Source organism: Mustelus asterias, chromosome 7 (genome assembly GCF_964213995.1).
Source record: "Mustelus asterias chromosome 7, sMusAst1.hap1.1, whole genome shotgun sequence".
Classification (NCBI taxonomy): Eukaryota; Metazoa; Chordata; class Chondrichthyes; order Carcharhiniformes; family Triakidae; genus Mustelus; species Mustelus asterias.
In genome coordinates, this window is record NC_135807.1 from 33,030,840 (window position 1) to 33,102,928 (window position 72,089).

The 72,089-nt window shown below is 45.2% G+C and overlaps 1 protein-coding gene across 1 annotated transcript; it reads right to left on the minus strand.

The window, feature by feature from the left end:
- Positions 1–29,917: 29,917 nt before the first annotated feature.
- Positions 29,918–33,752, minus strand: LOC144495616 (transcription factor MafA-like). The gene has a single exon (XM_078215839.1). The coding sequence runs from the start codon at positions 33,038–33,040 to the stop codon at positions 32,195–32,197; it is 846 nt and encodes a 281-aa protein (XP_078071965.1). The 5' UTR covers positions 33,041–33,752; the 3' UTR covers positions 29,918–32,194.
- Positions 33,753–72,089: the final 38,337 nt, after the last annotated feature.

Below are 72,089 nucleotides of genomic sequence, written 5' to 3' on the forward strand. Positions count from 1 at the left end.
CTCGATGTGGCGTTGTACCAAAAGGAGCACAGAGACATAGGGCGGAATTCTTCAGCTGGTCTAAAAGCGGAAATTCCCACCCGACTGTCAATGGGGTTTCACATTGTCCGCAACTCACCCACTAAAATTCCGGTGGTGGGCGGGATGGGAGAATTCTGGCCATTAGACCTCGAAGCGGGGGTAGGCTATTCGGCCCTTCGAGCCTGCTCCACCATTCATTTTGATCATGGATGATCATCAAATTCAATACCCGCCTTTCACCCATATCCCTTGATCCCTTTAGCCCCAAGAGTTATATCTAATTTGTATTGGCTCCAGTTCTACTTCATAGAACTCTAACAATGTTATCAAGCTGGACAGACCCTCTCACAGCAACTTAGCATTTAGACAGTTACATGGGTAAGATGGGTTTAGAGGGATATGGGCCAAATGCAGGTCATTGGGACTAGCTTCGGGGTTTAAAAAAAAGGGTAGCATGGACAAGTTGGGCTGAAGGGCCTGTTTCCATGCTGTAAACCTCTATGACTCTAACTCTGACTTGCCATGTTGACTTCACACTACTTTAAATGTTTCAAATCCTTCTTTAGGATATTCTCCAACATCTTACTCATTACAGCTAGTGGATTGGCTAATCTATAAAGTGGAACTTTCCATTGCTCACTCAAAGTGTGGAGACCAGGCTGGAAGTTAGCATTTAACCTTGGTAGGTGGGATGAGCATCTGTCATAATGCACCTCTCAGCTATATACTTCTTCATACATCTGCACCGCGGCGAAAATTGAAGTGGGATGCACAGCAAGTTGACGCCGCCCCTGCTACCTCGAAGATTCAAAGGTCTGGGCACCATATCTGAAGGACACCAGGAGAGGTATTCATTGCCTGCGACCCAAGAAGGGTTCTCTTCATCACTGAGCACTGTCTGTGGAGGCTGACCCCTCCCCCCCACCCCCTGCCACCCCCCTGAACACGCACCCCGTGTGGACAGATATCTGACACCAGACAACGCGTGGCCCCACATTCTAGCGACACCTCACTGCATGTTCTCCTCCAGGTCCTCTGGGAAAAGAGGAATGCCTTCTTTCCCACAGATGACAGCTGGGGGCCATCCCCCAGACCAAGGCAGCCTGGACAGAGGTATCAACACAGGTCAGGGGTCATGGGGCCCACAGGAGAACTTGGCATCAGTGCCACAAGGGGATAAATGACCTGCTATGCACCACCAGTGTGCGTGCCATTTGTCTACTCAATGGAAAGTCACACTCATATGAAGCATTGTAAGTGTGCTACTGCAGAGGGTTGTTACACAGGAGGTTGGGTGGCAGACATCTCCAACGAGATGCATCATGTGGGCTGATTCTGTGTACATTAATTAATGCTGCAAAAGTTGCACGACGTTGTTAATGGGTCTCACATTTGTGCTGAGGTTCAAAATGAAGGTAAATGCAGGGAAAAGACTCAACAGGTTGGGCAATATCTGCAGAATGAAACAGAGTCAACGTTTCAGGTCTATAATCTTTCATCAGAACTAGGCAAAGTTTGAGATGTAATAGATTTTGTGCAAAGGGTTCATGGGACAAGGACTAAGGCAAAAGAAGTGGCTTATTTTTGAACAGGACAGGGAAATCCCAATTACATAGATGATATTATTTTTTCGATTCATTTAATTTTTTGTCAAAACAAGAACAGCAGGTATTCAATAGCTTTACCTGTTCAAATGTCCCAGAGCAGATTCTTCTCAACAGTAAGGCTGACACAGAATTGGCAGCTGTGAGGACCTCAGGAGAATTATATAGTCTGAAAGCTTTGAAACTGTTCATGCACCCGTTCCCATCCATGTCTCTCAATGCTCCTCTCTATCTGCAGACGAATGCACACAATTAGGTGCACAGACATGGGGGGAGCACGTCAAGGTCCTAACTCTGTTTGGAGAAGAAGCCACAGAGCTAGTAGGAGAAGAAGGTGACCAGGCCCATGCCAAAAGGAAATTGGACTTGTCCAACCACCCAGTGAGAATGCCTTTTGTCTGCGCCCTTCACCTGGACATGAAGCAGCAACACTTTATACATGTCTTTTGTAAGCTTCACGGTTTGTTTCACTTTATGTACTTCAGTGCAGCCAATGGACCCCATTCCCACTCCAGCTTAAGAGGAGAGGACCTCCTACCCTCCAACTCCACCTTTGAGAAGGAAGAGCTGGGATCTCAGATGACACAGCATCAAGGCACTCCTCCGCACTCTCCACCAGTGATCTATCTCACTCAGGGTCACAATCTGGTGATCGCATCACTGACATAGGTCCGCAGCTGGTGGAGAAAGTAACAGCCAAAGTCTCTGACACTCAGAGGACTGCACACTCCTGCTGAGCTCCATGCAGATGTCGAGCCTCTGGAATTGGAATGGAGATGTAGAGACAGGCAGGGGTATCAGAGACTAACTGCAGGCTGGATTGAAGGCTGTAGGAGTCTGTCTACGCTCTATCTGATGTTGTGACTCTAGTCTGCTGACTGCCCTGCCCTGTTGACTGTGATGAGTTTGGTGGGCGTCCTCTAGTGGCCTGAGGCTTGGCTGCCCCCATAGAAAGAGCCAGTTCCAGCATAACACACAGTAGCTGCCAGATGTGCGCTCAAATCTGCACCCCGTCGCCCGAGCCTTGGGTGCAGTGCATCAATGCCAAAGCGAGAGGGAGATTTGTTTTTTATTCATTTATGGGACGTGAGGGTCACTGGCTGGGCCAGCATTTATTGCCCAACCCTAACTGCCCTCCATTTCAAAGGACATTTGAGAGTCGACCACACTTTTGTGGATCTTGAGTCACATGTAGGTCAGATCAGGTAAGGATGGAAGATTTCCTTCCCTAAAGGATATTAGTGAACCAGATGGGTCTTTATGACAATTGACAATGGGTTTCATGCTTATATTTAGGCACCTTTTCCTTCGTCCAAGTGACCTTTCTCCTCAAGGAGTCAGGGAGATGCTATTGGGCAGCCACAGGGAGGAGGAACGCCAGCTAGGCACCCTGAGGGCTTCATCCCAGGACACTCCACCTCACCTTTACCAATAACTCCCTTTCTTCTGTCAGGTCAGGCCAAGCAGGGAGCACGCAGCTGTGCAGGACGCCCTTGGCAGGCTGGGGCCCTCTAAGCCTCAGGCCACTAGAGGACGCCCACCAAACCCATCACAGTCAACAGGGCAGGGCAGTCAGCAGACTGCCTCCACCATGGGCTATGGATGTTGGGACTGCATCTAGACATAGCAATAGAAAAAGAAAGATAAAGAAATTATGAAGGCACATAGGTGGCTGGGTGTCCAATCAGTGTATATGTGATTCTCACTTCAATTATATCTGTTTAATTGCACTGTGTTCAGGCTTGCTGTATTTGCATTTTGATGCTGGCTGCTGCAATGGTCTGAGTGAACTTAGGCCCTTGCACTTTGTTCCCAATCTGATTCTGTTAATGTGGTTCTACTAATACAGGCTAATTGAATGGCCAGGAACAAGGCAGATCGAGTATGAGGGCCAAAAGTGTGAGGCTCACCTTTATGGTCTGAGGAATAGCAAATAAGAATCTTTCCTAAATGACGATATAATGAGAAGTGTGGACGGCCAAATGGACCTGGCTGTCCTTGTTCAAAAGTAACTATGAGCTAACATATAGATGCAGCCGGCAAGTAAGGAGGTAACTGGAAAGTTGCACTTGACAGCAAGAGAGAGATGGAGTATGGGATTAAAGAGGTCTGGCAGCAGTTGACTGCAGCGTTGGTGTGACCTCACCAAGAATATTGTCTGTTCGCGTCATTTCCATTTCTAGGAAAGGACTGACCTTGCATAAAGGGATTGCAATCAAGGCTCATTGGACTTATTCCAGGGATTGGAGATTATCCCATGTGGTGAGATTATTGCAACGGGGCAGCACGGTGGCACAGTGGTTAGTGCTGCTGCCTCACAGCGTCAGGGACTGGGGTTCAATTCCCAGCTTGAGTCACTGTCTGTGTGGAGTTTGCACGTTCTCCCTGTGTCTGCGTGGGTTTCCCCGACTGCTCCGGTTCCCTCCCACAGTCCAAAGATGTGCGGGTTAGGTGGATTGTCTATGCTAAATTGCCCATTAGTGTCAGGGGGACTAGCTAGGGTAAATGCCTGGGGTTATGGGGATAGGGCCTGGGTGGGATTGTGGTCGGTGCAGACTCCATGGGTCAAATGGCCTCCTTCTGCTCTGTAGGATTGTATGATTCTAACTCCCAACCTCACCGGGATCTCAATGCTATAAGACCCATGAGTCAGGAGTAAATCTGCTGCCATGTGAGCAGCACTATATAGAGAACACATGATTCTCATGCAGTTGATTAATGATTATTAGGGTGTCCCTATGGTTGGGCAGTAATGCTCACCGTTAAATCCATCACCCGATAAGATCCTCCTCACCCTCCAGAAATTGCACTTTTGGAACTGCAGCCTTTTCAGTACTAGTTGCAATAAATTATTTTAGGGCTTTGCTCGGACGAGATCGTAAAACCCCGCCCAAGACCAACAGGGATTTCTGTTCCTGGAATTTTGGTCAGGGAAAATGTTACAGCTCTACTCAGGCAGGATAGATTAGGGAGCTTGTCTACAGAGGCCCTATGGGTGGAGCTGAGAAACAGGAAAGGTATGACCACATTAATGGCTTGTATTATAGACCACCCAATAGTCAGCGAGAATTGGAGGAGCAAATCAGCGGAGAGATAGCTGACAACTGCAAGAAACACAAAGTTGTGATAGTAGGGGATTTTAATTTTCCACATATAGATTGGGACTCGCATACTGTTAAAGGTTTAGACGGGGTAGAGTTTGTAAAATGTGTTCAGGAGAATTTTCTACATCAGTATATAGAGGTGCCAACTAGAGAGGATGCGATATTGGATCTCCTATTGGGAAATGAGTTAGGGCAGGTGATGGATGTGAGTGTGAGGGAACACTTTGGATCCAGTGATCATAATGCCATTAGTTTCAACCTGATCGGGGATAAGGATAGATCTGGTCCTCGGGTTGAAGTTCTGAACTGGAAAAAGGCCAAATTTGATGAAATGAGAAGGGATCTGGGAAGTGTGGATTGGCACAGGCTGTTCTCTGGTAAGGATGTAAATGGAAAGTGGGAGGCCTTCAAAGGAGAAATTTTGAGAGTGCAGAGTTTGTATGTTCCTGTCAGGATTAAAGGCAAAGTAAATAGGAATAAGGAACCTAGGTTCTCGAGGGAGATTGTAACACTGATTAAGAGGAAGAGAGAGTTGTATGAAATGTACAGGCAGCAAGGAACACATCAGATGCTCGAGGAGTATAAAAAGTGCAAGAAGCTACTTAAGAGGGAAATCAGGAGGGCTAAAAGAAGACATGAGGTTGCTTTGGCAGACAGAGTGAAGGAAAATCCAAAGAGCTTCTATAGGTATGTTAGGAGCAAAAGGATAGTGAGGGATAAAATTGGTCCTCTTGAAGACCAGAGTGGTAGACTGTGTATGGAACCAAAAGAGATGGGGGAGATACTACATGGTTTTTTTGCATCCGTATTTACTGAGGAAACGGGCATGGAGTCTACGGAAATAGGGCAAACTGGTAGGGAGGCCATGGAACCTTTACAGATTAAAGGGGAGGAGGTGCTCGCTGTCTTGAGGCAAATCAGAGTGGATAAATCCCCAGGACCGGACAGGGTATTCCCACGGACCTTGAGGGAAGCTAGTGTTGAACTTGCAGGGGCCCTGGCAGACATATTTAAAATGTCAGTATTCACGGGGGAGGTGCCGGATGAATGGAGGGTGGCTCATGTTGTTCCGTTGTTTAAAAAAGGTTCCAAAAGAAATCCGGCAAATTATCGGCCAGTAAGTTTGACGTCGGTGGTGGGCAAGTTATTGGAAGGTGTGATACGGGATAGGATCTACAAATATTTGGATAGACAGGGACTTATTAGGGAGAGTCAACATGGCTTTGTGCGTGGTAGGTCATGTTTGACCAATCTATTAGAGTTTTTCGAGGAGGTTACCAGGAAAGTGGATGAAGGGAAGGCGGTGGATGTTGTCTACCTGGATTTCAGCAAGGCCTTTGACAAGGTCCCTCATGGGAGGTTAGTTAGGAAGGTTCAGTCGCTAGGTATACATGGGGAGGTAGTAAATTGGATAAGACACTGGCTCAATGGAAGAAGCCAGAGAGTGGTTGTGGAGGATTGCTTCTCTGAGTGGAGGCCTGTGACTAGTGGTGTGCCGCAGGGATTGGTGTTGGGTCCATTGTTGTTTGTCATCTATATCAATGATCTGGATGATAATGTGGTCAATTGGATCAGCAAGTTTGCTGATGATACAAAGATTGGAGGTGTAGTGGACAGTGAGGAAGGTTTTCAAAGCTTGCAGAGGGATTTGGACCAACTAGAAAAATGGGCTGAAAAATGGCAAATGGAATTTAACGCAGACAAGTGTGAGATATTGCACTTTGGAAGGACAAACCAAAGTAGAACGTACAGGGTAAATGGTAGGACTCTGAAGAGTGCAGTTGAACAGAGGGATCTGGGAATACAGGTACAGAATTCCCTAAAAGTGACGTCACAGGTGGATAGGGTCGTCAAGAGTGCCTTTGGTACATTGGCCTTTATAAATCGGAGTATCGAGTATAAAAGTTGGAGTGTTATGGTAAGGTTATATAAGGCATTGGTGAGGCCGAATTTGGAGTATTGTGTACAGTTTTGGTCACCTAGTTACAGGAAGGATGTAAATAAGATTGAAAGAGTGCAGAGAAGGTTCACAAGGATGTTGCCGGGACTTGAGAAGCTGAGTTACAGAGAGAGATTGAATAGGTTGGGACTTTATTCCCTGGAGCGTAGAAGATTGAGGGGAGATTTGATAGAGGTGTATAAGATTTTGATGGGTATAGATAGAGTGAATGCAAGCAGGCTTTTTCCGCTGAGGCTAGAGGAGAAAAAAACCAGAGGGCATGGGTTAAGGGTGAAAGGAGAAAAGTTTAAAGGGAATATTAGGGGGGGCTTCTTCATGCAGAGAGTGGTGGGAGTGTGGAATGAGCTGCCGGATAAAGTGGTAAATGCGGGGTCACTTTTAACATTTAAGAAAAACTTGGACGGGTTCATGGATGAGAGGGGTGTGGAGGGACATGGTCCAAGTGCAGGTCAGTGGGACTAGGCATAAAATGGTTCGGCACAGACAAGAAGGGCCAAAAGGCCTATTTCTGAGCTGTAATTTTCTATGGTTCTATGGTTCTATGGAACCTCGCCCGCCCCAGAATCAGGGCGGACGAGGTGATAGGTTTTCGGAGTCGGTTCGAGTCACCTTTGAAACTGGATCCAGCATCTTCATCCTCCCTCTGTAACCTAGCAACTTTCTCCCATTGCCCTTAACCCACCTAACATAACCACTCCTCTTCCCTCAGTCACTCTTCAACCTCCCCCATCACTCTTGAACCCGTAACTATCGCCCTCCACATCCTTCTCTCCCCTCTACACCTACACCTATTATGGTCTGCATGCACACCCTGTATCCCACAGTAGACAGCACCAACCTTACCATTTAGGACCATCTCTCTACCACCACCCCCACCCAAAAGCCACCTCCACAACTCAACCACAGGAACCCTACGCTCAACTAGCAAGGCCCTTCCCTTTATCCTGCAAACTTCCCTGCACGCTGGCGTTCTCTCACTGCCTCCTTCCCTGATCCAGACAGTCTAGCTTCTTTCCGCGACACCCTCCCACCCTGCCCCGCTGAACCGTGCACTTTTGCTTGGGGATCAGTTCCACTCTTCTCCATTTACCCTGCCTCCCTTATCCAGCTTCCTTGACCATTTCCCAGATGACTCCATCCTCACTCGGTCACCCTCTGTGCACTTTGGACAGCCAGCACCAGAACAAGTCATCGCCTGCAATGGAATTATACTCCTGAGAGAGGGCAAGATAGCAGCTGCTCACTGCAAGATCCAGAAAGAATTCTACATCGACTGGTGAACACCTCTTCCATAAAGTTCAGCTTCTGAAGCCACGTTTTTCACGTTCATTATGAACAGGATTGTGACCGTGTACGTAATACTGGCAGGCTGGGTTTTTAATTCCTTCCCATGATATGCAAAAGAGGTTCCTGACGAACAGCATCGGGAAGGTCGACCCACCCGAAATGTTCTTCTACCTTCCTACCAAAAGTTTAATCTGCTGTTGGGTATTTGAATTTTGGCCTCCTGTGCCATTAAGGTCCCACTTCCATCTTTTATCCTGCTCCAAACAGGCTCAGAATATCCAGCCCATAACGTTTTAAAGATATGTACATCTATAGAAACATAGAAACCAGAAGCAGGAGTAGGCCATTTGGCCCTTCAAGCCTGCTCTGCCATTCATTTTGATCATGGCTGATCATTGAATTCAATATCCTGATCCCTCCTCTTTCCCCCATATCCTTTGATCCCTTTAGCCCCAAGAACTATATCAAATTTCTTCTTGAAATCACACAATGTTTTGGTCTCAACTATTTTCTGTGGTAGTGAATTCCACACATTCAGCACCCTCTGGGTGACGAAATTTCTCCTCATATAAGATATGTTACCATTGCACAAAGGCCACCATTAATCTGGATGCCATCTCTACCCTTTAACAAGACGACACCAAAGATTTCTTCCTCTCTACATGTATCAATTATATCGAAGGCTGTAGTTTAATACAGCCTTAATGTAGCTGTGATTTTAATATGTTCTTCCTATCACGGAACCATGTCTTCATCCTGTTCCAGTTTTTGCCTTCGGGAATCAATTAAAAACAATCTAGTTATAGATACGAGTGTCATCTTGGTTTGGTGCCAAGATCAAGTTGGAGTCTCAGTTAGGCCAATAATTTTTCTTCCTGCCCCTTGGATAGGAAGTGGGAAATGATCCAAAGTTCCAACATTTCATTGCTTGCTAAGTGTGAGTTCATGGGCATTGAGTGAGGACGGTAATGGGCATTGAGTGGGGACAGGGTCATGGACATTGAGTGGAGACAGGGTCATGGACATTGAATGGAGACAAGGTAATGGGCATTGAGTGAGGACAGGATAATGGGCATTGAGTGAGGACAGGATAATGGGCATTGAGTGAGGACAGGATAATGGGCATTGAGTGAGGACAGGATAATGGGCATTGAGTGAGGACAGGATAATGGGCATTGAGTGAGGACAAGGTCATGGGCATTGAGTGAGGACAAGGTCATGGGCATTGAGTGTGGGCAGGGTCATGAGTATTGAGGGAGGACATATAGAGTCATAGAGGTTTACAGCATGGAAACAGGCCCTTCAGCCTAACTTGTCCATGCCACCCTTTTTTTTTAAAACCCCTAAACTAATCCCAATTGCCCACATTTGGCCCATATCCCTCTATACCCATCGTACCCATGTAACTATCTAAATGCTTTTTAAAAAATAAAATTGTACCCGCCTCTATTACTACCTCTGGCAGCTTGTTCCAGACACTCACCACCCTCTGTGTGAAAAAATTGTCCCTCTGGACACTTTTGTATCTCTCCCCTCTCACCTTAAACCTATGCCCTCTAGTTTTAGACTTCCCTACCTTTGGGAAAAGATGTTAACTATCTACCTTGTCTATGCCCCTCATTATTTTATTGACCTCTATAAGGTCACCCCTCAGCCTCCTATGCTCCAGAGAAAAAAGTCCCAGTCTATTCAGCCTCTCCTTATAACTCAATCCATCAAGTCCCGGTGGCATCCTAGTAAATCTTTTCTGCACTCTTTCTAGTTTAATAATATCCTTTCTATAATAGGGTGACCAGAATTGCACACAGTATTCCAAGTGTGGCCTTACCAATGTCTTGTACAACTTTAACAAGACGTCCCAACTCCTGTATTCAACGTTCTGACCGATGAAACCAAGCATGCCGAATGCCTTCTTCACCACTCTGCCCACCTGTGACTCCACTTTCAAGGAGCTATGAGCATGTACCCCTAGATCTCTCCCCAATGCCCTACCATTAACTGAGTAAGTCCTGCCCTGGTTCAATCTACCAAAATGCATTACCTTACATTTGTCTAAATTAAACTCCATCTGCCATTCGTCAGCCCACTGCCCAATTGATCAAGATCCCGCTGCAATTGGAGATAACCTTCTTCACTGTCCGCCATGCCACCAATCTTGGTGTCATCTGCAAACTCACTAACCATGCCCCCTATATTCTCATCCAAATCATTAATATAAATGACAAATAACAGTGGGCCCAGCACTGATCCCTGAGGCACACAGCTGGTCACAGGCCTCCAGTTTGAAAAACAACTCTCTACAACCACCCTCTGGCTTCTGTCAAGAAGCTAATTTTGCATCCATTTAGATACCTCACCCTGGATCACGTGAGATTTAACTTTATGCAACAACTTACCATGCGGTACCTTGTCAAAGGCCTTGCTAAAGTCCATGTAGATAACATCAACTGCACTGCCCTCATCTACCTTCTTGGTTACCCCTTCAAAAAACTCAATTAAATTTGTGAGACATGATTTTCCACTCACAAAGCCATGCTGACTGTCCCTAATCAGTCCTTGCATCTCTAAATGCCTGCAGATCCTGTATCTCAAAATACCTTCCAACAATTTACCCACCACAGATGTGAGGCTCACTGGACTGTAGTTCCCAGGCTTTTCCCTGCAGCCCTTTTTAAACAAAGGCACAACATTTGCCACAACATTTGGGTAATGGACATTGAGTATGGACAGGGTCATGGGTATTGAGTGAGGACAGGGTAATGGACATTGAGTGAGGACAGGTAAGTGGCATTGAGTGAGGGTAGGATAATGGGCATTGAGTGTGTCGAGATTCATGGGCATTGAGTGAGAACAGGCTGAGGGTCAGCTGTGATGATCCCAGTGGGAAAATTGTCTGCTGACACGTCAAAGCTCACACATAAGATCGGAGAATTTAGAGAAACCTGTTCCAATCTCTCTTTGTGCAGCTTGATGTCAAATTTTGTCTATTAATCTGCTTGTGAAGCACTTTGCGTTGATTCACTAAAAACACTATATCTAAGGCAGTACTGCGGAGTTTGGATCTGATCTGTATGTTGAAGGATCCCTTGGCTCTGGCCATAACTTGGCTGCTTTCGCTGTTTGGCACACAGGTAAGTTTTAGGGGCGTACCTTGGCATTTGTGATCTTGATGGGTGGGTGGGGGTAATGAGGTGGCATGGGTAGGGCTAGGAGGTGTGTGGGAGTGAGGACCAGAGGGATGTTTTATCATTATGTTTTGAATTTTTGGACACAGTGCTGGAGCCCTGAGGCAAGCCATCCTCCCAGCCTGTCTTCACATCCAGGAGCCTCTTCGCTTTTCCCAGGGTCTTCCGGCCTGATGTGCAGGCTGCCATTTGCAAAGGTTGGGATTGTGGAACCAAGAATTCTCCTGGCACTGTGCACCCAATCTGGAAGTGAAATTTTGGGCCTTTATAACGCGACAGTTTATTTCTCCAGTCTAGTGAAAAGATCATGAATTCTTTCAAAAATCAGCTAAATTAAATTTTAAAACATTCCAAACTAATATAGCTTTAATTTACTTAGTTATTTAATGAAAAACAAAGCCCAAAATGAAAATGAGTCAGAAATATAAATAGTCCCAACCACAGATTTCCCTTAACCTTAGACTTATGTTTGACGGGGTTACGATTTGATTTGATTTTGTGTGTATAGCTGTTTTTGTATATAGCTTATTGAAATATAGGTTAGTGCTAAACTGAATACAATGTACAGACGTCAACTAATTACTGGATCTGCTTTGTGAAAGCAAATCCCTTCCCCTCCCACAAAGTCACTAAGTCCTTGCAAGGAAGCAGTTTCACAGGAACTAGTTTCTCCCCTGGAGTGGTGAATGTCAGGAGGGTATTTGACCCTTGAGGAGGTATAAGACCGTAAGATATCGGAGCAGAATTGGGCCATTCAGCCCATTGAGTCTGCTCTGCTGCTAATCATGGCTGATAAGTTTTTCAACCCCATTCTCCCGTTTTTTTCCCCCTTAATCCTTGATCCCTTTACCAATCAAGAACCTATCTATCTCTGTCTTACACGCATTGGACAATTATAAATCAAGTCTTTGAGGGGGTTTTCTGTTCCTTGCGGGACAGTATAATTCTGTAGTCTGAGATGCTTCTGCAGGATCGACATTAACAGGAAGTGCACTAACAGATACCTATTCTGGCACAGACGATTCATCACCATTTGCTTCCATGGAGATGTCAGTTATGTTGATGACAGGTCGATTAGCTACTTCAGTAATTACGGGTTTGAAAACATTCCTTGATGGCAACACTGACTGCTGGAGTGCCTCTCTACTCCTCAACTTTTCTACATGTTTATGAATGATCCACCTTCCTATACTTGAAAAATCTTGGCCCAATTCAACTTGATTTCTTTAAGCCAATCGTAGCTGAGAAGGCTTGATCCTTCACCCATCATTATTATCACGAGGTAGCCTGTTGTCCATAGCTTACGGGTACCATTGTGCTGCCTTTTATTTCTATTGCTTCTCTATATAAGTTTTCAACTTGGCAGAAATGCACTTCAAACTTCAATCTCTTATGTATATTTGCTCACCCATCACAGTGGCTGATGCCCTTGTATCCATTTCCATCTTAAAAGGCTTCCCATTTATGCAGAGCATTACAGTAATAGAGTCTAGAATCATACAAACCCTATAGTGCAGAAAGAGGCCATCTGGCCCATCGAGTCTGCACCGACCACAATCCCACCCAGGCCCTACCCCCATATCCCTACACATTTACCCGCTAATCCCTCTAACCTACACATCTCAGGACACTAAGGGGCAATTTTCTAAGGGGCGGCACGGTAACACAGGGGCGGCAAGGTAGCACAGTGGTTAGCACTGCTGCTTCACAGCTCCAGGGACCTGGGTTCGATTCCCGGCTTGGGTCACTGTGTGGAGTTTGCATATTCTCCTTGTGTCTGCGTGGGTTTCTCCGGGTGCTCCAGTTTCCTCCCACAGTCCAAAGATGTGCGGGTTAGGTTGATTGGCCATGCTAAAAAGAAAATTGCCCTTAGTGTCCTGAGATGCGTAAGTTAGAGGGATTAGTGGGTAAACATATAGGGATATGGGTGGGATTGTGGTCGGTGCAGACCCGATGGGCCGAATGGCCTCTTTCTGTACTGTAGGGTTTCTATGATTCTATGAATTTTAGCATGGCCAATCAACCTAGTCCGCACATCTTTGGACAGTGGGAGGAAACCGGAGCACCCGGAGCAAACTCACACAGACACAAGGAGAATGTGCAAACTCCACACAGACAGTGACCCAAGCCAGGAATCGAACCCGGGTCCCTGGAGCTGTGAAGCAGCAGTGCTAACCACTGTGCTACCGTGCCGCCCTTGCCTGTGTTAAGATTAAACAGAGAGTGAACACCAGAATCACAGGTGCTAATCTCTTCCACATTGTATACTTGTAAGATCTTAGTTGATCGATTACTCAGCGATTTTGACTTAGCTCTGCATTGCTTTATCAAATGCCCTCTTTTGTAATAAAAACACTCAGCCTCCTTAAACCAACATGGTTCAAGAGTGTGGCCACCTCTACATAAGTAACATTCCCCTTTAAGCATTATTGACTGACTGCCTATTCTGTACCTTTTTGGTTTGTTGGTGGCTGAAATTGTTTCCCACTTTGCAGCTGTTTTGGTGGTTTTTGTGCCACAGCTGGTTCTAGGGTTCCTGCCCTAACTGGTCAACAGAATTATTTTGTGTATTCTACAGCACTAGCGTACCTTTTTTAGCACTTTCCATTGCCAGTGCTATCTCCATTGCCAGTGCTATCTCCATTGCCTGTTCAAAATTTATGTTGACCTTGGAAAGCAGTCTGTACTGAATAGCATCACTGTTTACACCACAGACTAACCTATCCCTTAACATGTCATTTAGGATGGCTCCAAAATCACAATACTCCAATAATTGCTTCAGTTTAGCAATGCAAGTCACAATTGATTCACCTGGGGCTCTCAGCCTTGAATTAAATTTGGAGTATGGCTGATGGTTGAGGTTGCAATTGAGCCTTCACTAAATCCACAAGCTCTCTAAATGATTTGGACTCAGGCGTGCTTAGGGCTGTAAGACTGAAAATAAGATTATAGGTCTGATTTCCACAAACACTTAAGAGAATTGCTTTGCATTTCACCCCCTACCCTATTTTGGTTGCTTGGAAATAATACCCAAGGTGCTCGGCGTATTGTGTCCACTACTCCGTGGAGAAGTCAAATGGGTCTATTTGCCCAAAGAAGCATTCTGGTGAGTACTGTTGTTTAGACCAATTAAAGCAGGATAGTCATAGGTGCCGGGCCAGAGGCAGTGTTAGGGTAATTTATCCTCATCACCAGATGTAAAGATGCACTTTCACAGACTTCATTAGTAAACACAAAATGTATTAATAAGAATTGTACAGCAGCCTCATGGCTGTCGCTAGCTCCCAACAATGTCTCTGCCTTGGAGCCTCTCTCACCATGGGGTGATTCCACACTCGAGTCCTCATTTGTCACCCAGGCCATGTGACCCTTACTCGGCTGTGTTGCCGTTAAAGGGATAATCGCCACAACAGGTTTCTATTTGCCTAATTGTACATTGGTAGCTATTGTGAGATGACACTCAGAGAGTACATGAGTGGACCAGTCCTACACGCTTCACATTTTTGAGACTCATTTCAGTTCAACATAACGAGTTCCTTTACAATACAAACATACAACACCGGAAACGAGACAGTTTTCTTCTGAGCTTTAAACAAACACAAACAATTAAAAACACAACTTTGCCCAGCTTAAAGGTGGCGTGGAGTAGTGGGTAATGTTTTATTGATAGCTATAAAGAATATACGACTGACAGCTAGGGCTCATAGCCCAGGTCTATTCTGGTGCAGGGTCCCACCCAAAATGTTAATCTGTCCTTTACCTTCAGATGGTGATTGACACACACTTCATTCATTTAGCTTTTCTTTTTATTAAATACTGTTCCACTGACCACAAACAGCAAGATTAGCAACTGAGCAAAAATGCAGAACAGGACGGATATAACTGCTGATCTCAAATACTTTGCTTCCCCAGTCTTCATGTGTTATATACATCATCTACATGCTGATTGCAGCATTTTAATTCCCACTGAGAAGTTTCTGCAGTGAATCTGGCTGTGCTATTGTCTCATTGTTTATCTGAGCTACTGATCGCGATGTCAGGTTACAACAAGAACTTGCATTTATATAGCATGTTTTATGTAGGAAAGTGTCCCAAGTGCTTCACAAAAGCATCATCAGAAAATAAACTGGCATAGAGCCAAAGACGGCTGGACGGCCCTGTGGTACTGTGGTTAATACTGCTGCCTCACAACGCCAGGGACCCGGGTTCGATTTCCAGCCTGGGTCACTGTCGTGCGGAATCTGCACGTTCCCCCCATGTCTGTGTGGCTTTCCTCCAGGTGCTCCGGTTTCCTCCCACAGTCCAAAGAGGTACTGGTTAGGTGCATTGGCTATGCTAACTTCTCCCTCAATAAACCCGAACAGGCGCCGGCGTGTGGTGACTAGGGGATTTTCACAGTAACTTCATTGCAGTGTTAATGTAAGCCTACTTGTGACACTAATAAATAAAAAATAGAAGGAAACTTTCGAATGTGACTCGGAGCATTGTCAAGAAGGTGCCTTTTAAGTAGCGTCATAAGACAGAGGAGAGTTGGGAAAACAGAGAGATTTACAGTGGGTAATTCCAGAACTTCAGATCTAGATAACTGAAGGCACGGCCTCTAAAGATGGGGGTGATGTATGTGGGGAGGTACACCAGGCAACAGTAAGAGTCGTGCACAGATCTTGGAGGAGGGTAAAGAGAGAGGTCATTTTATGGAGGGATGTGAACACAAGGAAGAGAATTTTAAAATTAAGGCATTGGTGGATTTGAAGCTACAACTCAGAGTCATTGAGCTGGAGGCTGAGCTACAGACGCTGTGGTATATCAGGGAGGGAGAAAGATACCAGGAAACAGCCACACTCTTATGCAAGGGTTTTCTGATCTGGTCAGTGATCAAGGACAGGGAAGTGTGACTGCGAATGAGGCAGGTAAGGGGCTCGAGAAGGCAAGAGTGCAGGAGCCACAGCCTTTGCAATGGCCCCGCGGGTTTGAGGTTCTCTCAGCTTGCTTGGATTAGAGTTGGAGCTGCAAGGTGGATAAGCTAACTGACCAGGGCACCATGGTACAGGGAGTAAATAGGACTGATGTGATAGGAGGGGATTGTATAGTCAGGGGGATGGATACAGTTCTCTGCAGCCGAGAGCAAGACTTTCTGTTTCCTACCTGGTGCCAAAAACTGCAAAAATGGCAAAAAGACAGAGTTTAAGACTCTGCATCCAATTGCACACAACAAGAGTGATTTTTCCAAAATAAATCTAAGTGCCCAATGCGCGGGAAAGCGGAAGATTTTCCTGCCCATTTTTTGGACGAGCTTAGTGAAATTAATTGATGTCACTCTGCAATACAGAGGCTGTCAGGAGAATGACGCCAGTAAAGGGAGGCGGGGGCTAATCCCACTAGAGAGGCTGGCAGCAGAGTGCTCAGGGGACCATCAGGCATGGGCCGATCGATTGGTTGACATGCCCCCTGGATCGCCGATCTCCCGGTCACTTGCCCCAAACCCATACCCCACCCCTGGACATCGCTGGCCTCAAACCCCTAGAGATCAGTAGCCCTGACCCTCCCCCCAATTGCAGGCCCCGATCACCATGATCGTCAACCTCCCGATGGCCAGCCCCAACCTCCAATCGCCAGCCCAGATCCATGATCACCAGCCCCACACTGGCCCCCATTCCCCGATGCAGAGTTCCAAGGGGCACTGCCCCCCTGCCCCTGACCTCCCAGAGGGCCCCGGTGGCTTCCGGTCCCACCAACAAGGCCACCACGCCAGGTCCCCACTGTTGAAGACCATCAATGATCCCCGCTGGTGTGGACTTCCACCGGCAAGCTCGGAAACCTTTAAAGGTCAACAGAAAGCCACAAAAAAAACTATAAAGAAAAATAAGTTGGATTATGAGAGTTAACCAACTCAGATAAAAAACAGATAGCAAAAGTTTCTACAAATATATAAAATGAAAAAGAGCGGCAAAAGTAAACATTGGTCCTTTACAGGATGAGAAGGGGGATGTAATAACTGAAAATGAGAAAATGGCTGAGGCATTGAACAGGTATTTTGTGTCGGTCTTCACAGTGGAAGACACAAATAACATGCCAAAAATTGATGACAGGAAGGCTATGGCAGGTGAGAACCTAGAAACTGTCATTATCACGAAAGAGGTAGTGTTGGGCAAGTTAATGGGGCTAAAGGTAGACAAGTCTCCTGGTCCTGATGGAATGCATCCCAGGGTAAAAGAGATGGCGGGAGAAATAGCAAATGCACTAGTGGTAATTTACCAAAATTCACTGGACTCTGGGGTGGTTCCCGCAGATTGGAAAGCAGCAAATGTGACGCCACTATTTAAAAAAGGAGGTAGATAAAAGGCAGGTAACTATAAGCTGGTTAGCTTAACTTCTGTAGTAGGGAAAATGCTTGAATCTATCGTCAAGGAAGAAATAGCAATACATCTGGATATAAATTGTCCCATTGGTAAGACGCAGCATGGGTTCACGAAGGGAAGGTCATGTTTGACTAATTTGGTGGAACTCTTTGAGAACATTACATGCGCAGTGGACAATGGGGAATTTGTGGATGTGGTGTATCTGGATTTCCAGAAGGCATTTGGCAAGGTGCCGCACCAAAAACTGCTACATAAGATAAAGGTGCACAGTGTTACGGTAATGTATTAGCACGGATAGATTGGTTAACTAACAGAAAGCAAAGAGTGGGGGTAAATGGGTGTTTCTCTGGTTGGCGATCAGTGACTAGTGGTGTGCCTCAGAGATCAATGTTGGGACCGCAATTGTTTACGATTTACATAGATGATTTGGAGTTGGGGATCAAGTGTAGTGTGTCAAAATTCGCAGATAACACTAAGTTGAGTAGCAGAGCAAAGTGTGCAGAGGACGTTGAAAGTCTGCAAAGGGATATAGATAGTCTGAGCGAGTGGGTGAGGGTTTGGCAGATGGAGTACAATGTTGGTAAATGTGAGGTCATCCATTTTACTAGGACTAACAGCAAAATGGGCTATTATTTAAATAGTAAAAAATTGCAGCATGCTGCTGTGCAGAGGGACCTGGGTGTCCTTGTGCAAGAATCACAAGGAGTTGGTTTGCAGGTGCAGCAGGTAATTAAGAAGGCCAATGGAATTTTGTCTTTCATTGCTAGAGGGATGGAGTTTAAAAACAGCGAGGTTATGTTGCAGCTGTATAAGGTGCTGGTGAGGCCACACCTGGAGTACTGTGTACAGTTTTGGTCTCCTAACTAGAGAAAGGATATACTAGCACTGGAGGGGGTGCAGAGGAGATTCACTAGGTTGATTCCGGAGTTGAGAGGGTTGGCTTATGAGGAGAGACTGAGTAGATTGGGGCTATACTCATTGGAATTGAGAAGAATGAGGGGAAATCTTATAGAAACATATATGATTATGAAGGGAATAGATAAGATAGAAGCAGGGAAGTTGTTTCCATTGGCAGGTGAAACTAGAACTAGGGGGCATGGCCTCAAAATAAGGGGGAGTAGATTTAGGACTGAGTTGAGGAGGAACTTCTTCACACAAAGGGTTGTGAATCTGTGGAATTCCCTGCCCAGTGAAGCAGTTGAGGTTACCTCATCGAATGTTTTTAAGGCAAGGATAGATACATTTTTGAACAGTAAAGGAATTAAAGGTTATGGTGAGCAGGCGGGTAAGTGGAGCTGAGTCCACAAAAAGATCAGCCATGATCTTATTGAATGGCGGAGCAGGCTCATTGGACCAGATGGCCTACTCCTGCTCCTGGTTCTTATGTTCTTATAAACCTAAGTGATCCTGGATGATCGTGTCCCAGGTTCGCTAAAGAAATTCCGATAGGATTATGAATATTAAAATCAGTCTCGCGCTATTCCTTGGCATGAGGCTGACCACATCGTAAAAAATGGCCTGGGAAGATCCAATCACGTTTCCTATTATTGGCCTCCCACTAACATTTTCCACCTGCTCTGCTATTCGACCAGCGTAGCAGGACGGGAAAATCATGCCCATCATTTCTAACAAAAAAAGAATGAATTGTTAGCACAGATGGTGATAAATATATATGAACTGATAGACATGGTTGAAAAGTAACTAGGATTGGAACCGAAATGTTGAAGGGTTTTTGACATATTGAAGTGGCAGGAAGCTGGGAAAAGGTGGTGAGGTAGCTCTGTTAATTAAGAATGTTATTGGTTTTTACTGAGAGAAGATTTTCTATCTAAACATAGTTGTGTTTTGTGCCAGACATTTGCAAACTGCTTGAGCAGCTGGACTTTTAAAGACATCTCAAATTGAGTAGCCCAGTCATGGGTTGGAAAATGACAGACATGAATGGATCTCAGCCCAGCTTTCCCCACCCATAGGTTTTGAGTCTGTCCAAATTGGAGCATAGCCTGTTATAAATCTGTGTAGCTTTTCTTCTCTTGAAGTGAGGGAATGTAATGCTGAAGAATCAAAGTACTTCTTTCTTCACATATCAAGCACTCTTAGGTCAAGTTCAGCACAGTGGAGTAAAGCTCCCTCCGCTCTGCAGTAGTTACGTCCCTCATCTCCACCCTCAGAAGAGCCTCCTACAGCATAGGTTTGATGTGCTCCAGTTCCCACCCAATGGTTTTCTGAATGAAACTGCTAATTTAATGACAATTTAGTATTACACTTGTGCAATGGGCAACACAGTTAATTCACATAGACTCTGCACAGCCAGCAGCAAGAAGCTACTTTCACCCAGTTGGTTTGAGCTATCCTGGCAGGAGAATACATGGTGCTGATCCCACAACACGGTTCAGAATGCACCATCAATTGTGATGTTAATGTACCTTTAAGAAAGGTCTTTTTTTTAAAAATGATTGCTGCAGTTCTCACAGCTTCAGTGATGTCATTGTTGCCGGCTTGACTGGAAATGCCTTTTTATTGCTACTTAAGTGGTTTAAATGTTTGTGTTTACTGTGGGATCAGTATTTTGACCTTGCATTGTGAGGAGGACGGCCATGTATTTTTGGACAGTTTTTTTTTCATTTTCAATTTGGAGCTGCAGGTTTGAGTTTCAGCTTTAGAAGGGACAGCAAGCTAAAAATAAGTGTTTTCCCTCTCTCCCTGTTGTTTTGAAAATTCTGTTGGTTAGCTGAAAACAAGATCTTGCTTTTCTGAAGGGTGAAAATCTGCTGTTGTTGGGAGCTAGACCAGAGTCTCTCTTGTGATTTCAGAAGCTGTCTTGCCTTCAGATTGTTCGAAGTGAATCCAGAAAACTGCAAACTTCAACCAAAGAACTCAGTTTCCATTATCACGTGAACAGTAGGCTTTGCTGTATTGAACCTGTTTAAAGGGTTTTGTCTATGGCAAGGGTTTTGGTTTGATTGGATCACATTAGGTATCTTCGTCAAGGGTTATACATTATAGTGGTTGTTTTGCTTCTTATTTGTAATTGATGAAAGTTCTTGCTAATTTTTTTCCTATACATGTTGACTATATTCTTAAATAAACTTTGTTTGAGATAAGTTCCCTAGTGGGTCATTTGAATCATATCTGAAGGGAAGCCCATCATGCTTATCCTAGCCAAGTTCAAGATGCAAAACTTATGATCCAAGCGGGCTCCATAAAACACTTTGGAGTTTCTAACCTGAACCATAACACAATAATCATTGCTTGGTCCTGCAGCACAAGTTCTGTTTTAGAACACAAGAACATAAGAACGAGGAGCAGGAATAGGCCATCTGGCCCCTCGAGCCTGCTCCGCCATTCAAAAAAATCATGGCTGATCTTTTCGTGGACTCGGTTCCACTTTTCTTTCAAACATTCTGTTCTTTCAGGTTTAGATGCTTCCACAGACAATGACAAATTAGAGATTCACAGGAACAGATTCGCTTTTTCAGCTAACCAACTCTGATACTCCCCCCCTAAAACTTAAGATGCTCTTTAAAGGTGACCTTTCCAACCAAGATTTCGGTCACATGCCCGGATTCCTCAAAAATAAAAGCGGCTGCTGGCGATCTGAAATAGAAACAGAAAATGCTGGAAAAGTTCAGCAGCTCTGGCAGCATCTGTGAGGAGAGAAGCAGAGTTGATGTTTTGAGTCCATATTGGACTTCATAGAATCATAGAAATCCTACAGTGCAGGAGGCCATTCAGCCCATCGAATCCACACCTACCACAAACCCACCCAACCCCTATCCCCACTTATTCACCCTGCTAGTCACCCTGACACTAAGGGTCAATTTAGCATGGCCAATCAATCTAACCCGCACATCTTTGGACTGTGGGAGGAAACCGGAGCACCCGGAGGAAACCCACGCAGACACGAGGAGAACGTGTAAACTCCACACAGACAGTGACCCAAGCCAAGAATCGAACCCGGGTCCCTGGCGCTATGAGGCAGCAGTGCTAACCATTGTGTCACCGTGCCACCTGACTTGAAGTGCTAATTCCGGTTTTTCTTCCCACAGATGCTGCCAGACCTGCTGAGCTTTTCCAGCACTTTTTGCTTTTATTTTTGAATTTCTCGACGTGGCTCAGTATTGGTTTTATAAAACACTGCATAATTGGAGGTTGCTGTTTTTGATTTTTGTGCCAACCTTTGCCGTATCATTAAACTTGCCTGATTCAGTGTGGCTAATTTGAACAGATTGCCAACAATCTATGTCTCAATGTTCCAGGCCTGCTAAGTAGCTGTAAATTGTCAGTGATGCTTAAAGCTGCTGTTACCCGAGTACCAGTCCTGCTGACTTCAGAGTCTCCCACAGCTCAGTACAACCCAGCATTAAACTCAATACCAGGCAAAATCCCTTTATTTTCTTAAGGCCAGGGGTGGCAGTGGTTGCTGAGCCAAAAACATACCCCAGGTCAGCTCAACTACAGCGTCAAGCACTCCCAATTCAGGTAAATAAAGAGTTAAAGGCAAACTAAAGTTCAGCCTTCCCTGAACTAAACTCACCCTGACCTTCTGCTCCAGCCATCCTGTGGGCCTTCTGACAGAGATTGACAATAGACTGCCACTTAGCACGGGAACTCATGCCAATTGGCAACATTTTGAGCCCTCAAATTCATCCCTCCAGTTCAGAGAAGAAATCTTTTATTATCCTGGGCTAGATTTCAACTTAGATCGCAGAGTTGAATAGTCTATGTCTCACCAGATACATCGACCTCTTCTCCATGATCTCAGCTGCTTCAGGCTCTTTTTTACTAATTCGTGGGACATGGGCATCGCTGGCTGGCCAGCATTTACTGCCCTTGTTCAGCAGGAAGTTGAGGGTGAACCACTTTGTTGTGGCTCTGGAGTCACATGTAGGCCAGACCAGGTAAGGACGGCAGATTTCCTTCCCTAAAGGACATTAGTGAACCAGATGGGTTTCTCCGACAATCAACAATGGTTTTATGGTCATCAGTAGACTCTTAATTCCAGATTTTTTTTATTGAATTCAAATTCCACCACCTGCTGTGGCGAGATTCGAACCTGGGTCCCCAGAACATTAGCTGAGTTTCTGGATTAAGAGTCAAGCGATAATACCACTTGGCCATCGCCTCCCCATATGTTAGGCTACAAGTGACCTCAGGTTTAGGGAGGAGACAATCCGCCAGCCACCCTCAAACTGATGAGGACAGGATCAAACCTGATCAGTCTTCTTCACCAACAAGAAGTTTACCTGCACTCGGTACCCATGGTAACCTGCGAAAGAATGCCCACGTGGAGGAAGCAGCAAATGGCAGCCATAAAACTGAAATTGAGTCAGGAGGGAAACAAACGGTAGAAGTTGCCCGAGAAATGCTGAAAACTCCACTTCCATTTGCAGCAACCTCATTTTACAATCTTCTCCCTTCCTCACCCAAGAGCTCTGACTTTCTAGGAACATAGAACAGAGGTGGCGGGAAATCAGCTTCTCAAACCTGTCCCGGCTATTCAGTCTCAATTAATTCCAACTTTAACTCTATATCCTTTAATACCTTTTCCTAAAATCCATCAATCTCAGTTTTGAATTTTACAATTGAGCTTCCACAGCTTTTTGTGTGAAGAGTGTTCCAGATTTCCATTATCCTTTGCCTCAGGAAGTGTTTGCTGACATCACCCTAGTTTAAGTTTATTTATTAGTGAAGTTACTGTGAAAATCCCTGAGTCGCCACATTCCGGCACCTGTTCAGGTACGCTGAGGGAGAATTTAGCATGGTCAATGCACCTAACCAGCACATTTTTCAGACTATGGGAAGAAACCGAAGCACCCAGAGGAAACCCACGCAGACACAAGGAGAATGTGCAGATTCTGCCCAGACAGTGACCCAAGCAAGGAATCGAACCCGGGTCCTTGGTGCTGTGAGACAGCAGTGCTAACCACTGTGCCACAGTGTCGTCCATCTATCTCTAATTTTGATGTTGTGTCTCCTTGTTCTGGAGTACAAATCCATGGGTGTCATGTACCTCATACATGTTGATAATCTTCAGGTGTACGCTTGCCTAAACAGTGGATATCCACAGACTATTTTGTTAGTTTGGCAGTACCCACTGAATGCGATATTTTGATAACCCTTTTTCTCAACCATCTCCCGACAAAGAACCAAATTAGTTCCTTTAATTATTTACTTTCCTACCTCATGTTGCTCAGTCAAAAAGTCTCCTGATCATCGACTTCTTGCTTGAACTTAAGTAACATACAATATTTATCTGCATAATTCTTCACTAAGTCAATACCGTTCTCATAATTCTCACAGTTCAAGTCTTCCATAGATGACATTGAACAGTAGGCATGGGAGAGGAGCAGTGCTCAAAAACAAGCCAGAGGGTAGAATTTAAACTGTAGGTTCTTGGCGGTTTAAAAAAATCTATAAAGTCCCACAGCTTTCCAGAAGGATCAATTCGTAATTGCATTCTGTTCTTAACTAAATAACAGAGCAGAAGACCCCTAAAAAGAAAGGCTTGTATTCATCTTTTGCCATTCACGACGTCCCAACATCCTTTACAGCCAATGAAGTATTTTTAAAGTATAGTCACTACTGTAATGTGGAAACAAAATCATGAACAGCAAGCTACCACAAACATCAAAGTGATAATAACGAGATAATCTGTTTTAGTGGATGTTGCTTGAGGGACAAATGTTGGCCAGGACATCAGGGGGAACTCAATCTGTGCCGAGTTATCTGATCTGCACCTCGGTGGCAGTCTGACAATGGCCTCAGGGGACCGTGGGTTAGGGAGGGAGGGGGTGGAAATCAAATCAACTGAGATCCTCAGTCCCCATCTCTGGCAAGCATACGTGTGGACATAATCAAACTCAGCTCCAACTGATTTTGTTTCGTGTCCTTTAATAGTGTTCTGAATCCATCCACTAGGGGGTGCATGAGACAAGGAGCTCGGCCAGCCCATTAACGGGAAAGTAACTGAAAAGAGTAGAAATACAGGCCTGCATTTCAACATTACATATTTTACTCATTGCGGAATTAAATACTGTAGATACAAGGGAGTGAGTTAAAACATGGAATCACTACAGTGCAGAAGGAGGCCATTTAACCCTTCAAGTCTGCACCGACTCTCCAACAGAGCATCTTACCCCGACACACCCACTCATCCCCGTAGCCCCATGTATTTACCCGGCTAATCCCCCTAACCTACACATCTTTGCACACTTAAGGGAGTATTTAGCATGGCCAATCTACCTAACCAGCATGCCTTTGGACTGTGGGAGGAAACCGGAGCACCCGGGGGAAACCCACGCAAATATGGGGAGAATGTGCAGACTCCACACAGACAGTGACCCAAGGCCGGAACTGAACCCGGGTTCCTGGCACGGTGTGACAGTCGTGCCACCATGCCACCTCTCCGTATGGGTCACCTAGTTCTGGACAAGATCAGAATTCAAAAACCACTTTGGGAAGTGGGGAAAATATATTTAATCAGATCTGGCTCCAGATAAAGTAACTATGAAAGCTATGATAACTATGATTGTTGTAATAAAGCTCACTCAAGTAATTTTAATGTGTCCCCTTCAGGACACTACCTCATCTGCTCTACATGTGACTCCAGTCCCACAATACATTTTAGTTTAGCTTATTTATTAGTATCACAAATAGGCTTACATTAACATTGCAATGAAGTTACTGTGAAAATCCCCTCGTCGCCACACTCTGGCACTTGTTTGGGTACACCGAGGGAGAGTTTAACATGGCCATTGTATCTAACCAGCACGTCTTTCGGATTGTGGGAGGAAACAGGAGCACCCGGAGGAAACCCACGCAGATACGGGGGGAACATGCGGATTCTACGCAGACAGTGACCCGAGCCGGGAATCGAACCCGGGTCCCCGGCGTTGTGAGGCAGCAGTGCTAACCACTGTGCCACCGTGCCGTATGTGGTTGACTCAATCCCCTCTAGGCAAATAGGACAGGACAATGAATCCAGCCTTGCCAGTATTCCAGAGTACAATTGTTTTTTAAATAACGGCTGTGCACTAATCCTTTGGGTTTAGGAGAGGGCTTGATCCCATCTGAATGCTTTTACATTACATCGCAAAATGATTATATTACCAATTATTCACTGACTACTTAAGTGTCTTGGTTTTTAAACTTGAAAGCGGAAAGATTACTTTTTTAACCCATTTCCCCATAAGCACCAAAAAAGGTTAAAAATCAACGTAATCTATCGTGGAATTTGTTACACTGCTAGAATGATTGCAAAATTGAACCTCCCCCTCTCTTACCTCACCCCAAGCACATTTTCCCAAGCGACACATGGTGAATATGAAATTTAGGCTTTCACCTGCTGTTTAGCTATTCCACTTCACCCAGTGTGTCAATGTTATTTTTTTTTTGAGCAAATAAAAACCTATCGATACAATCAAATGGTAGCCCAAACGAAGAATGCTTTAAGAGAAAAACTGAGCCTCCTCAACGTGAGTAATACCCTGACTGAACAGTGATGCCTGTTATAGATGGAAGCAGATTTCCTGTGAGGTTGCAACGGCCCGTGGCTGATCTGGTCTTCTTTAACATCACTCCTTCAAGATGGACAAATTCAGGTGATTGTCGCACTGGGAAACAGCGGAGGTTAGAAGGCAGTTATAAATGTTTATTTTAAGTTTACTTATTAGTGTCACAAGTAGGCTTACGTTAACACTGCAATTAAGTTACTGTGGAAGTCCCCTAGTCGCCACACTCCGGCGCCTGTTCGGGTACACTGAGGCATAGGCAATCAACGCATCTAACCGGCACGTCTTTCGGAATAAGTGCTGCTAAATTTTAGGCTGCTGATCAGCGACTGACTTTTCCCCCGAATGTTCTTCATAACCAAGTGTAACATCTGGTGTGTGCGATTGACTGAATAGAAGCATATATGCGAGCATTAATGCTCAGCACTTATTAGTTATTGTGATCATACAAACAGAGTGATTAGTTTAAGAGTGCACCATTAACACAAGTTCCACCTTTGCTAACACACATCGTTTCAAAAATTTAAAATCCACCATCAACAGAATTAAACAATCCAAACTTAATAAGGCCCCTCATTCTGATAACAGAATAACGTACTGCAAACATGTAGAGTTCTCGATCTGCTTTCATTTCATAAATTGTGACTTAACAAGTTTTACTTGCTGCAAAGTTACTGACTAAAATTCACTCCCCAGATGTTCATTACTCTCAGAGTAATTCATGCCAGGTTCCCAGATATTAGCAACTCTGAGTAGTTCACTCCCGGGAGCCCATTTTGTATCCCTAAGAACTCATTATTCTCTAAACGCTACAAGGTAGACTGCCAGGGCCCCCATCATCCCAATCTCAAGTCCCTGTTCATGATGTATTTTCAGAATTCTACAGTAACTAGAAGCCACGCTGTCGCCTGAATATGGCACTATTAAGGAATTCTAGCTTTTAGGTACAAACAGCACTTCAAATGCCTCTGCTGCTTGCAAACTGAAAGGAGGCGAGGCTGCACATGATCATCACAGATGGATTGTTAGAATATTTTACGGGTGAAGCATCAATTAAAATGGGCCTTCGAAACTCCCGCAGCCTGTTTTATTTTGAAGGGCAGTGGATGGCGAGGGAAGTGAGCTGCCTACAGTGCGTAACTCAGTAAATGCACTGCCACAGAGCAGAGAGGCCAGAGGCTCAATCCCCAACCTGCGCCAAATTAGCTGCTCTCAGGGCAGCAGGTTAGGGCTGTGCAATGTGCCTAAGCAACCCGAGGCTACATTGAGTGAAATAAATAGATTATACACACTAGTGCCTCGATCTCTATCCGGTTGACTTCTATTGAGAAATAAGAGTGCGAGGACCACAAGCAAGGGCAGGGGTGGGTTGGGCTGTGATGCTTTGACAGTCAGATAGTCCTATTACCTTATCAATTACATTATCAAGGCTGATGCATAAAGAATTCCCATTTGGGTGGCAGTGTGGTATCTTTATCCTGAAAAAAAAAAGCAATGTTTCCCTGACAGGGAAGTTCAAACAATATACAGCAACAGAGTCACAGCCAGCTAACACCAGTCTTGACAAGACTGTTGAAAAAAATAAACTTTCCATTGAATATTGTTTTAAAAAATGAACATTCTAGGTATCCAGATCTAAAATTCTCACTTTCACTATTATATTCTTCGAATAAACTATTCTTTCAGATTACAGATTAGCAAAATGCGATTTGTCAAATTCCCTACAACTTTTAGAATACACAAATTCGCAGCAACATTTCGTGACACCCCTGTTTGATCGCTTGCTCTTTTGCCTCCACCCATCCCACCCCTCTGCTCTGCAATGCGGTGAAAATAAACGCCGCTTTGCGTGCTCACCGCGGCTCAAATAGAATCATTCACTCGGCCAAATTGTTCTGGTGTTATCGAGAATCTCTCCACTCCATTCCTCTCCCCCGCCCCCACCACACACACACACACAGCCCACCCCCCCTCTCCAATTTGCTTCCTGATGCATACGAACCGGAATTGAGAGCTGCATGTGTTTTTTTTTTATTAATTTGCTGAGCTTTGCAAATTCTGTGTTCAGGCCACATATGGTCTCATCATGATGCAGTAGGTAACTCGACCAACCACTTCAGTGCTGGGGTAGGAGGGAGGGCAGACAAGGTGCGTCAGAATTTCAAACCTCGGGTTTCATTTGAAAATTATTTTTTTCAAAAAGTAACTGTTGAAAGAAAAACGTAACTATGAGCATGCTGACAGAAGGAAGTGCAGTCACGATCGTTTGCCAATTTCTTTGCACCTCGCATCAAGAATATGTAAACTCAAATCACTAGGGCCAAGCCTTTGCTATTCTCTCCCTTGAACCCCAATCCATTTTGTTTTATGGTAAAATTATACTGAGCATGTGTTTTATATTTTAAATTCAAATTTACTCGTGCTTTTTTTCTCTCTTATAAAAAGGCTTTGTTAAATTTTTTTCCACGCCTTCCCTCCCACGTTTTGCATTCCTATTCCTGTCCAAACGGAGAATGACTTTTGCAAAAGGAAATAGTTAGAAATGGCGAATTTTGCCCTGCCTCGTAATCAATCTCCGCGTTGTGACGATTTAAATCTTTGATAATAAAATGGGCTGAGAAAACTGGTGATTAAAAGTTAGCCAGGCCAGAAAAAGGTACCGAACCCTTGAAAGATCGACCGCTCGCAGTATTTGTCCTGCCTCTGTACTTGGGTCGTTTTATTTGAATTCTGGTGCTAAGTCAGGGGGACGAGCTCAAACGTCCAGCTTTGACCCCCTGACTGCAGAGGTTTCTCTCATTAACCATCGACTGCTGTTCTGTGCATTTCCTCACATCTTTCCCCCACTGGTTCCCAGGCCAAAAACAAAAATCGTTCAGGAAGTTTGCCCAAGCTGTGACATTGCCCAAGGTGATGGACCAGATAGGGAGGCATCAATAACAAAAGAAAGGCACCTTGAGTTTGCAGCCATAAAGATACCTTTCCCTTCCTTTACACCACCGTGCTCAAGTTCCAGTGGAATATGAAGAGCTCGGAACATTCATCCTGGGATTCTCAGCTACTGGCACAAGCTGTTCCTCAACACAAATTATGACCCTTTTATTTTAATTTTTTTTAAAACCACCGAATTTACCCACCTTACTACTTAATTCAAGCTCTTCAATAATTCAGATTTTCCACTGACAAATAAAGACTGAATTATCAACATAAATGCAACCTTTTATGTGCACACCCAATTAAATCGGCAATCGCCCCATGAATTACTTATTCTTCTGAAAAAAAAAGATTCAGAAGTACTACTGTAATTTATGTAATGCTCAGTTGTACCAAGTAAATAATGCATTTTCCCCTCTCTCTCACACACATTTCCAAAGCAGAACAGAAAAAGCCTGTTCTACTGCACAAGCCGGACATTCAGTAGAATCACTTTGCTAAATTCAGGTTAAAATAAACTGATGTTTCTCAATAATAAAGCATTCCAGAATTCCGAGGCGGGTCAAAATCGTGCATGAAAGAAAAAACACACCCGTAATGAGACGCTAACGGGAAGAGTGTGAGAGCTTGCGATGGCTGGTCCTCGGGTTTTAGTGAAACAAGTACCAAACGCATGGTCCAAACTGAAATCTGCCGGTTTAATGTCCAGTCTCCGCAGGCTTGATTTGAAAGCATGCAGGATAGATAAGACTGGTTCCTTGGGACACTAGCAACCATGGTGGGTTCAACAGTCATACTGGACAAATAATACTAATCCATCTTATTGACGGTAACATGCAATTTCAAACGAGCCGGAAATGAGAAGGTACAAACCGAAAGGAGAACAATCCCAACACTACACTGTAGAATTTGTGCACACAGGAAAAAGATCTGCATCCTCTTTTTTTTTATAAAAGCATTTTATTAGAGAATAAACACATACAGATTACTCTGTGATTCAGCTCTCTTTTATTTCTCGAATTTGTTGCAAGCGCCAGCAAACAGGGGTAAAAAAAAAATTCTCTCTCGTAGGTTTTACAAATCTGAAAGTCGCTGCGCTAATCTTGTCCTTACAGAAACGCAGCGATAGAATGAAGCCATTGAGTAATTTTTGGTGTCGTTCAAAAATAGAGTGAGCATGCAGCATCAATTAGGAAAAACTGGAGCCTCACTCTCTTTGCCAGGGAGAAAAGAAAAAAAAATATTTACAACAAAATGTTTAGTTGACTAAAATTTCCATAATTTAAAATAGTCCATATTACTTATATAAATATAGATGACACTGCACTGTACAGTACCTGCCACAGTGGATTTCACTCTTTATTAGAATGACTTTGAATCACCTGTTTTCACCAGTTCCCATCATTCTTCTCTTTTTTTCCTCTCTCCTATTAACACTAACCCATTCTAGAATCTTCTCATTCACGACTGTTTCCATTTGCCTTTCTGACCCTCAACCCCAGCCCAGTGGAAGTTGTAAAGACAATAGAACTATCGGTGGCTGGGGAAAGGGGAGGGAGGGGGAACTAATAATTGATTTCTTCTTTTCAAAACCCAATGATAAATTCTTTTGTAACCACTTTTTTTTTTAAATTATAAAACACTCAAGTCTTCTGATTGCATGTGAACAAACTGAATGGAATTTCAAAATGGATTTTCTTTTTTCTTTAAAAAAAAAGGAAAATTAGGGTAATTTCAAAAAGAGTTTAAAAACAAAATCAGCAAGTGTTCCAGATATCCCTGCCGTGGCTCCACAGTTCAATAACTCATTATCTTTCGCCGCTAGGTGCCTTGCCACTATATACCTTGCTTTTTACACAAGAGCCCAACAATCTTCTGAAATGCACCCACTGATGTTTCAAACATCATTAATCCCCCACCCTACAGACCAAGGATTCTGTCAACCCCCCCACCCGAGATGGCAATGAGAAATTTCCTACAAACACCTCCGTCCTGTAATGATGGGAATTATTTAATTCTGTCCGATTTAAAAACAGTCATCGTTAAAACCTGAGCTATTTCCTTCTAAATTTCCACTTGCCCACCCCCCCCCCACCCCCCCCCCCAATCTCCAACCAAGACTACAAACAGCAATCATCCCAATAATTATAATAAGTTAAAAACAAAGTTTTAAAAAAAAATAAGCCTTATTTATAAAAACAAATTCGGCTTCTGATAGTGCAGTAGGCTTTTTATCTACATTTTTAAATGACTTTTGTTTTCATTTCTTTACATTATCTGCATGCTCTTAATTATAAACTTCTTATAAGACTCGATCAAGCAAAATATAGGTTTAAAAAGAAAAAGGGAAAAGGGCAGATACCTTAATCATTCTATATACAAGTCTAATGCAGTTAAATATTCAAGTTGTTTAAATTTTCCCTCTACATCTGGCTTTATACAATATTTTTTTTTAAACAAAAAAATGCACAAAAGAAACTACAGCAGCCACACTCGACTCATCTAATCGCAAGGGTAAAGATCACTTGCAAAGTCACTCTCCCATTCTTTTACCTACTTTGTTGCAGGACATTTACACACGTTAGATTATTCCACAACTCAACTATTTTTAACCTCTCTAAGGATGCTCAGAAATGAAGAGGAATTAAAATTAAAACCAGGAGCCATGCCTTTTCTCCCCCTCCCCACTCCCCCCACCCCCCCAAACCCCTCCCCAACAGGACTGGGTACAAAAAAAGAGAAAGTTCTTTAAACGCCATACATGTCCAGCATGCAGGATTGGATTTCAAAAGTCCACATTTGCTTGGAACTCACAATTTCTTTGTGATATGTCTCTTGCCATTCAGGGACAGTTTTTGCCCCTGTTAAGTTCCTTTTTAAATATATTCTTGGCTTTAGTTCGTTTCTCTCTCTCTCTCCACTTTCACCTTACTAGATTTGTAAGTTGTCTTGCATTTTTCTTCCTGTTAAATGTCAGCAGCAAATGTTCCTTTTACTTCCATTGTCTGATATTGTTTTCTTCTGAAAAGAGTCCGTGACATTCCCCCATATCAAACAAACAAAAAAAACTCAAAGCATCTGCAGAGTATGTCCCACTTTGTCTTTTTCAAATTATTTACATAGTCTTTGCTCCTTTTTTGTGAAAAGGCTGTGTACAGTCAGTTGAAGTCACATCAAAATTGTTTTTGACCCCCCCTTCCCCACACCGAGTTCGAGTGCGTTCCAACTCACATAAAGAACTCGTTGGAAGAGGAATTGCTTTTGCCCGGGTTTGAGGTGGCTGTTGTCGGCTCCCTGTAGCTCCTGCTCGCCATCTTCTCGTACTTCTCCTTGTAGACGTCTCTCTCTTTGGCCAGCCTCGCCACCTCTTGCTTGAGCTGGTCGACCTGCTGCTGCAGCAACGACTTCTCACTCTCCAACATGTGCCGCTGCTGGACCCTCTTGTAGCGGCAGGACTGAGCGTAACCCCGGTTCTTCAGGGTTCTCCTCTTCTGCTTGAGGCGGATGACCTCCTCCTTGCTGAAGCCCCGCAGCTGCCGGTTGAGCTCCCTCACTGACATGCTGACCAGCTGGTCGTCCGAGAAGCGGTCCTCCAGGCGCAGGTGGTGGTGGTGGTGATGGTGGTGGTGGTGGTGCGGCGCGGTGGCCGGGTGCGGGTGGTGCCCGCCCAGGGGCACCTCCTCGCCTGGGTACGGCTGCGCCCGGTAGCCCTCGAAGTGGTGATGGGCTTGGGAGCTGCCAATCAGTGCCTCCACGGCGTCCTCAGGGGTCAAGTTCAGGGCCTCGGGGTTGAGGTGGTGCTGGTAGTTGCTGATCCAGTACAGGTCCTCCAGGTGGTGGGCTTTGTTGGTGCTGCCCGGGCTGGGGGCACACAGGCTGGGCGAGGAGGGCACCGAGCTGCACGGGGTGCTGATCGGGGTGGAGGACAGTGAGCCGGAGATCCGGTTGCAGTAGCGTTCGGCTTCGGGGGGCTCCTTCTTCACCTCGAACTTCATCAGGTCAAAGTCATTCACGTACTCGATTGCCAGGGGACTGGTGGGCAGGTCGGTGCTCATGCCAAGGTCGGAGGCCATTGCAAGTTCATATATTTCAGAGGAACACACAAATAAAGCACACTGCAGACAAGTTAGAGAGAGGGAGGAAGAGATTCCGATCTCCAAACACTGATCGCAGCCGGGATGAATGAATTCTCTCTATTTATTCCAGTCCTGGGAATAATCTTCCTACTTACAAACTCTTTTTTTCCCCAATCTCCTTCCTAGTGCATGCAAATTCAAACAGAAAATCCAATTACAGAGTAAGATTTGTCTGCAAATAAGAATATCTGTGCAAGCGACAACTTAAAATTACTTTTTAAAACAAGAACATGATTAGATTTCTATGAAGTCTTATCTGGAAGGATAGGTTGGTTGCTGGCAGTTCAATACTTGCTGGCAGGCAGTTCTCCTGAATGCTTGTCTTTTTTTTGGGGGGGGGGGGGTTGTCTTCACTCACTTTTAGTTGCTCCCCGGTTTGCAAAGTTTCTCCTCTGCTGAGATCTCTTTCTTCCTGCGTCCCGATGGTGGAAAACTTTCAGATTGCAGCGTCTGGGTTAAATGATCCAGGGTGAAATCTCAAGGTGTGTGTCTGTGTTTCCAGCACAGCAAGGGCAGAGTTCTTGCTTCCTGGGGGTGAAGTGTGCCCACAATAAATCAATCATTGGAGTCCCAGCGCGGCTCGCCTCTGGAGTTGCGAGTGTTCAAATGAAGCTGGTCTCTTGCCCCAGTCTCCCTGCTCGCCCCATCAGCCGGCCCAGCCCCTCAGTGAAACAGCTCCCAGCGCTCAGAGAGCTTCTTTATATAGCAGCCGGCTGGTGGGCACGCCCACAAAGGGGTGTGTGATGTCACCCTCCACCAATAGGAAAGCCCCCCTGGCGGCCTCATTTGCATTGCACCATAGCGACCGCCGCCGGGGAATGGGGAGGGGAGCTGTCAATCAATCCATCCATCCATCTGTCAATCAATCAGCAGGGCAACAACTCCCTCTGTCTGCAAACAAGGCTTTGGGAGGGGAGAATAATGCACCATTAATTTCTTGAACGTTGCGAAGAGTGTTAAATACAAACTGTCTTATCTGGTCAAGTCTTGCAGAGATTCAAAACTGCAGGGGACTGAGTATAGAAATTTTGTAATTTGAAATTTTGTAATTTGAAATTTTGTGCTTTATTTATTCCCCCCCACTTAGAGACCCACTCTGAAATTATAATGATTCAACTTCTTCTATTAAGCGCGCTCCTATTAATTATATCACTAAATGTAATTAAAATATCATAAAATACATAAAATTCTAACTTGATTCATTTCTCGAGAAAGTGCTATATAACACTTAAACTAATACTTATGACAGTTGTTCAAATGTGACTGTTGGCAATCTGTCTTTTCCCTCTTCCCACTATTATACCGAAGTATGCATGGATATACTCTGGGAATTATTATCTTTTAAGTGATTTGTATTAATTAGGGGTTGGGTTGAAAGGGCTGGAGGGTGTCGCACAGATAGATTGCTTTTAATTAAAGTGAATTTTATAACACAAATCAAAATGTAACTACACTGGCATTAAAAATAAAAAAATATATAGAGCTATTTACATGATTAATATGATCTTATTATCGCTCGCTTGCAACTTTCATTTCATCCTAACATTCTCTCTCTGATGGAATATTCGGCACCTTCTGGACCCTTGGTCAAGTGATTAAACAACGGGTAGCAGCAATTTATTAGGGCTGGGGGCATCACAGTTCAACAGGGGTTGGCAAAACATGCCAGCCTTTCTGGGGTTACATACATCCTTGCAATTAATAAATCTTCATCCAATATTCACATTCCTTTTCAACATGCCAATCAAGAACGAAAAGTAATGCATCCTTAGGATGTCCCTTAATATTTTACCCCAAATGGATTAATTTTAAGTACAGGGTGTGTTATGTGAGCGAATGTAGCAGCCAAATTCTGTACTTTAAACTCTCGCAAACAGTAACTGCGACAGATTACCCCTTGATCTGTCTGGTGTTGCTTTAGGGAAGAATGTTGAATAGAACTTCATGCTGTTTGACAAATGCCAGGGCAACTTCCAACCTTGGCTCATGAGTGAGGAGGGTGTGCGTTCTAGTCCATTCATTTGAGCACATAATTTAGGCTGGAACTCTAGAGCAGTACTGAGGGAATGCTGTACTGTCAGAAGCGCTACCTCTCAAATGAGTCATTAAACCGAGGCCTTGCTTACCCTCTCAGGTAGTCAGGCACTGTGTGAGGAGCAAGGAAGTTCTCACTAGTGTCCCAGCCCTCATTTATTTCTCAACCAACATCACTAAAACTGATTCTCTGGTCATTAATGTAATTGTTTATTGTGGGAAGCTGCCGTGCACAAAGTAGGTGCTGCATTTCCAATGTTACAACTATTCCAGCAAATTGTAGCATTCCAGCACCTGCCCTGAATGAGCTCAGTTGAACTATCACAGACAGAAGATAAAGCTTGAAACCTTTGCATCTCTCACAGTGCCTCATCAACAGTGTCTTTATCCACTGAAACCATATAGAATAAATATCCTTCATAAAATGCAATTCAGTTTTAAAGTGAGAAAAGTATCACAATACAAAACATTAGGTTCTTATTCAACTAATCAGATACAGTAAAATCAAATTAAGAGAGGGTTAATTGTTGTTAGCTATCTCCTGTTCATTCCTTGCTTCATTCATTATAATTTACATTATTTCCAAAAACCTGCCTCCAGAGAAACTGAACAGTAAGGGAGTGTATAAGGGAATGGATTGCACTGGTCTGCATGATCCTCAACAGCCCATTGTGCACGGTGGCACAGTGGTTAGCACTGCTGCCTCACAGCACCAGGGACCTGGGTTCGATTCCCGGCTTGGGTCACCATCTGTGTGGAGTCTGCACATTCTACCCGTGTCTGCGTGGGTTTCCTCCGGGTGCACCAGTTTCCTCCCACAGTCTAAAAGACGTGCTGGTTAGGTGCATTGGCCGTGCTAAATTCTCCCTCAGTGTACCCGTACAGGTGCTGGAGTGTGGCGACTAGGGGATTTTCACAGTAACTTAATTGCAGTGTTAATGTAAGCCTACTTGTGACACTAATAACTAAATTTAAAGCAATCCAGACTAATTGAAAAGCAGACAGCCAGTCATCCATTCCTCCCTTTCATTAATTTATTTGTATTTCCTGCTAACCGATCCTCCTTGTGCTTGCTGACCTACAATTACTCCTGATTTTCATCCTCATGTTCAAAATACTCCATGGCTTCTCCCTCTCTATCGCTGCAACTTTCCCCAGTCCGAAAACACTTTGGAATATCTGTACTTTTCCTAGTTCAGGCCTTTTGTGCATCCCACTTTAAATAATTCAATGTTACATTTTGCTCGATAACATTCTTGTGAAGCACTTTGGAGCATTTCCTACAGTAAAGACACTATACAAATGCAAGTCATAGTTGTGTTAACAGCCTTCCTCTCTGTCCTCCCTTGCTTGCAGAGGAATGTGCCGAATGTGCTATGTTCCTCTACTTTTTTAATGTATTTTGCTCTTTCTTTCTCCTCCAAAGAGAGACATGAACAAGTTCTATTGCCACATCCTCACCTTCGCCTAAGTTCCATTTGCTCATCACTCCTGTCCATTGGCTCCCAGTCCAGTGACGGCATATTAAAATTCTCATCCGTGTTCAAAATCACTTCATGGCCTCACCCCTCTCCATCTCTGTAACCTCCTCCAGACACAACTCTCTAAGAACTCAATGCTCCTCCAATTCTAGCCTCTTGAGCATTTTCATTTCCTTTATACCACCATTGGTGACTATGCCTTTAGCTGCCTAGGCCTTAAGCTTTGGAATTCCCTCCTTCCCACCTCTTTGACAAAGCTTTTCATCACCTGCCTAATGTCTCTTTTTGTAGCTCAGTGTTAAATTTTGTTTGATTATGATCCTGGGCTTACTATCTCTTGGGATGTTTTTACCATGAGTATGCAATGTAAATGCAAGGTCTTGCTACTGCCTATATTATTTCCTCTCAGAGTTTTGAGTATTTTTTTACTGTCTCTCAGGAAAGTTGCCATTGATTCTATCTTTTTCATACATCTTTGTGTCATAGAATCTGAATCTTTGCCTTTCTCAGGCCTCCCATCTGATATCTTCCTCTTTGGCACATATACATTAATTCTCTCTTTCTTGGACTGTCTCTTAGACATTCTTCAGAATTTTCTGTTCATCGTTCTTTCCTTTCTAAGCCTCTCTTTCGCTCCACTCCTGCTTTTCCAGTTATCCAACTGACCTTCTTTATCTCTCTCTCTCACTATCTGGCTTCGTTCACCTACTTTCACTTCCCCTTCATCCTACTTTCTCGAGGGGCTAAGAAAACTTGGCATGTCTGCTACGACTCTCACCAACTTTTACAGATGCACCATAGAAAGCATTCTTTCTGGTTGTATCTCAGCTTGGTATGGCTCCTGCTCTGATCAAGACCGCAAGAAACTACAGAGGGTCGTGAACGAAGCCCAGTATATCACACCTCCCATCCACTGACTCTTTCCACATTTCCAGCTGCCTCGGAAAAGCAGCCAGCGTAATTAAGGACCCCAAGCACCCCGGACATACTCTCTTCCACCTTCTTCTGTTAGGAAAAAGATACTCTCCATTTATAACAGTGATGGGCAACCTAGTCTGAGATCACATACCAATTGACTCAAGAACAGCTTCTTCCCTGCTGCTATCAGACTTTTGAATGGACCTACCTTATATTATCTACACTACACCCTATCTATGACTGTAATACTACATTTTGCACCCTCTCCTTTCCTTCTCCCCTATGTACTCTATGAACAGTAGGCTTGGTCTGTATAGCGCGCAAGACACAATACTTTTCATTCTATACCAATGCATGTGACAATAATAAATCAAATCAAAATCAAAATCACTTCCTCTTGCTGTGCCTCTTCATTTCTTAATAGGTCTCTCCTTTCCTATCTTGACTTTCTTTTGCAGTCCCTCAATTTTAGCTTTGTGGATCTCTTTGACTTTCTCCTCTCCACTCTTCTGAGTTTTTTTTCTCACTGTCTCTCTCCTTCCCTCTGACCTCTCCTGCTGGTCACTCTATTTTATGTCTCCCTGTCTCTCTCACACACACTCACACATTCTTGCTCTCTCCCCCCTCTGGGAGTACTTATTTTAAATTGTCTGTTTACAGACCCAGACAGCTGTTAGGAGCATCAGCCATTAGTGATTTTAATTACTGCACTGCCATTGGAGATCAGGGGCCGCTGCCTCTGCTATTAAACAACCTTTAAATGGAGCAAGTGGGAGCCAGTGCAAACTAACACTTACCCTTTAACTACTGTGAATGGACTGGATTAAATTTATGGACTAACTGTGGGCTCTGATTTAACATGAGTCCACAATCAACCAACCTCTGGCCTGAGCAAATGTATTTGTGGTAGCTACTCTCTGCTGTGCTGTAGCAAAGGTTACACAAATGGAGATGAATGGAATCTTGTATTGTCACCATTCTCCCGACATAATGTGAAGCCTTAACAATCCCTTACTCAAAAAGAAACTCATCTGCAGTTGTCTGACTTATAGTGGGGTTCCATTTTGAAATCATTTTCACAAAATAAAGCAATATATAAATGAGAATTAAATAAAGCGACAGGGACATTTCTTGGAATAGGAAGAGGTAATCGAATCTAACAAGCGTGAGCGATCAAAGCCCAAAATCCCACTTCCACCCCAACCTGCTCACCCGGTCCCTTCAATCTTTTTGCTCTCCATGAACATGTGTGATTGGGTCCTGAATTTTAACGTCTTAATTTTTAAGTTGTGTTTAATTTGTCCTGGTATCAGAACCCTTCATCCATAGCGAATGGTTGCCACAAAATGTCAAGGGGTATGGGGAGAGCACGGCAGTACGGTATTGAGATAGATGGGCCATGATCATATTGAATGGCGGGGCAAGCTCGAAGGCCCGAATGGCTCCTTCTAAGCGAGCTTAGAAGGGCTAAAAGGGGACATGAGAAGACTTTGGCGGATAGGGTTAAAGAGAATCCTAAGGCGTTCTATAGGTATGTCAAGAACAGAAGGTTGGTTAGGGCAAGTTTAGGGCCAGTTATAGATGGCAGAGGGAAGTTATGTGTGGAACCGGAGGAGATTGGTGAAGCATTGAACCAATATTTCTCTTCGGTGTTCACGCAAGGGGACATGAATATAGCTGAGGAGGACACTGGGTTGCAAGGGAGTAGAATAGACAGTATTACAGTTGATAAGGAGGATGTGCAGGATATTCTGGAGGGTCTGAAAATAGATAAATCCCCTGGTCCGGATGGGATTTATCCAAGGATTCTCTGGGAGGCAAGAGAAGTGATTGCAGAGCCTCTGGCTCTGATCTTCAGGTCGTCGTTGGCCTCTGGTATAGTACCAGAAGATTGGAGGTTAGCGAATGTTGTCCCATTGTTTAAGAAGGGGAACAGAGACTTCCCCGGGAATTATAGACCGGTGAGTCTCACTTCTGTTGTCGGCAAGATGTTGGAAAAAATTATAAGGGATAGGATTTATAGTTATTTGGAGAGTAATGAATTGATAGGTGATAGTCAGCATGGTTTTGTGGCAGGTAGGTCGTGCCTTACTAACATTATTGAGTTTTTTGAGAAAGTGACCAAGGAGGTGGATGGGGGCAAGGCAGTGGACGTGGTATATATGGATTTTAGTAAGGCGTTTGATAAGGTTCACCATGGTAGGCTTCTGCAGAAAATGCAGATGTATGGGATTGGGGGTGATCTAGGAAATTGGATCAGGAATTGGCTAGCGGATAGGAAACAGAGGGTGGTGGTTGATAGTAAATATTCATCATGGAGTGCGGTTACAAGTGGTGTACCTCAGGGATCTGTTTTGGGGCCACTGCTGTTTGTAATATTTATTAATGATCTGGATGAGGGTATAGTTGGGTGGATTAGCAAATTTGCTGATGACACCAAAGTCGGTGGTGTGGTAGACAGTGAGGAAGGGTGTCGTAGTTTGCAGGAAGACTTAGACAGGTTGCAAAGTTGGGCCGAGAGGTGGCGGATGGAGTTTAATGCGGAGAAGTGTGAGGTAATTCACTTTGGTAGGAATAACAGATGTGTTGAGTATAGGGCTAACGGGAGGACTTTGAATAGTGTGGAGGAGCAGAGGGATCTAGGTGTATGTGTGCATAGATCCCTGAAAGTTGGGAATCAAGTAGATAAGGTTGTTAAGAAGGCATATGGTGTCTTGGCGTTTATTGGTAGGGGGATTGAATTTAGGAGTCGTAGCGTTATGTTGCAACTGTACACAACTCTGGTGCGGCCGCACTTGGAGTACTGTGTGCAGTTCTGGTCCCCACATTACAGGAAGGATGTGGAGGCTTTGGAGAGGGTGCAGAGGAGGTTTACCAGGATGTTGCCTGGTATGGAGGGGAGATCCTATGAGGAGAGGCTGAGGGATTTGGGATTGTTTTCGCTGGAAAGGCGGCGGCTAAGAGGGGATCTTATTGAAACATATAAGATGATTAGAGGTTTAGATAGGGTGGATAGTGATAGCCTTTTTCCTCTGATGGAGAAATCCAGCACGAGGGGGCATGGCTTTAAATTGAGGGGGGGTAGTTATAGAACCGATGTCAGGGGTAGGTTCTTTACCCAGAGGGTGGTGAGGGATTGGAATGCCCTGCCAGCATCAGTTGTAAATGCGCCTAGTTTGGGGGCGTTTAAGAGATCCGTAGATAGGTTCATGGACGAAAAGAAATTGGTTTAGGTTGGAGGGTCACAGTTTTTTTTTAACTGGTCGGTGCAACATCGTGGGCCGAAGGGCCTGTTCTGCGCTGTAATGTTCTATGTTCTATGTTCTACTTGCTATGTTTCTATGAGGAAATGTAATCCTCCAGCTTTGTTTTGTTAACAGCAGAAAATTATGGCTGCGAGTAGAACAGTTCAATATAAATCTCATTCAAAAGGAAAAATGGTCCCCAATAGTCCTCTTTCTTCCTGTAGTTAGAGACATATAAAATTTACAGCACAGACCATTCAACTCCCTGTGTCTCCATTTGTGCTCTGACAGTTCTATCCATTTAATCCCTTCTCACCAAACTGTTTTATGTTTCTTTTTATCAAAATTTTATCTACTTGCTTTCTGGATTTTGCTCAATATGCTGCATTTTAAATTCATTCCCGGACGGTGGTTACTGTCCATCCCTAGTTGTCCTCGAGAATGGAGTGGTGAGCCTTCCTTATTTTTTCAAGTTAATTTATTAGTGTCACAAGTAGGCTTACATTAACACTGCAATGAAGTTACTGTGAAAATCCCCTAGTCGCCACACTCCGGCGCCTGTTCGGGTACACTGAGGGAGAATTTAGCACAGCCAATGTACCTAACCAGCAAATCTTTCGGACCGTGGGAGGAAACTGGAGCACCCAAAGGAAATTCACGCAGACAAAGGGAGAAAGCGCAGACTCCACACAGGCCAGGAATCGAATTCGGATACTTGGCGCTGTGAGGCAGCAGTGCTAACCACTGTGCTACCAGGCTGCCCTGAACCACTGCAGTCCTTGAGGTGAAAATCTGCTACAGTGCTGTTAAGTGTAGATTATCAGGATCTGGGCCCAGCAATAAAAACGGAACCTCCACTATGTGTCTCCAAGTCAGACTGGTATGTGGTTCAGGGGAATACTTGGAGGTATGCCCTTTCTAAGCAGCTGATGCTCTTGTTTTCTGTGGGGCAGTCCAAGTCCTAACAACCCTTTGTGTACGTTGAAAACCCACCTTCATTCCTTTGAACAAATCTAAATGTACACAATCAGACCTCTCATCATTATTCCCTTTGTCTCCCGTGAGGATACTGGGAAGCAGGGGCTGCCAGGTTAACTAGTCGAGTGTAGCACTATTGATCTTCACTGCAACCAAGGCTCAAGCAGGTGTCACAGAAAAGTCATAATCCAGCTGAATTTCTTATCCCTTCTCTTTATTAGGAGGGTCCCAAAATCCACCATGACCATAAGACATAGGAGCAGAAGTAGGTTACTTGGCTCATTGAGTCTGCTCCGCCATTCAATGAGTTCTTTTCTGATATCATCTTCAAGTCCACTTTCCCGCCTTATTTCCATAACATGTGATTTCCCTTACTGATTGAAAATTTGTCTATCCCAAGCTTGAACATATTTACCTCATAGCCCTCTGCAGTAAAGAGTTCCACAGATTCACTATCCCCTGAGAGAAGAAATTCCTCCTCCTTTCTGTTTTGACTGGGTGACCCCTTACTCTGAGATTATTCTCTCTGGTCCTAGACTCCAACACAAGGGAAAACAACCTCTCTGTATCTAGTCTGTCAAGCCTCCTGAGAATCCTATATGTCTCAGTAAGGTCGCCTCTCAATCTTCTAAACGCCGATGAGCACAGGCTCAACCTACTCAACCCCTCCTCATAAGAAAATCCTTCCATTCTCAGGATCAAACTTTTTAACCTTCTCTGGACTCCTCTAATGCCAAATATTTTTCCTTAGATAAGGGGACCAAAACTGTTTACAGTTATGGTTGGAAGGACTTAGCCTGACAGCCAAAATGAATCATAGAATCATAGCATGATTTGATTTGATTTATTATTGTCACATGTATTAGCATTGAGTGAAAAGTACTGTTTCTTGCGTGCTATACAGACAGCATACCGTTCATAGAGAAGGAAACGAGAGTGTGCAGAATGTAGTGTTACGGTCATAGCTAGGGTGTAGAGAAAGATCAACTTAATGCAAGGTCCTAAGAATCGCCAAATCTGTAAGAAATTGAATTAAAGCATTGTTAGAGAGTTTTAAAGAGTTAGAATGAAGTTTTAGAAGCATAGAATGAGAGTAAAAGATAGAATTAGAAGGTATGCTGGGCACAGCTTGCAAGACATCGCCACGCTCCGGCACCATCTTGGAAACTACAGTACACAATGCGGCCATTTGGCCCATTGCGTCTGTACCAGCTCTCTGCTAGAGCATCTCGTCTAGTCCCACGCACCTCACCTTTTTCCCCATAGTCTGTAAATTTGTTCTCTTCAGATAATTATCCAATTCTCTTTTGAAAGCCTCAATTAAATTTGCCTCCACCACATTCTCATAAGAATTGGGATTTAAGACGTGGTGACAAAATATTTTCTTTCTCTCTAATTCAATCTTATAATTTAGGCATTCTGGAGCAACTGTTGACAGTTTTGACAAAACGGAGTGACTTGCTACCCCACTTCAGATGGCCATTAAGAGTCATCTACAATGTTGGGGGATTGGAGTCACATTAAAGTGGTCAATATGGCAGATTTCCTTCTGTAAAAAAAATTAAAAGTTTAAAGTTTGAAGTTAAAGTTTATTTATTAGTGTCACAAGTAGGTTTCCATTAACACTCAACTGGATTTGTAGAACCCCCACAAGCTTCACTTTCCCTGATACCAGCTTTTTATTCTTATTTGACAAATGTTTAAAACTGTATTCGGCTTCTCAAACTGCCCTATGTGGAATTTCAGAATGCCTTCTCTGGATTATTTGATGGCGGACCACTGAATCATAGCATAGAATCATAGAATCCTATAGTGCAGAAGGAGGCCATTCGGCCCATCGAGTCTGCACCGACCACAATCCCACCAGGCCCTATCCCCATAACCCTATGTATTTATCCTAGCTCGTCCCTCTGACGCTAAGGGGCAATTTAGCACAGCCAATCCACCTAACCTGCACATCTTTGGACTGTGGGAGGAAACCGGAGCACCCGGAGGAAACCTATGCAGACACAGGGAGAACGTGCAAACTCCACACAGACAGTGACCCAAGCCGGGAATGGAACCCGGGTCCCTGGCGCTGTGAGGCAGCAATGCTATCCATTGTGCCACCGTGCTGCCCAACTGGATTAAGCAATCCAGAAACATAACCTCTACACTCCTGTGAACGACTCAGGGTCAATGGTCCTGCTCCTGTTGGTATATCCTTACTCCCCTGGTTTGTAATGTAAAGGGAAAAAGGTTCACACAGTCAGTCTCACCTGCAAACACCAACAGATCTTGTTCAATGGTTTGTGTCTGCATAGCATGAATGATTAAAGGAAACATCACACAAAACTGACGGTTGTATTTCAATTTCAGTGCAAAGCAAGTCATCCGGGAAGAAAGTAAAAATTCACTGACAGGTTCCAACGGATCAATAGATAAATATACCACCTGGAGTAGAACTAATCCACAAAGATCAGGAAAACCTTAGATCAAACCCTTAGCTGTGTTAATTGAGCTGATCTCAGGCAGGGTAAGTGTGTGGATCACTGCAGTTAGTTTTGTCAGCCCCTGGTTTTCAAAAAGGAAAAGAAAAATTATCGAGCATGCATGTTCTTGGTCACTACACAGTGGAACTCTCTCCCTCAAAAGGCTGTAGATGCCGAGTCAAGTAAAATCTTCAGGACTGTGAATGACAGGTTTATGTTCGGTATGGTTATCTAGGGATTTGGAACAAAGAGAGCCAACGAAGTTGAGGAACCAATCTGCAATGATCTAACCTCATGGTTCAGCATATCCCGCACTCTACCATTACCACCAAGCCAGAGAATCAACCCTGGTTCAATGAAAAGTGCAGGAGGGCATACCAGAAGCAACACCTAGCATCCCTACAAATGAGGTGTCAACCTGGCGAAGCTACCAAACAGGACTACTTGTATGCCAAACAGCACAAGCAGCAAGTGACAGACAGAGTGAAGCAATTCCACAACCAACATATCAGATCTAAGCTCTGCAGTCCTGCCACATCCACCCATGAATGGAGGTGGACAATTAAATAACTCACTGGTAGAGGAGGCTCCACAAATATCCCCATCCTCAATAATGCATCACATCAGTGCAAAAAATAAACATTTGCAAAAATCTTCAGCCAAAAGACGAATGGATGATCCATCTCGGCCTCCCTGGAGGTTCCCAGTATCACAGATGCCAGTCTTCAATCAATTCAATTCACTCCACGTGATATCAAGGAATGGCTAAAGGCACTGAATACTACAAAGGCTATGGACCCTGACAATATCCTGGCAATAGTATTGAAGAGTTGTGCTCCAGAACTTGCCATATTCCTAGCCAAGCTCTTCCAGTACAGCGACAATGGCATTTAGCTGGCAACATGGAAAATTGCCTAAGCATCTTCTGTACACAAAATACAGGATAAATCCAAGCCGGCTAATTACTGCCCCATCAGTCACTCTCGGTCATCAGTAAAGTGAGGGAAGAGGTTATCAATAGAGCTATCAAGCGGCACTTGCTTAGCAATAACCTACTCACTGATGTTACTTTGCACCATTATTTCCCATATATATTAATAAGACAGTCTCTCTCAGGTGGACATCTATTCCTTTTGGGAATTTGGCTACTTGCGACCTTTGAAGTTTCCTCATTTTCGTCTGTTGGTAATTCTTCATGTGGAATTGTTACAGCGTCAGGTTCCATCAGTGTTGAAGAATCGTCAGAAGCAGCATCTGAGTTTGTCTGTGGTTAGCTCCTGTTTGGATGTACCACTATTTAACATTCCTGATGTAATTATTTCTGGTGAAGTTGCATTCATTTCACTTCAAGGCTAATATCTGGTCAGTATGACGTCGACAAACTCTCTCATCATCCGTCTGTTTGCTGCAAGATATTGGACCTGTTTTTGCTAAGATAACATCGGGTAGCCATTTTTCACTGGTAGTGTATCTTCTTTGTTCTTATTTGTTCTTCTTGAGTAAATACTCTCATTTAAGAGTTTTGTTCTCTCCGAGTAATCAGTGCTTTGTGTTGTTATTCAACAATTTCTACAGTATTAGGTGGTACCAAAAGGTTAAACTTCGTTCTAAGCTTCCTTTTTAAAAGCAGCCATTGCTGTGTCGTTGCATGTGCGGTGTTCCCGTAGGAACACAAGAATTTATTTACTTGTCCCTTGGTCCTTTGATGCCTTTAGTGAGAGTTTTAGTGACTGTACAAATCATTCAGCCAGTCCATTTGTTGCTGGGTGATGTGGATACCATTTCCTTCCAAGTTGTATTCAAACTCCTTTGAAGTAAATTATGTCCCGTTGTCATTTACTATTTGCTCAGATCTACCAAATCTAGCAAATATTTCATCCAAATTTTCAATAGTCTGTTCTGTTGTCTTGGATTTCAGGATCACTACCTCCAGCCATTTAGAATTTGCATCTACCAAACTAGGGAAATGTGTCCCTTCATGGAACCAGCATAATCTATGGGTACTCTCTGCCAAGACTGTTTCGACCATTCCCAAGAATATAAGGGTTGTAACAGTGGAGTGTTGCTTCATTTTGCACAGGAATGACATTGCCCCACTTTCCCTTCAATTTGTGCATCTAATCCTAGCCACCAAAAATAACTGTGTGTGCCAGTTCCTTCATTCTCATCACACCTCCATGTCCCTCGTGTGGCAGTTCAAGGATTCTTCCATGCAATCAAGGAGGAATAATCACTCGGATTCCCCCCATAGTAAAACTCCACTCTGGACTGTCAACTCAAGTCTGGTGACGTAAGGCTTGAGATCTTTGTTTTTTTCAATGTCCTTCCTTCGTTGTTCCTTTGAGGACCATATTCATAACCTTCCCATCACTGGATCAGTTCTTTTGTGTCTCTGAATGGGAGATGAAGTCACAGGTACACTATCCACTTGTGAGAAATATAAGATGTTAACAAAATTTTCTTCAGGGTTCTTGCTTGCTTTGTAACAACAATCTTGACAAAACACCAGCATTTACAGGTTGCTCCAATTGACAATATTTAATATTAGAGGTGTTTGCCGATAATATCAAAGACAACCTCTGTAATCTTCTGGCTGCTAAAGAAGGAATACCTATATATGGCCTGAAGATTGTCGTCAAGGGTCTATGGTCAGTCAAAAATGTAAAATGATGCCCATAAAGGTAATGATGAAATCTTTTTACTCCGAATGCTCAAAGCTTTTTTTCCTAGCTGAGTATAAATTGTTTCTGTACTAGTGAGTGTTCGTGAAGCAAAGGCTATCAGTCGCTTTTCTTCCGAGGGGATTATGTTCAAGACAACTTCTCTTACCCCATTAGGTGATGCATCGCAAGCCAGTTGTAACTTCAGCTTGGGATTGAAATGGACCAATAACTTTAACTTCCTTAAGGATTCCTTACGCAGCGCGGTGGCACAGTGGTTAACACTGTTGCCTCACAGTGGTTAACACTGTTGCCTCACAGCGCAAGGGACCCGGGTTCGATTCCCGGCTTGGGTCACTCTCTGTGCGGAGTCTGCACGTTCTCCCCGTGTCTGCGTGGATTTCCTCTGGGTGCTCCAGTTCCCTCTCACAATCCAAAAGACGTGCTGGTTAGGTGCATTGGCCATGCTAAATTCTCCCTCAATGTACCCGAATAGGCGCCGGAGTGTGGTGACTAGGTGATTTTCACAATAACTTCATTGCAGTGTTAATGTAAGCCTATTTGTGACACTAATAAATAAACTTACCTCTTTGTAAGCTTTCTCACATTCTTCTGTCCAGTGCCATGCCTGTTTGACAGAGTTGCAAAGTGCGCAATGGCTTCAATAGTATTGCTAAATTTGAAACAAATTTACCATAATAGTTGATCAATCCTCAAAATGATCTCGGTTGGGTCACATTTGGAGGACATGGTTCTTTTAAAATTGCTATCACTATTTTTGGTTCTTAATGCAAGCCATCTTTATCAATGATGTGATGCAAGTAATTTATGGATGTCTGTTATGAACATAGCTTCCAAGTTCTTCAAGAGCTCTTGTTCACGAACTTGTGATGAGAATATCATCTGGATAACACTGGGCACCATTTAGCCCATTCAGAATTTGATCCATGGACCTCTGGAATAGAGCAGGTTATCCCGAATGGCAGTCTCCAGTATCAAGACAAACCTTTGCGTGTCATAACAGTGAGTTATGGTTGTGTGGTGAACCATCGTTGGTTCCCACTGGATAGTGCTGAGCCAGGGGCTGGCCAGTACTACAAGGATATACATATGTTACTGTTGGGTTGTGCTATTGTTGCTGTTGGGGTTAGGGTGGGGTTGTTACACCTTTGTACTGTAGTGTTGTGGCACATCCCAGTCGGGCTCCGCCTCCTGGGAGAGGTATAAGAGTCCCTGCTCTGGCCGGGACCCCTTCAGTCTGGGATAGTGTATATAAGTTCTGGCAGCTTCATTACAGTAAATAAAAGCCTTTCATTTACTGAGCTTCAGGCCTCGTGTTTGAGTAGCGCATCAATTTTATTTACTGTCGTTAAACTCTCGTCGAAGAGAAAAAAAAAAGAGAGTATGGAGCAAATTCTGAAGCCGGAACGCCTTACGCTAGATCCATGTGCGGTGGGCGCTTCTAACACCTTCGACCACTAGCTGAAGTGTTTCGAAGACTACCTGGCAGCCTCCGCAGCGGTCACCACAGATGACGACAGATCCGGGTCCTCCATGCGAGGGTAAGCGACACTGTCTACCTCGCGATCCGTGTGGCCACCGATTATACTAAGGCCCTCGAGCTTCTGAAGAAGCGCTATATCAAACCACCCAATGAGATACACGCTCGTTACCTCCTAGCCACTCGACGACGGCAGTCTGGCGAAACGATGGAGGAATATGCGAACGAGCTCCTACAGCTAGCCAGGGGCTGTAACTGCAAAGCTGTGTCGGCTGAGCAGAGCATGAACGACCTCGCCCGAGATGCGTTTGTGGCCGGGGTCGGATCGTCATACATTCGACTTAAACTGTTGGAGAAGGGTAACCTTAACCTTACCCAGGCCATCGAGCTAGCAGAGATGCTCGAGACCGCCTCCAAAAGCTTAGTATTATATCCGGAGGACCATGTGGAGACAGCGTGGCAGGAGCAGTCGCCAATCCCTCCTCGTCCCTCGGGTTCGAAATGCTGCATAATGGCGTGCTCACACTCGGGCCAGACGACGGCAGCAGCCCCGGGCGGCCCACGGTGCTATTTCTGTGGGGGAGTGAAGCATACTCGGCAACGGTGTCCCGCTAAAGCTGTGTTGTGCACCGCATGCGGTAAAAAAAGGCACTATTCAAAAGTGTGCCGATCTAAACCCAGGAACGGCAGTGCGGCCTGCGATTCTTCAGAGCTCGGGTCTTCGTCGTCGAAGTCATCGCGGGGTTTGTCCACGTGCGAGACCAGGACGACGCCATTATGGTCGATGGAGTCGGAGGAGTATGACCACCAGGGGTCGCTGAGTTTGGCGCCCTCACCCACGTGCGACTCATGGGAGCGGCCATGTTGGTCGACACTGACCACGAACGACCAGCAGGGGTCCTCCTCATCGATTTCAGCTGCCTGCAGTGGCGCTCATGAACCAACGGTGGCGTCGATCATCCTGGACCAGGCCAAGCCTCATAGACTTGACAAATCTATGATGAATATCCAGGTAAATGACCACGTGATTTATTGTCTGTTTGACAGCGGGTGCACTGAGAGCTTTATCCACCCAGACACTGTGAAGCGGTGTGCACTCCAGATTCAAACTGCCAAACAGACAATCTCTATGGCATCAAGGTCCCGGTCTGTTGCCGTGCTAGGGAGTTGCGTGGTAACCTTGAAGGTGCAAGGCACAGTTTACGAGCGTTTCAAGCTCCTCATGTTGCCGTATCTTTGCGTGCCAATACTTCTCGGACTAAACTTCATGGTCCACTTGAGGAGTGTAATCCTACAGTACGGTGGGCCACTCCCTTCACTGGCAGTGGGAAAACAGCAGCAGCCTCCAAATTGCCCAACGCCTACAGCCTCTCGATGCTGAAGATCACCACACCCTCCTTGTTCCAGAATCTTGTGCCAGGCTGCAAGCCCATCGCGACTAAAAGTAGGCGTTACAGCGCTGAGGATCGGATCTTCATTAGATCTGAGGTTCAGCGGCTCCTCAAAGAAAGGATCATACAACCCAGCGCTAGTCCGTGGAGGGCGCAGGTCATGGTGGTCAAGAGCGGGAACAAACCCCGGATGGTCATTGACTATAGTCAGACCATTAACCGATATACGCAGCTGGATGCGTATCCTCTCCCGCGCATATCTGATATGGTCAATCAGATTGCGCAGTACCGGGTGTTCTCCACCATAGACCTCAAGTCTGCCTACCACCAACTCCCCATTCGCCCAGAGGACCGACAATACACGGCTTTTGAGGCGGATGGTCGCTTGTATCACTTTCTCAGGGTTCCCTTTTGTGTCACCAATGGGGTCTTGGTCTTCCAGCGTGCTATGGACCAAATGGTGGACCAGAACGGGCTGCGGGCTACCTTCCCATACCTGGATAATGTCACCATCTGCGGCCATGACCAGCAGGACCACGACACGAATCTCCTGAACTTCCTACGCACTGCATCTCGCCTGAACTTGACCTACAACAGGGAGAAGTGTGTGTTTCGTATGCGCCGTTTAGCCATCCTAGGATACGTGGTGGAAAACGGGGTCATTGGCCCTGATCCAGACCGTATGCGCCCCCTTTCTGAACTTCCCTTGCCCACTAGTGCAAAAGCACTGAGAAGATGCTTAGGCTTCTTCTCTTATTATGCGCAGTGTGTTCCCAACCACGCGGACAAAGCCCGTCCGCTCATTAAGTCCACGACTTTTCCCTTAACGCCAGAGGCCCGATTGGCCTTCGATAAATTGAAAGCCGACATCGCGAAAGCTACGATGCACGCTGTAGACGAGTCCATCCCCTTTCAGGTGGACAGCGATGCATCTGATTTCGCCCTGGCCGCCACACTTAACCAGGCGGGCAGGCCCATCGCATTTTTTTCCCGCACCCACAAGGCCCCGAAATTCGGCATTCAGCAGTGGAAAAGGAGGCCCAGGCCATTGTGGAGGCCGTCAGGCACTGGCGCCATTACTTGGCGGAAAAACGGTTCACCCTGATCACGGACCAGCGGTCCGTGGCGTTCATGTTTAACAACACGCAGAGGGGCAAGATCAAGAATGACAAGATCTTGCGGTGGAGAATTGAACTCTCCACCTATAACTACGACATCATGTACTGTCCAGGGAAACTCAATGAGCCCTCGGATGCCCTCTCGCGTGGAACATGCGCTAGTATACAGGAGGACCGTTTGCACGCCCTCCATAATGACCTGTGCCATCCTGGGGTCACTCGGCTCTACCACTTTATCAAAGCCCGCAACCTGCCTTACTCGGTGGAGGACGTCAGGTCAGTAACAAGAAGCTGTCGGGTTTGCGCGGAATGCAAACCGCACTTTTACCGACCTGACCGGGCACATTTAGTCAAGGCCACTCGTCCCTTCGAGAGACTGAGTTTCGATTTTAAGGGCCCCCTTCCCTCAACAGATCGGAATGTGTACTTCCTCAATATCATTGACGAGTACTCTCGGTTCCCTTTTGTTGTTCCCTGCTCTGATACATCCGCTGCCACGGTTATCAAGGCATTCCGTGATCTCTTTACCCTGTTCGGGTATCCCGGCTACATCCATAGCGACAGGGGCTCGTCGTTCATGAGCGATGACTTGAGGCAATTCCTGCTCTCATACGGGATTGCCTCTAGTAGGACCACGAGCTACAACCCTAGGGGTAATGGACAGGTGGAACGCGAGAATGCTACTGTCTGGAAGGCTGTCTTACTGGCATTGAAGTCAAAAGGTCTTCCAGTCTCCCGTTGGCAAGAGGTGCTCCCTGATGCGCTCCATTCTATTCGCTCCCTCCTGTGTACGGCAACTAATGCTACTCCCCACGAGAGGATGTTCTCATTCCCTCGGAAGTCTTCCTCGGGGACCTCATTACCGTCTTGATTGATGTACTCAGGACCCGTCCTCCTGCGGCGACATGTAAGGGCCCGCAAGTCTGACCCGTTGGTCGAACAGGTCCATCTCCTCCACGCCAACCCTCAGTATGCCTATGTGGCATACCCTGACGGGCGAGAGGACACGGTCTTGATCCGAGACCTGGCACCAGCAGGGGACGTAGCAACCCCTGTCGCTCCCATACCCCCTGTAACAAACCCTTTATCTCTTGTTTCTTCCCCGGACACGGCGCGGGCAGCATCGGGACCATTGCTTAACCATTTTACTCCCATATACAGCTTGCCTGAGCCCAGAAGATGGTCGCCACCGCAGGGCGTGTCAGGATCCCATGGACTACCGTCACCTCAGGGTCAACCGGCCTGTGAGTCCGTGGAAGAACAGCTGGATGCCGCCTTGAGGAGAACGCCACCACAAGTGCCTACTCCGGTGTCACCGCCGGTATTGAGGAGGTCACAACGACGGTGCAGTCCCCCTGACCGTCTGAACTTATAGACTGCTGACACTTTATTCTGTTTTTTGTACCCCACCGGCCTTTGTTCTCAAAGGAGGGGTGAATGTGGTGAACCATCGTTGGTTCCCACTGGATAGTACTGAGCCAGGGTCTGGCCAGTACTACAAGGATGTACATATGTTACTGTTGGATTGTGCTATTGTTGCTGTTGGGGTTAGGGTGGGGTTGTTACACCTTTGTACTGTAGTGTTGTGGCACATCCCAGTCGGGCTCCGCCTCCTGGGAGAGGTATAAGAGTCCCTGCTCTGGCCGGGACCCCTTCAGTCTGGGATAGTGTATATAAGTTCTGGCAGCTTCATTACAGTAAATAAAAGCCTTTCATTTACTGAGCTTCAGGCCTCGTGTTTGAGTAGCGCATCAGGTTGTGAACTTGCAGCCACATTCATTTGTAAATATGCTTGTAACAGATCTATTTTACTGAATTTCTGGCCTCCAAAGAGTCCAGCAAATAAGTCTTCAATTAGCAGTGTATATTGATCAGCACACAGTACCGGGTTAATCGTCATCTTAAAATCTTCACATATTCTTACTGAGCCATCAGGTTTTAGAGCAGGTACAATTGGTGTAGCCCAATTACTTGTAGTAACTGTTTCAACGACTCCTGTTTGGACTAGCCCTTCTAGTTCTTCTTTGACTTTTGGTCTGATGGCAAATCGTACTGTTCTGGCTTTTAGACATTTCTGTGTCCTTTGTGAGGTGATGCATTTTGGAAGGTCTAATACAGATAGGAAATATACAGTAAATGGCAGAACTCTTAGGAGCATTGATAGGCAAAGGGATCTGGGTGTACAGGTACACAGGTCACTGAAAGTGGCAATGCAGGTGGAGAAGGTAGTCAAGACGGCATGCAGCATGCTTGCCTTCATCGGCCGGGGTATTGAGTTTAAAAATTGGCAAGTCATGTTGACGCTATATAGAACCTTAGTGAGGCTGCACTTGGAATGTAGTGTTCAATTCTGGTCGCCACACTACCAGTAGGACGTGGAGGCTTTGGAGAGGGTACAGAAAAGATTTATCAGGATGTTGCCTGGTATGGAGGGCATTAGCTATGAGGAGAGGTTGGAGAAACTTGGTTTCTCACTGGAGCGACGGAGGTTGAGGGGAGACCTGATAGAAGTCTACAAGATTATGAGAGGCATGGACAGAGTGGATAGTCAGAAGCTTTTTCCCAGGGTGGAAGAGTCAATTACTAGGGGGCATAGGTTTAAGGTGCGAGGGGCAAGTTTTAAAAGAGATGTACGAGGCAGATTTTTTACACAGAGAGTGGTGGGTGCCTGGAACTCGTTGCCGGGGGAGGTAGTGGAAGCGGATATGGTAGTGACTTTTAAGGGGCGTCTTGACAAGTACATGAATGAGATGGGAATAGAGGGATATGGTCCCCCGGAAGCGTAGGGGGTTTTAGTTAAGTCAGGCAACATGGTCGGTGCAGGTTTGGAGGGCAGAAGGGCTTGTTCCTGTACTGTAATTTTCTTTGTTCTTTGTTATGTGGCTTAATTTTTAGTTGGACTTCAACTCCAGTCATTGAGCCTCGTGAGCTTTCAAACACACTTCTGTACTTTTTTCAGAAGTTGCTGTAGGTTGGTCTTGCTATCAACCAGTTAATTTACAGTTCCCAGTTGAGTTTGATTTTTCCCAACTATGCTCTACTAAATAAAGTAGGAACATTTCCATGAACAACGTGGAGAGGTAACTCTGCTGTTTGTCCATTCACTTCCACTTTTATGTTAATGTATCCTTTTAATGGCATGATCTCTTGTGTGTATGTCTTTAGGTTAACATTTGATGGTTTCAATGGTAAATGTTTTAACTTTTGTTGATAAATTGTCTCAGGTATCAATAATACTGCAGACCCGGTATTAACTTCATTTTGATTTGGTTACCATTGAGTTTTGGGAACACTCAAAAATGTTGTGAATCAGCGTGTACCGACAAAACTCCTAGCGCCGACACTATAGTTAAGAAAGCCCACCAATGCCTCTATTTTCTCAGAAGACTAAGGAAATTTGGCATGTCAGCTACGACTCCCACCAACCTTTACAGATGCACCATAGAAAGCATTCTTTCTGGTTGTATCACAGCTTGGTATGGCTTCTGCTCTGCCCAAGACCGCAAGAAACTACAAAAGGTCGTGAATGTAGCCCAATCCATCACGCAAACCAGCCTCCCATCCATTGACACTGTCTACACTTTCCGCTGCCTCGGCAAGGCAGCCAACCTAATTAAGGACCCCATGCACCTTGGACATTCTCTCTTCCACCTTCTTCCGTTGAGAAAAAGATACAAAAGTCTGAGGTCACGTACTAACCAACTCAAGAACAGCTTCTTCCCTGCTGCCGTCAGATTTTTGAATGGACCTACCTTGCATAAGTTGATCTTTCTCTACACCCTAGCTATGACTGTAACAGTACATTCTGCACTCTCTCGTTTCCTTCTCTATGAACAGTATGCTTTGTCTGAGTAGCGCGCAATAAACACTATTTTCACTGTATGCTAATACATGTGACAATAATAAATCAAATTAAATCAAATAGGGTGGGATTTTTCCAGCCGCACTTTCCCAAGGTCAGAAAATCCCAACCGGAGGTCAATGACCTTTACAAGGTCCTTGTCCCGCCTGCTACAATTCCCGTGGCAGGCAGGATGATAAAATTCCACCCCTAGTGTGGCATATTGTCTTCGAAGGTGGTTTCCTCTTCACTTGACATCTGATAAATTTTTCCTGCATTTCCTTCCATTTCTTTCACATTTTAGGGGTAGAGGAAGTTTGCTGTGTCCAGCATGCTTTGACACTATTGGCCTTTTTGCCACAATTCTTGCACTTGTTTTTCCTACTCCAGCATTCCCCGCTGAGTGTCTAACTTGTGCACATTGGCAATATGCTAGTTGTTTTGCAAACTTACTTTTAATGGTCGCCATTTTGTGGATCTTTGTCCCCACTCCTCACAGCCAGCACTAATGACACTGCAATGTCCACTTCTGATCTCAGTGTCAGTATTTTTTCCGTAAGCAGCTTTCTCTGAATAGCTTCATATCAGAGTCCACATACCAATCGATCGCAAAGTGTATCATCAAGCGTCGCACCAAATTCACGGTATTTATCTAGCCTTCTTAAGGTCTCCACAAACTGAAATGTTTTCGTCTTCCTCCTGGCTCCAGTGGTGGAATCTAAATCTTTCTGCAATAATGAGCGGTTTAGGTGAAAAATGCTCCTCTCAGACTTTCATCAGTTCATTCATTATAGGTTTTAACACCTGGCTTTGCTGGATGGACTGAACTTTGTAGTAATGCAAGTTTTGCGTCCAACTAAACTGAGAAATGTTACAACCTTTAGGTCATCCGATACTTGATTTGCTTGGAGATAATATTGGAATCTTTCTTCATATAAGAACATAAAAAATAGGAGCAGGAGTAGGCCATCTAGCCCCTTGAGCCTGCCCCGCCATTCAATAAGATCATGGCTGTTCTGAAGTGGATCAGTTCCACTTACCCGCCTGATCCCCATAACCCCTAATTCCCTTACCGATCAGGAATCCATCTATCCGTGATTTAAACATATTCAACGAGGTAGCCTCCACCACTTCAGTGGGCAGAGAATTCCAGAGATTCACCACCCTCTGAGAGAAGAAGTTCCTCCTCAACTCTGTCCTAAACTGACCCCCCCTTTATTTTGAGGCTGTGCCCTCTAGTTCTAGTTTCCTTTCTAAGTGGAAAGAATCTCTCCACCTCTACCCTATCCAGCCCCTTCATTATCTTATAGGTCTCTATAACATCCCCCCTCAGCCTTCTAAATTCCAACGAATACAAACCCAATCTGCTCAGTCTCTCCTCATAATCAACACTCGTCATCTCTGGTATCAACCTGGTGAACCTTCTTTGCACTCCCTCCAAGGCCAATATATCCTTCCGCAAATAAGGGGACCAATACTGCACACAGTATTCCAGCTGCGGCCTCACCAATGCCCTGTACAGATGCAGCAAGACATCTCTGCTTTTATATTCTATCCCCCTTGCGATATAGGCCAACATCCCATTTGCCTTCTTGATCACCTGTTGCACCTGCAGACTGAGTTTTTGCGTCTCATGCACAAGGACCCCCAGGTCCCTCTGCACAGCAGCATGTTGTAATTTCTTTCCATTTAAATAATAATCCAATTTGCTATTATTTCTTCCAAAGTGAATAACCTCGCATTTGTTAACGTTATACTCCATCTGCCAGATCCTCGCCCACTCACTCAGCCTGTCCAAATCTCTCTGCAGACCTTCTACGCCCTCCACACGATTCACTTTTCCACTTATCTTTGTGTCATCTGCAAACTTTGTTACCCTACACTCAGTCCCCTCCTCCAGATCGTCCATATAAATGGTAAATAGTTGAGGCCCCAGTATCAATCCCTGCGGCACGCCACTAGTTACCATCTGCCAACCAGAAAAGCACCCATTTATTCTGACTCCCTGCTTCCTGACGGATAGCCAATCCCCAATCCACGCTAACACCCTACCCCCAACTCCGTGTGACCCAATCTTCTTCAGCAATCTTTTGTGAGGCACCTTATCAAACGCCTTTTGGAAATCCAAAAACACCGCATCCACCGGTTCCCCTCCGTCAACCGCACCAGTCACATTTTCATAAAAATCCAACAAGTTCGTCAAGCACGACTTTCCCCTCATGAATCCATGCTGCCTCTGCTTAATCGAAGCATTCTTATCCAGATGGCCTGCTATTTCTTCTTTAATGATTGATTCAAGCATTTTCCCAACTTCAGACGTTAAGCTAACCGGCCTGTAGTTACCCGCCTTTTGTCTATTTCCTTTTTTAAACAGCGGCGTAACATTAGCCGTTTTCCAATCCGCCGGCACTACCCCAGAATCCAACGAATTTTGATAAATAACCACTAATGCATCCGCTATTACCTCTGACATTTCTTTCAGTACCCTGGGATGCATTCCATCCGGGCCCGGGGACTTGTCCACCTTCAGTCCCGTTAGTCTACCAAGCACTGCCTCCCTGGTAACATTAATTGTATCGAGTACCTCTCCTCCTACCAACCCTCTATCGTTAATATTCGGTAAACTATTTGTGTCTTCCACCGTGAAGACTGACACAAAAAACTTATTTAAAGTTTCAGCCATTTCCTCATTTCCCACTATTAAATCCCCCCTCTCATCCTTCAAGGGTCCAACATTCACTCTTGCCACTCTATTCCTTTTTATATATTTGTAAAAGCTTTTACTATCATTTTTTATATTTAGAGCTAGCCTAGCTTCATAACCTATCTTTCCTTTCTTTATCGTTCTTAGTCGTTCTTTGTTGTTTCTTAAAGTTTTCCCAATCTTCCGATTCTCCACTATTTTTGGCCACTCTGTATGCATCGGTCTTTAATTTAATACTCTCCTTAATTTCCTTCGTTATCCACGGCTGGTTATCCCTTTTTTTTACAACCCTTCTTTATCACCGGGTATGAGTTAAGTCTCACAATCCTCATCAAATACATCCATGGCGCTATCTTTTCCAGCCATCTCTGGTTATCAGCTCTTGGGTTTTATGCTTTCTTCAGCTTCCTCTTCTTCCTCATACGATGCAAGAGAGCTCCTTAGCTAATAATGTCACAGCTTCCCTTTTCCTGAAACTTTTCCTTTCTTGAGTAGTAGTTCCACTTTAAGATTTTATGTTTCTGAGCCTCTATTGCTGCAGCCCATTTCGCGTCACCACATGTGTTGTCTCTGCAGTTTGAAGTCTACCCATTTCACTGAACAGTAGGTACGTTTAACCTTTGTTTCTTTCTTACTCACAGTTTCCTTTTCTTTTAAACCTTTCTGCAGGTCATCGGAAGTCCCTTGTTCTTGCTTTCGATCAACTTTTCAGTCCAAAGTCTGGGGTTCATTTTCTTTCAATCCAGTCAAAAGAAAATCTATCTCTGACTCTCGTCACCAATTTCTTCTTCGTTATGGATTGACTGGGTAGCTACACAAAGGAGAAAAATAATGAGGTGCCTCGCTAGTGGCTTGTAATGAAACACAATGCAATTTATTAAGGTGTTGCTTGATCCACGCCCAAAATGGAAGAGTCACAGAAGCTCCATTACTACAGATCACATGATGATATTCAGAGGAGAGATTTATTCATTGAATCCCTACAATGCAGCAGGAGACCATTCGGCCCATCGAGCCTGTACCGACAACCATCCCACCCAGGCTCTATCCCCGTAATCCCACATATTTACCCTGTTAATCTCCCTGACATCAAGCATTGGCCAATCCACCTAACCTGCACATCTTTTGGACTGTAGGAGCACCCAGAGAAAACCCACACAGACATCGGGAGAATGTGCAAACTCCACACGGACAGTGACCCGAGACCCGAGTCCCTGGTGCTGTGAGGCAGCAGTGCCAACCACTGTGCCACCGTGCCACAAACCTGGTCCTCAAAAAATGAGTGACACAGCAAGTGCTCAAATTTTCAAAACATGGAATTACCAATTATTCCACCAGCAGCAGTGGGCGCATTGGATATACACTTACCAATTTTCTTTTATTCCTGGTTTCATAATATCTCAGAGGCCTGTGGTCCTACCCATGACAGCATGGTTAATCCAGTTTGAGCTGCACAAATTTGCGGATTATCTGTTGTTACTGATCAAAACAAGTATTGGCTAAGTTAATGGAAATTTGCTTCATGCTCAGCAGTCACTGCTCTGTGCAAAGCTGGAAGGGAAAATGTCAGCCCTGCTGACTGAGGATATTCCAGCACCCAGGAAAGATTGTATGAACAAGGCTAGTCAATAAAGTGGAGGTGAGAGAAGAGGCTGATACCCAGCACCAAGGAGGGGAGGGTGAAGCAGTCAGAGTGAACTCAAATATCATAAACATAGTTATTTATAAACCAACAAGAGTACAGTTGCCAGAGCAGAGACCACGTTGAAAATAAGTGTCAAGATCCATTGAGAATAGGAAGGACCTGTAAGGTTCTTTCTTCGAGCAACTAATTACTCAGTAGTTAGGTCACTGGTTTCTCATTAACCCTTTGCAAGCAGGCCCTCAAAAGCACTGGAGCAAATAAAAAGGGGAATCCTCTACCTATTTTTGGAAAAGTCTACAAGCACTGAGATTACATCATTCACTGCATTGACACTAAATCCAGTCAGTTGCATACCAACATCAAATATTAGCAGAAGTAGGCCATTCGGCCCCTCAAGCCTGCCCCGCCATTGGAAAAGATCATGGCTGATCTGTTTGTGTTTCACATTCCTATATTCCCCGATAACCTTTGATTCCCTTGCCTGACAAGAATCTGCCTTCAAAATATTCAATGACCATGCCTCAACCACCTTCTAAGGCAGAGAGTTCCAAAGTCGTATATTTGATTTGTTTTCCTCTCAGATAAACTTTTGCAAGCATCAGGGTGAATAATGTCAGCTTTTGGGAGCTTGAACCATATAGTGTCCGCATCAAGCACACTCAAGCTCAGGTCCAGCACAGTCCAGATGCAGAGTAAAGTTCATTTAGCAACACACAGTCTACTGTAACATCAACCTCAAAATAATGTCCCACCATTGCGTTATCCAATTTCTCAGGTCAATCATCTTTGTGGATTCTCTAAATGTGTTTAAACTCAGATTTTAACTTGACGTATCATGTGAGGATAATTCCAATAACCCCCCTCCCCAGGAAGGGGTCGGCTTCCATCCTTCCCGAGTGTGCCTCCCATCATTTTAACAAGAGCTGGTTGGGGGTAAGGATAACTAACCTGTTTAATTTAAATCCCCAATTTATAATATGTAAATAAGGTTGCATGTTTCAGATTACAGCAACAATTCAGATTTAATAGTGTATCCTGGTAACTGAAAGGGGAGTGGGGTTAAGAATTGCCCAGTCCAGAGGGTAAGTAAACGTATTCACTGCTTGTGGGACATGAAGAGCAGGAGTGCATCACCCTGGTTAACCTGCCATCATGTTCCTCCAACTCTGCAATCTCAAACCCCACCTCCCAAGATCCAATGTTTCCCCTCCTCCCGAAATTTAATGCATCACCACACCCACATTGTCCCCTTTCCCAACCCTTTAATCTCTCTGTTTCGTCCTCCTCCTCTCTGGCTTCTTTGTATGTGGCTTTGCACACACAGCTTCCACCTACCAATGAACATCGCAGTCTGGATGGCTCCTACGCAGGATGCTGAGTAAAACAATTCAAAGGAGGCCCTGCCATTAAATAGGACACCACCTCTTTTCCTTTCCTGTATTTCAAGGCTTCCTGGCCACTGACAATCATCCGCTTGCTCCCTGCAATCACTGGGGCTTAGATCTCAAGCACTTGACGAGGAACTTGCCCAGTATGGGCTGCTGCTCCATTTTTTTTTATGGGATGAGGGCATTTCCAGCATTTGTTGTTTATCCCTAATAGGCTTGCTAGGCCATTTCAGACTCTTCATTTAAGAGTCAACCACATTGGATCTGGAGTCACAGAGGCCAGATCAGGTAAGGACAGCAGATTTCCTTCCCTAAAGGATATTAGTGAACCAGATGGGTTTTTAAAGAAAACTGACATCATTAGACTATTAATTCCTGATTTTTAATGAATTCAAATTTCAACATGGTGGGATTCAAACCTGAGCCCCCAGCGTATTAGCCTGGGTCTCTGAATTACTAGTCCAATGACAATACCACTACGCCACTGTCTCCCGTTGGAAAGAGTAAACCAGGCAGAACACCTGTATCTCTCCCTGGCTATAGAGAAAGAAATTTCTGCCCCATATTCATTGGAGTGTTACACAACACACTGCATAATATTATATCCTGCTGCTCAGGCTTGTGTTCAAGGTGGACAAAAGTCTAAGGGCCCAATTTTACTATTTTGATCCGAAGTGCTAGGCGGACTTGAATCTGGGAGTGTTTCAGATCCGACTTCTAGACCCGTTCTGGGCACCCCCATATACACTCTGCCTGAAAAAAATCAGTGACTCCGAATCACGCTGCAGAAGCCTGTGGGCGGGGCTTATCGCACCCGAGACACTGCAGCTCCGATCGGCGCCTCCATTTGCGCATGCGCAGTAAATAAAATAGAAAAATGCTCCCCTGCCACGTTGCTCCCGGGCCGGATAATGCCTCCCCCCGGCCCCGACAGATATTGCCCCAACCCCACAACATTACTGTCCCCCTTATCGCCCTACCCCCCCCCCCCGCTATCCAGACCGATCACGGCCCCCTGCCCCCCTTCCCCCCCCCCCACCAACTGCATGCAGAGTGGCAGAGGACCAGCCCTCCCCCCCCACCCCACCGATTGCACGCAGAGTGGCAGCGGACTCCCCTTCCCCCTCACCGAGCGCAAGCAGAGTGGCAGTGGACCCCCCTGCCAACACCGCCCACCCTACCCTTCCCCCCACCAGAGAGCCATCTGACCTGCCCTCCCCCCCACCAGAGAGCCATCTGACCTGTCGCCCTCCCCACCACCAGAGAGCGATCTGACCCGCCTCCCTCTCCCCCACCAGACAGCCATCTGACCCACCTCCCCCCCACGAGAGCGATCGGACCCACCTCCCTCCCCCCCACCAGAGAGCGATCGGACCCACCTCCCTCCCCCCCACCAGAGAGCGATCGGACCCACCTCCCTCCCCCCCACCAGAGAGCGATCGGACCCACCTCCCTCCCCCCACCAGAGAGCGATCGGACCCACCTCCATACCCCCCACCTCCCTCCCCCCCACCAGAGAGCCATCTGACCCACCTCCCTCTCCCCCACCAGAGAGCAATCAGACCCACCTCCCTCCCCCCCACCAGAGAGCCATCTGACCCACCTCCCTCTCCCCCACCAGAGAGCAATCAGACCCACCTCCCTCCCCCCCACCAGAGAGCCATTTGACCCACCTCCCTCCCCGCTACCAGAGAGCCATCTGACCCGCCTCCCTCCCCCTCCCACCAGAGAGCGATCTGACCCACCTCCCTCCCCCCCACCAGAGAACAATCTGGCCTGCCTCCCTCCCCCCCCCACCCACCATACCGATGAGTCAGAGAGCCATCGGAAGCTCTGAACTTCCCTTCTCAGACGCTGGAGTGCCCGAATCGGACCTTTGCGGACCATGTCTGTTTCGTGCCGAATCTGGGCAGGCGAACGCGGCATTTAAATTGCCGTCACGCCCATTTTGGGCACGGTCCGAATCGCCGCCATTTTCAGCCATTGGTAAAGGAGGAACGGCCGCAGATCGCGCTACTCGCCTCACGCCCAACTTTACCAAGGTTTCGCGCCCAAAAATGCAACTTGATGGTAAAATCGGGCCCTAAGAGTTAAAATCAAACAAGGCTCAGATCACCTCAGGACCACATCTCTGAAGGACCATTTTTGACATACTGGGGTAGTAATTAGACCCCATCGCATTCACTGTCGGTGTGTAATGTTGCTCATCGTAAGTCAGAAGATGCGCTTTTTAACAGGGCAAGAAACATTATACTGTGCATATTATTCTTTGATAAAGTGAAGCTTTGTATCCCTAAAGCATCGCAAAGCTAAATGAAAACTTGCAATTAGTCAATGCAAACCTCAGGATATCCTAAGGTGCTTTGAAATACTTTCCAAGTGTAGCCACTACTGTAATGCAAGGAATACAGAAGGCAATTTTCACTTTATAAGCTCCTACAAACAACAATGAAACAATTTACATATGACCTGTTTTAGGTAAAAATCATTGGCAAAAGACATGCAAACATAGAAAATAAGAACAATAAGAACTGAAGTTGGTCATTCAGCCTCTCAAGCCTGTTCCGCCATTCATTAAGAGCATAGCTCACCTGTTTATGTGGTGAGTTCCACATTCCCATCTATAGCTGATAACCTTTAATTCCCTTGTCTAACGAATCTATCTTCCCCCGCCTTAAAAATATTCATTGATCCCGCCGCACTGCATTCTGAGACAGAGGGCAGGATTTTATGGCCTCACTCAAGCGATACCAGAAATTCCCGTCTGAGGTTAACGGACATTTCCGTTGTCCGCCCCTCGCCTGCTCCAATTCCGTGGCGAGCGAGGCAGTAGAACTCCGGCGAGAGTTCCAAAGAGAGACAACACTTAGAAAAAAATTCTCCTGATCGCTGTCCCAAAAGGACAACCCCTAATTTTAAAACAATGCTGCCGAGTTCTGGACTCACCCACAAGACGAAACATGCTCTCCGTATCCAACGTGTTAAAGCCGTTCAGGGTCATATATGACTTGCATCAAGTCATCCCTCACTCTTCTAAACCCCAGTGGAAACAAGCCCAGCCTGTCCAATCTTTTATCATAAGACAACCTATGTAAGGTACCAGGGATAACCCCCTGACTGTTCTTCAAATACTGCCACTTTATCTTTTCTATCTTTTCTCAGTTTAATATCTCATCTGAAAGACAACACTCCCTCAGCAGAGCACTGGTTGCCAAGCCAGACTTTGTGCACAAACCTCTGGAGTGGAACTTCAAACGTGAGTGTTGCCACTGAACCAAAGCTGACACCTTGTTAAATAACCACTGCATGAGTTCATTGTGATTGAAAGTTTCCATTGTTGGTGAGGTGGCATGTTTCAAATTGTTTCTTTAGTCCTTTTTTTCCAGTGGTGCTGTGGAAATTTGTGTTAGACCGTGTGCAACATCTGAACTACATGGAAAGTACACACACATAAAATCTCAATGCTACCAGTGGACTTTCAATGGAATTACTTATGAAACTCTGGTTAATAACGTTGCTATTTTATTATATTTTTACATTGAAGACCGTGTAAACAACAAGAAAACTCAAGCTTGTGACAAGGGAAAAATTCACAAGATGTGACATTCTATGTACTTTCCTGTACACTTCAGAAACAATAAATAGCGATCTGTGGGAGAAAATAGAGGCCTTTGAAATGTAGATGATCCGTAAAATTGCACATACAGACAATAAGACCGCTGAAAAGGTTCTTGTCTTTTTTGTTTTATTCATTCGTGGGACATGGACGTCGTTGGCTGGCCAGCAGTTATTGCCCATCCCGAATTGTCCTTGAACTGAGTGGCTTGCTTGGCCATTTCAGAGGGCAGTTGAGAGTCAACCACATTGCTGCGGCTCTGGAGCCACATGTAGGCCTGACCAGGTAAGAATGGCAGATTTCCTTCCTGCAAGGGCAACAAGTGACATCCAGAAAAAAAACTGTCAGTATTTTGGCCATTTGATCACAATTCAAAAGTCACAGAGATCGCATCAAGAAGATGGAGTGGAGGGCAGCACAAAGAAGGGTTTCCCTGGGTGTAGGCATCATAGAATGGTTGCTGATGAGCCATGAGTGGACATGTGAGAATTGCACTAAACATATGAGCAGTGTCATCACAGCAGACTTCCTGGAAGGAATAGTTACAAGCAGGGAACAGGACGGGTTTTATATCGTACTTTAGTCAATGGGTTGTTCCAGAGGAGCAGCTAGAGTGGTGGTTCAAGTGAGGAGAGCTAGTAGGTAAGAGGTATTTTTAACTTATTCTTTTTTTTCTGAGTTTTTTTTTCTCTCAGGCAGCCAGGAGTGTAAAACCAGAAGTAGGCCCCAGTGAAACCTGGGAAGTTTTTTTCCCCTTAAAAGGTACTTACCTTAGAGGGTTCTACCTCATTGTTCCAGAGGAGCAGCTAGAGTGTTGGTTCAAGTGAGGAGAGCTAGTAGGGAAGAGGTATTTTTAGCTTATTCTTTTTTTTTCAGAGTTTTTTTTTCTCTAAGGCAGCCGGGAGTGTAAAACCGGAAGTATGCCCCAGTGAATTTTTTGAGTCGGAGCAAGGGAGGCAGCGAGTGGAACGCGAGACTGCGCAGGTGCCTGATGTCAGCTAGTAGCGCGCAGAAGGTTTAGAAAGCAGACCACTCTATCCAGCGGGCAGCGTTGTGAGCGGGGCAGCGGAGTGATAGGGAGCAGAGTGGGACGGCTTTGGCTCAGACAGGCTTAGGCGAGGGTAGGTTCCCATAAGTTGTTTTTGTTTCTTCAGAGTAGAAAGAATGCCAGGCAAGATGTTGGAATGCTTCTCTTGCAGGATGTGGGAAGTCAGGGAGACCTTTGGTGTCCCTGACAATGACACCTGCAGGAGGTGCATCCAGCTGCAGCTCCTAACAAACCGTGTTAGGGAACTAGAGCAGGAGCTGGATGACCTCCGGATCATTCGGGAGAATGAGGACTTTATAGATGGTAGCTTCAGGGAGGCAGTTACACCAAAGGCACAGAGCACAGGTAATTGGGTTACCGTCAAGCGAGGGAAAGGGAAAGGGCAGGCAGAGCAGGGTTTCCCTGTGGCCATTCCCCTCCACAACAGGTATACCAATTTGGATACTGTTGTGGGGGATGCCTTACCTGGGGCAAGCTGCGGCAGCCGGATCTCTGGCACTGAGTCTGGTTCTGCAGCGCAGAAGGGAGGGTGGAAGAAGAGGAGAGCGGTAGTGATAGGGGACTCGATGGTCAGAGGTACAGACAGGAGGTTCTGTGGTCGTGACAGAGACTCCCGGATGGTTTGTTGCCTCCCGGGTGCCGGGATCAGGGATGTCTCTGATCGTGTGCACAGCATTCTGAAGTGGGAGGGTGATCAGCCAGATGTCATGGTACACATTGGTACCAATGACGTAGGAAGAGTGAGGAGGTCCTGAAGAGTGAGTATAGAGAACTTGGTAGGAAGTTAAAAAGCAGGACCCCGAGGGTAGTAATCTCAGGATTGCTACCTGTGCCACATGCCAGTGAGAGTAAGAGTAGGATGCTCGGGCGGATGAACACGTGGCTGAGGAACTGGTGTAGGGGGCAGGATTTCAGATTTCTAGATCATTGGGACCTCTTCTGGGGCAGGTGGGACCTGTACAAGAGAGACGGGTTACACCTGAACTACAAGGGGACCAATATACTTGCAGGGAGGTTTGCTCGTGTTATTGGGGAGGGTTTAAACTAGATTTGCAGGGGGATGGGAACCAGAGTGCCAGAGCAGATAGTGGAGCGGGGGTGAACATAAATGATGTAAATAGTTCATGCAAAATCACAAATAGAAAGGTTGTGTGTGGTGGTAATAATCTTCGGAGGTGTGTCTATTTCAATGCCAGGAGTATTGTGGGGAAGGCAGACGAGCTGAGGGCGTGGATTGACACATGGAATTATTACATTATAACCATGAGTGAAACGTGGCTACATAGAATCATAGAAACCCTACAGTGCAGAAGGAGGCCATTCGGCCCATCGAGTCTGCACTGACCACAATCCCACCCAGGCCCTACCCCCATATCCCTACATATTTACCCGCTAATCCCTCTAACCTACACATCTCAGGACACTAAGGAGCAATTTTAGCATGGCCAATCAACCTAACCAGCACATCTTTGGACTGTGGGAGGAAACCGGAGTACCCAGAGGAAACCCACGCAGACACGAGGAGAATGTGCAAACTCCACACAGACAGTGACCCAAGCCGGGAATCGAACCCAGGTCCCTGGAGCTGTGAAGCAGCAGTGCTAACCACTGTACTACCGTGCCACCCAGGAGGGGCAGGACTGGCAGCTCAATGTTCCAGGGTTCCGATGTTTCAGACATGATGGAGGCAGAGGGATGAAGGGTGGGGGGTGGCATTGCTCGTCTGGGAAAATGTTACAGCAGTGCTCAGGCAGGACAGATTAGAGGGCTTGTCTACCGAGGCCATATGGGTGGAGCTGAGAAACAGGAAAGGTATGACCACATTAATGGGGGTGTATTATAGACCACCCAATAGTCAGCGAGAATTGGAGGAGCAAATCTGCAGAGAGATAGCAGACAACTGCAGGAAACATAAAGTTGTGATAGTAGGGGATTTTAATTTTCCACATATAGATTGGGACTCCCATACTGTTAAAGGTCTAGATGGGTTAGAGTTTGTAAAATGTGTTCAGGAAAATTTTCCAAATCAATATATAGAGGTACCAAATAGAAAGGATGCAATATTAGATCTCCCATTAGGAAACGAGTTAGGACAAGTGACGGAAGTGTGTGGAGGGGAACACTTTGGTTCCAGTGATCATAACGCCATTAGTTTCAACTTGATCATGGATAAAGATAGATCTGGTCCTCGGGTTGAGGTTCTAAACTGGAAAAAGGCCAAATTTGAAGAAATGAGAAAGGATCTAAAAAGCGTGGATTGGGACAGGCTGTTCTCTGGCAAGGATGTGATTGGTAAGTGGGAGGCCTTCAAAGGAGAAATTTTGAGAGTGCAGAGTTTGTATGTTCCTGTCAGGATTAAAGGCAAAGTGGATAAGAATAAGGAACCTTGGTTCTCGAGGGATATTGGAACTCTGATAAAGAAGAAGAGAGAGATGTATGACATGTATAGGCAACAGGGAACAAATAAGATGCTTGAGGAGTATAAAAAGTGCAAGAAACTACTTAAGAAAGAAATCAGGAGGGCTAAAAGAAGACATGAGGTTGCTTTGGCAGACAAGGTGAAGGATAATCTTAAGAGCTTCTACAGGTATATTAAGAGCAAAAGGATAGTAAGGGATAAAATTGGTCCTCTTGAAGATCAGAGTGGTCGGCTATGTATGGAACCAAAAGAAATGGGGGAGATATTAAATGGGTTTTTTGCATCCGTATTTACTAAGGACACTGGCATGGAGTCTATGGAAATAAGGCAAACAAGTAGGGAGGTCATGGAACCTATACAGATTAAAGGAGAGGAGGTGCTTGCTGTCTTGAGGCAAATCAGAGTAGATAAATCCCCAGGACCGGACAGGGTATTCCCTCGGACCTTGAAGGAGACTAGTGTTGAAATTGCAGGGGCCCTGGCAGATATATTTAAAATGTCGGTATCCACGGGTGAGGTGCTGGATGATTGGAGGATAGCTCATGTTGTTCCGTTGTTTAAAAAAGGCTCAAAAAGTAATGCGGGAAATTATAGTCTGGTAAGTTTGACGACAGTAGTAGGTAAATTATTGGAAGGAGTACTAAGAGATAGGATCTACAAATATTTGGATAGACAGGGACTTATTAGGGAGAGTCAACATGGCTTTGTGCGTGGTAGGTCATGTTTGACCAATCTATTCGAGTTTTTCAAGGAGGTTACCAGGAAAGTGGATGAAGGGAAGGCAGTGGAGGTTGTCTACATGGACTTCAGTAAGGCCTTTGACAAGGTCCCGCATGGTAGGTTAGTTAGGAAGGTTCAGTCTCTAGGTATACATGGAGATGTAGTAAATTGGATTAGACATTGGCTCAATGGAAGAAGCCAGAAAGTGGTAGTGGAGGATTGCTTCTCTGAGTGGAGGCCTGTGACTAGTGGTGTGCCACAGGGATCAGTGCTGGGTCCATTGTTGTTTGTCATCTATATCAGTGATTTGGATGATAATGTGGTAAATTGGATCAGCAAGTTTGCTGATGATACAAAGATTGGAGGTGTAGTGGACAGTGAGGAAGGTTTTCAAAGCTTGCAGAGGGATTTGGACCAGCTAGAAAAATGGGCTGAAAAATGGCAGATGGAGTTTAATGCAGACAAGTGTGAGGTATTGCGCTTTGGAAGGACAAACCAAGGTAGAACATACAAGGTAAATGGTAGGACACTGAAGAGTGCAGTAGAACAGAGGGATCTGGGAATACAGATACATAATTCCCTAAAAGTGGCGTCACAGGTAGATTGGGTCGTAAAGAGTGCTTTTGGTACATTGGCCTTTATAAATCAAAGTATTGAGTATAAGAGTTGGAATGTTATGGTGAGGTTGTATTGGTGAGGCCGAATTTAGAGTATTGTGTGCAGTTTTGGTCCCCCTAATTACAAGAAGGATATTAATAAGGTTGAAAGAGTGCAGAGAAGGTTTACAAGGATGTTGCCGGGACTTGAGAAACTGAGTTACAGAGAAAGCTTGAATAGGTTAGGACTTTATTCCCTGGAGCGTAGAAGAATGAGGGGAGATTTGATAGAGGTGTATAAAATTATGATGGATATAGATAGAGTGAATGCAAGCAGGCTTTTTCCACTGAGGCTAGGGGAGAAAAAAACTAGAGGACATGGGTTAAGGGTGAAAAGTTTAAAGGAAATATTAAGAGGGGCTTCTTCACACAGAGAGTGGTGGGAGTGTGGAATGAGCTGCCAGATGAAGTGGTGAATGCGGGCTCACTTTTAACATTTAAGAAAAACTTGGACAGGCACATGGATGAGAGGGGTGTGGAGGGATATGGTCCAGGTGCAGGTCAGTGGGACTAGGCAGAAAAATGGTTCGGCACTGCCAAGAAGGGCCAAAAGGCCTGTTTCTGTACTGTAATGTTCTATGGTTCTATGGGTTGGATTTTACAACCCCGTCAGGCAGGGATCATGAAAAGTATAATAGGCTGATAGACCACTGCCTTCCCACCCACCCACGATCTGGTCCTCATTTTACGAGCAGGGGGTAAGATGCCAACTAGCGTACATGCCTTTAGACCTATTGTGGCCCGTAAGTGGCCAGTTAATGGTTATGGAAGGCCCTCAATCCACCGCCAATGCCATAATAAGCTTGGCATTGGGACAATAGAAAGGCTGCTTTTTTCACTAATGTTTGGTGAAAATGTGGGGGTGGAATAGGGGGTTGGTACATCCTTGGATTGGGGGGTGCCCTGTGCCCATCGGCAGAACTCCCACTTCCCCCATTCCCCCCACCTCCCCCACCACAATGATCACACCCCTCTTTTGTGCCTCCCAATCTGGCCTCCATAACCTGCCCTCCACCTCCCTTCCATAGGGTGCCTGATCTCTCCCTACCAAAAATGGTCCAACTTACTTGTCTCCAGGACCCATATGTCACCTCTGTAGCCTGCTTTCAGTCCCAGCAGTGTCCAATACGGAGTCCTGATGCTGCTGGATCTGCAAGAGCTGCCAGCCAGAGATGGCCCACTATTGGTCAGTAGCAGGAAATTCCAATCCTTCCGCTCTCAGTGGATTTTCCCATTGTTTATACCCTCCATTGCCAAGAAAGCCATGACAGGGGGGGCGGGGGGTTGGGGGTCGCCATCAGTGGGACCGCAATATCCCACTGGCTGGAACAGTTGGACAATTTCAGCCAATGTTGGATACATGATAGTTCTCTCAAGCACAGCTGAGTCTCCCTTACTCTTTGCTTATCCTCCTGCCTGAGCCTCTTGCTCTGTTACATAGTTTTCACAACTGAGTGGCATGCCAGGTCTCTCCGAACTCAACTGTTCGGTTGAGTAATGTAGACTGGAGTCCTGCCAGTCAGGGTAAGAGCTTTTGAAGTTCATTGCATGCTGCCGCCTTGAATCTGATTCTATTTCCAATTCTGCCTGGTCTAAGTGGCACAGTGGTTAGCCCTGCTGCCTCACAGTGCAGGGACCTGGATTCGATTCCCAGCTTGGGTCACTGTCTGTGCAGAGTCTGCATGTTCTCCACATGTCTGCGTGGGTTTCCTCCGGGTGCTCCGGTTTCCTCCCACAGTCCAAAAGACGTGCTGGTTAGGTGCTTTGTCCATGTTAAATTCTCCCTCAATGTACCCAACCAGGCACCGGAATGTGGTGACGAGGGGATTTTCACAGCAACTTCATTGCAGCGTTAATGTAAACATACTTGTGACACTAATAAATAAATAAATAGAAGTGATGCCAACTCCACAATGCAATTTGAAATCATCTTTTATTTCATCGCTCCTTTTGAAACTGCTTTCTCTAAATTTTCGAAATGGGGTCAGATGTGCATTTGCAGCGTACGTAAAACTCGTTATGTATTTGTATTAATTCTTACTGAGCTCTGCTGTACTCATGTATTCACTGGAAGTGGTGTCATAAGTCCCTAGCTCAGGAAACAGGCAGAAAGGTCGCAGCCAGGTAAAAGAATACACATTGAAAATTGATGCGCGATATAACTCGCGAGGCTAGAGGTGCTCGAGGAAATAAAGGCTTTTATTGACTACTACAATAGAGCTACCATATATAATACACAATCCCAGACTGAAGGGTCCCAGACAGAGCAGTGACCTTTATACCTCTCCCAGGAGGCGGAGCCCGACTGGGATGTACCATAATAACTATATTACAGGTAGAACAGCCCAACCCTAACCCCAACAGTAACATGTAGAACAGCCCAACCCTAACCCCAACAGTAACATATATACAGACTCATAGTACTGGCCAGACCCTGGCTCAGTACTACCTGGTGGGAACCAACGATGGCTCACCACAAAAATAAAGCTCCATTGTTTTAAAGCCTACATGTTCCCTGGCATCATTCTCCAACATGCAATGTAAATATCGGCGACGAGGATGACGAACAGGACTTGCTAGCCACCCAGGAAGACAAGTTTACTGAGGAATAAGTAAGGAACAGAAATGTTCGAAAAGAAGCTTTTGATGCGTGCTCCAGACCTGATGGGCTAGATGGACATGAGTAATGATACTCTGCAGCAGTTATAGAGCCGGGTATGTTAAATAAGAGGCAGAAGCTCAGTTGCCTTGTGTGAAAGAAAAATCAAGGTAGCTGCATTGTGAAGTGTGGATATGGGAAACCTGTATTAAGTAAAACAAAATGGAGTTTGTGGGGCCCTTTGATGAAAATGTGGAGTGATGGAGCAACTTTACTGAAAACAAGCAAATTCCTGCAGATGCTGGAATCTGAAACCAAAAGAGAAAATGCTGGAAAATCTCAGCAGGTTTGGCAGCATTGACAAAGCTTTGACAAAGGGTCATCTGGACTCGAAATGTCAGCTCTTTTCTCTCCTTACAGATGCTGCCAGACCTGCTGAGATTTTCCAGCATTTTCTCTTTTGGGAGCAACTTTATTGAGTTTTTTTTACTATTTTGCAGGCAAACAAAATAACTGAAGATACTGAGGTGTCCACTTTCCTGAGCACGATGGG

Coding starts and splice junctions, on each gene's coding strand:
- LOC144495616 (XM_078215839.1), bottom strand. CDS start 33,040: ATGGCCTCCGACCTTGGCATGAGCACCGACCTGCCCACCAGTCCCCTG.